The sequence below is a fragment of the Peromyscus maniculatus genome, chromosome 14 (assembly GCF_049852395.1).
Source record: "Peromyscus maniculatus bairdii isolate BWxNUB_F1_BW_parent chromosome 14, HU_Pman_BW_mat_3.1, whole genome shotgun sequence".
Classification (NCBI taxonomy): Eukaryota; Metazoa; Chordata; class Mammalia; order Rodentia; family Cricetidae; genus Peromyscus; species Peromyscus maniculatus.
In genome coordinates, this window is record NC_134865.1 from 37,925,246 (window position 1) to 37,997,334 (window position 72,089).

Consider the following 72,089-nt stretch of genomic DNA (forward strand, 5'->3'; position numbering starts at 1 on the left):
GAGATAACAGCGGCTTACACTATCTCTGGAGGGTGAGGTATACAAGCCCTTCCCACTATCATATTCTGGCATTTATCAGATTTTTAGGAGTAAATGTGTGTGATTTAGAAAAACTCACAGGTAACCTGATCATTCCTTCCTACCCTTCACCTATCAATGAAAGGGTAATTCACCAAAACTCCAGACAAGTTCAGAAATAGATGTGAGAAATAGACATCCGAGGCCTGAGAATCAGGAAAATGACCAAGAGCCGACAGTTTCTCAGAATGCATCTTTCCTGCACTGACTAACCTGACATTTCCAAACATGGCTCATCTGAGAAGAGCACTGTCTGAAGCTTCGTTTTCCCCAAGGCTTGGTAAGTACGCCACAGCCTGGTGTTGGAATGCTCTGTTCCTTTTCAGTGCCACACCTTGCTTGCACACTGTTCTGGGGACGAGTGATGTCAGAAATCCTGAGCACACAAGTCATGTGATCACAAGAAAAAGTACAACTACGACTTCCAGTCAATTGTTCCTTTAAAAGTACTTCCAACCTTGTTTTAGATGTGACTTTTGTAAGTGCAAATAGACTGTTTCTGTCTTTTGGATTCATGTGTTTAGGATATGGATAGTTCACATATGTGCATACAGCTCACAGTTAATCTTACTTATTTTGCTAATCGTTCCACTTGCCTTTCTCATTTATTTCAAAAACAATATACACATTTGACTTTTCTTGTGAGTCTGAGAGCAATATACTTACTTCCACGTAGATTCGTTCAGTATGTACATGTTTATCGTGGTCTAAAATTGACTCTCCTGATAGCCAAAGCACTTCAGAATCCTTACAATTCCACTTACGTTGCTCCTGATTTATGCTTTCCTGGTGTAAGTCCTGCTTACTTTAAATCCTGGGCACATTCCTATTCACCACTGTTTCACAGTCAGCGTTGGCCGAGCTGTGTCTACCCTGCTCACTGCTCTTTCTTCTTATCCCTTAGAATGTTCTGAAACGGTGGCACGCAGAATTTCAGTTTTCGGTATCGTAACAGAACTCAGTTTATCCGTACTCTTGACTGTTTTAGTGGCAACAAGGTTGTCTTGGGGATGACTTTCCTTTCAGACACCTGCATCCATTGGTGCTGTTTAGGCAGGGCTTATCTTTTTCCTTAGAACATCACGTTTTGTTCTGGCTTTCCTTCATATTTTTATTAGCAAGTGTATGAAATAATGGGTTTATACACTTTCATGAATGTTAATAATGGCTTTGCTCAAATCTGTGCACACCCTGTGCCCTCCCAAGATGCCCTGTTATTCCAGGCTTGCAGTTTCACTCTCCTGTCTGGATGTGGCTGATTTTGCTAAGGATTCATTGAGATTTGATCGTTAGATGGTTGCTTTCCCCAGTTCAGGTGAATCCCAAGGCCGTATAAAAAATAATCATGTATTAGTTGTACAAAATAAGGGCTTTCAAGACAGGGCTTCATTATGTATCCCAAGCTGGCCCAATTTGTACACTTCTATCTCAGCCTTCGTTAAGACATTTTCCAGATGTATACATGAACTTTCATCCTATTCAACCACTATTATCCACCTCCTGCTGGCCCCATTCCTTGTCCGAAACAGCCCTCTTCTGCACTCACACCATAGAACCAGGTTCTGTAAATGATTAAGGACTTTCACTATCGGTCCAAGCCTGACGATTGTACTTCACACGGTGGTCTTCAGCTGTCTCCATTTTCCTGCAAAGGATGTTTGTTGTTCTTTATGGCCGCACCAAAGCTACTGTGGATACAGACCACACTTGCTGTCAAAGGACACCTCAGGTGGTTCCGGAACTGGGCTATGGCAAACAGTGCAGCAATAAGCTTGAGTGTGCAGACTTTTTAATAATGATGGTGACTTAAGTATATACCCAGGAGTGGCTATTTCTATAAAAAAAAAACTGTGTGTAAAACCTCCATACTGTCTTCCATAGTGGCTGCACTTACACTCCCAGTGTACAAGGGCTCCCTTTCCCCTCTAGCCCAGCACCTGTTACTATATCCTTGATAATAACCATTCTGAGTGGGACGAGATGGAGTCTCACTGGTTTCAATTTGTATTTGCCTGATGGCTGAGAATACTCTTTTCCCCATGCATTTCTTTATTGGTGATTTCTACTCTTTTGAGAAGTCAGTTTAATTCTTACTCTTCTGGGAGTTGTCTTAGTTTTTGAGTTCTTTGTATATTCTGGACACTAATCTGTTAGATGGACAGCTAAGAGCTCCACTCTGCAGGCCCATGCAATCCTTGTTATTGTTCTGGAGTCCTACTTAATGCCTGTGCCCACTTCTTCTGGTGTTTATTTTGATACAGAAGGGTAATATGGCTCGTTTTATTTTCTACACATGTGCACCCCATTCCCTACTATTTTCCTCACTGTATTGGCACTTGTCAAGAATCAGGTACTGCATGTATTTATTCTGTTGCTTTGGCCTGTTTTGTGTGTCAGTGTGTTACGTGTGTGTTTGTGTGTTGTCAGTACTGTATACTATTTTCTGCTGAAGTCTAATTACTTAAACTATATCTTCTACCCTGTTTTCTCGGCTTCTAGAACACTCCTAAGACCAATGCTGGGCCTTTTTCAGTTATGTTTTTATTTGCTTAACTTGCACTACTTTCTGTGCTGAACAATTCCTTGGGACCCCCCTTCCAAGCCACTGGTCCCTCTGTATACAGCTTTTGCATTTTTAAATGCTCATTCTATCAATCCTCATTTCAAATATTGTATCATTTAAAATTCACTCCCTGGCATGTTTCCAAGTGATTTTCAAGAAAATGTTTAAAGAACACACTAATCTGTCTCCTAACCAGTGTCTGCAGCCCCTGTGTTTGTTCATGGTGTTTTGTGTGACTGTTCTGAGCTGCTCATTTCTTAGATCATTCCTGTGACAGCTCACTGAGGTTATGCTTTGCTTTCTACCATTCCGTAAGGGCTTCTGCCCTTTAGTTCAACCTGTGATGTGGACTGCAGTGGCAACTTAAGGGTTTTTATTTGTTCTTTAAAATTATCTTCTGAGGATCAGCAGCTTTTCTCTGAGTGCTCCGAGAACTGGAGGTTCTGCGGGATCGCCTTCACCCTGACGGGTAAACACAGGACTTCCCAGGGGCTAGCTCACCTCTGTCCTGAAGGCAGACTTGGGGAGTGGCACTGTAGCAGCACCTCTGTCCATCATGTCCACCCTGGCCCACAACTGAGTTCACAGTCCCCATTCTGGTGAACACTCCTGGACAAAAGTGTTTTTCTGTTTCATGACCTCCCATCTGTACTTTCTGATGTGGTCATTTCTTTCTTGCTAGCTCAGTACTCAGAAAATTATCACAAGCTTGGTATTGCTGGTTCACACAGGTGCTATGTTTCTAGTATTCCCACCCCACTGAGGAGGACTTTTCCTTTTGGGAAGGGGGTCTGACAGGACATCATTAGGTAGCCCTGGCTGGCCCTGAACTCGGCACCCTCCAGCCGCACCTTTCTAGTGTTGAGATCCCAAAGCACACCTGTCTGCCTCTGGATTTCTTGTTTCCCTGGAACTTGTTTTCCGTCCCTAACAGCCATGACCTGCGGCATCAGTGGATTAAGAAGCTTGGAGTATGCAAACTGTGTATATTCACAAATAAGAACTTTCATAGAAGAGGGTTAAATCCTGAGCTTGTGACTTGAAAGTTAAAAAACTACCCAACTACATACAAAGATAACCCTGGACAATTATGCCAGTTTTCCTTCTCATCTATATGCTTATGAAATGACTTTAGGAGCTTAAGAATGGACTACATCAAAGTTTCTGACTGTACCCGGAGTTTCCTGATTAGCTGCCCCGGCTGGCCATCCAGCAAGCCAGGCCTGGAAGCTCTGCTTCCACAACCTCAATGCTGGGATCGCAGGCACATGCCCAACTCGCCCAGCCTTTTCTGGGTGCTGGGGATTTGAACTTGGGTCTCCATGCCTGTGCAGCAAGATTTTTTTTTAACCTAGTAAGCCATCTCTCCAGATAAAGCTTGCCTGTGTATGTGTTCTCACGTTTCCTTTCTCTTTAGCTGATCTGGCCAGCATCCTTTGCTTGCTTATGCTCTGCCACTTAACCGTCAAGAGTTCAATGCCAGTTGGTCTTGGGTCCTTCTTCGTTAGCTTGATAGGTCTTTTCTGGAAAATGGAAGGTATGGACTGTTTCAGCTTTGCCGGCTCTAGCTTGTACTTCAACTACTCAACACTGCCACCACAGCAGGAAAACAATGACCATAACTAAATGACTGGCTAGGGCTATGTTTCAATGAAGTCATCTACAAACCAGATGGTGGGCTGGATTTGGTCTGTGGTGTGTGTGTGCGCGCGCGTGCGCGCACCAACCACTGGTCCACACTCACTCTCCAGGGCTGACTCCTTCACTGTGCCTCCAGTGAACACTCACCCCCCCCCCAACTCCTAAACACCCCCCCCCCACACACACACACCTTACCCATGCCTGGAGGGGCCCTTCTGTCTCCAATCCTGTGTTCTCCAGATACCTATTCACTCTTTGCATTTCAATGTCCCCAAGTCCCGTGGACCTAGTCCCCCGCCCCCCCCCCCCCCAGCACTCTTAATAAACAATGGTACTGCCATCCAGAGCTGCTGAAGGCAGAACACCGGAGCAATCCTCAGCGAACCCTCTCTCTATCCTCCAATTCTTTGGAGAAATACCTAGAAGAGGTAGGTTTGGGAATGGCATTATGTGACACACACAGTCAAATTTAACATTTCACTAACAGAACTAAACTTTATTTCCATGTTTATTACATGTTGTCTTTAATGCTGAGTACATATTAGAATTGACTTAACATACAACTTGGGAGAAAATTTGCTATTCTCCATTGGATGGGTTAAAAAGGAATGTAAAACTACAAAATACTAGTTTAAGTGAATTCTAAGTTATGGTAAATACAACAACAAATACCTTGCTATTTTTCTCTAATTTTCCAAGATGGATTTCACTATAAAAGCTTTTTTTCCTAACAGTTTATTTCAAGAAAGGGCTACTCATAAAAAGTTTTTACTTTAAATATAGGGTACAAATAAGTTTTAACACAAAATTCTACTTCCTACTTAAAGTTATGAATTGAGGGGGACTAACTAATGTCAACTGCAGATCTAGTGTCTAAGTCTGTATATGTCACTTGCTTTAGTCAGGAAGGGTCAGCCAATCTAAGGGGACACACGGCACTATTCCACTGGACACTTATGTCAACCATTTGGTACTCAGAATGGAGATGGCCAAATACTGCTTAGTGACAGGAATTCAAAATTCATCAGTTCCAAGAGGACCAGAGCCAAGAGAAATTACTCATTCCACTTCTGGACCCATGTGCACAAATGCTGACTGCTAGTTTTCACTAAATATTTCAAGATAAAACTGGCCCGTGGAGCTGTTTGAAGTCACAGAAGAAAAACACTGCTTAGCATGATACCAATGGCAGTTTTGTGTAGTGTTCTCTAGGCCTTGTAGCATTGTGATGCTGTGCCTCTCCTTTCTGGGAGCAGAGACAAGGGTCTACACAGCTCACAATGGTGTTGAACAATAATCCTGTGTATTGGGAGGATCCCTCTCAAGTACTGGGATTACCTCTGCCTACCACGATACCCACTCAGGACATGTCTTTTTAGTACTACTAATCTTAGGTACATTTTAATTTTCTCAGGGTCTCAGGTAGCCCAGGTTAGCCTGGAATTTGTTATGTAGTCCAGGATGATGTTGATTTCTGATCCTTCTGTCTCTGCTTCGGTTCTGGGATTACAGGCATGCACCACACCATGCCGAGACTACTTAAATTACAAATTTATTTTTTTAAGGTCAGTTTAATTTTTTTCATGTATTATAGGATAAGGATTACTAAAAGTAAGTAAGTTTTAGGATCACTTGCAAAAACCTTGAACTCACTTCATCAGATTAGTGATATGCTCTCATGTAACTGTTGTAGATGACTTACAGCTTTTAAAATTTCATCCTAATGGCAAGTTGTTAAAACTTTTCAAATCAGTTTTCTAGTATCAGATTCTTAAATGAGAAAGAACAACAGAAACTCCATAAAATTCAGCTTCTTCCTTCCCAGAAAAACCAACATCTCTCTTAAAATGCAAAGGCATGCTCCTTTTCTTAGAACAGAGGATATCGAGCTTTCTGCTTGTGTTCAGTGGGCATGGAAGTGAACATTCCAGGCTTTGAGGACTATTTGGTCTCAATTGCAACTACTCTATCTCTGCCACTGCAGTGGGAAGCAGCCTTACAGAGTATGTCATTAAAATGAAGGAGCAGCGCCAAGCTGGCCTGCAGGCAGCTGGCCCACCCTACCTTACAACTGACCCAGTGAGTCACCTCAAAGACACTAGTGTCTAGGTGGATGCAATGGCCAACTCAGGGTCTAGCAGTATATCACTATGAACATTGTGATGATGGATATTGTAAATTCAGCTACATCTCCAATGAAGATAGATTCTTCTATTAAGAATTGCGCTTTCCATTTGGGATAACATCAAGAACTTGCTTACATATTAGTTACTGAGGGTTTAATTTAAAATTAATAAATGATGTCCATACAGTTTAATATCCAATTTAATTTTTTAAAAACTTAATGAAAATATAACAGAATCAAAACATTTAAAATAAGTATACTCACTACCCACTCCAGCAATTCATTTAAGTCATACCAACTATAGAATATGAAAAATAAATTCAGAAGTGTAATTACTTTAAAATACACTACTTCCACTTTCAATATTTTACATTTATGTATATATTCTGTAGTGGAAGCAGAAATTCTCTCTAAAAACATTATCTTCTTAAAATCTTGAGGTGCATATTAGAGCCACAGGCAATATCTGGCATACAAAATTGCAGAACAGGCCTTTCGCATTTGGCATTTCACGGGTACATACAATGACCAAGGAACAGAACTGTACAATGCCCAGACATCCGAGTAAGAACCACACTTCTCTTCAATGTAGAATGACTAACGCATACTCTTCAAGGGCAGTGAGGTTAGGAACTCTGTTGGGTATGTGTCCTGACATAATTTCCAAATGTACAATAACACAAACAACTTTGTTAAGGCCATGTTTTATTTGCTGATTAATGGACAAAAGGCAATGTAATTTATTTTCAAGTATTTTCTTGAAAGTCTGTGCTCATAAAAATCATGAAAAGTTGGAAACAGACTGTTAAATCACTGAAACTTTAAATATATCTTACACAATCTCATTTGTACAAAAATACAAGTTAAATATAAACATAAAGCAGTCATGGTAATTTTATGCAAATCTGTTTTATGTGATCTGTAGTTATATATAAAAGTTTCTTGATTCTGTGATTTGTGAAAAGGTCAACAGCAGATCGAGTTACTATCTATTAGCAAAGGGCCCTAAAAAGCTTACTTTAGCATTAATCTTGTACATGGTTATAAGTATTTCCTAAGTTGAGATCATCTAAACATTGGGGAAAAGAAAATAAAAAGGGCAGTATGTCCATAAACCAACAAATAATCTGGCTGTAATGCATCATAAACACAAACCCACACATCTGTACAACGAACATGTTACTCCATACACACAAGCACACACAGTGCACGTATGTACACACTGCACAACCAGGCCTAGTGAGGTGCCACGTCCTGCTCCATGCTCAGCTGTGCGTTTTTTCTGACTTCATCAAAGGAATAGCTTTTTGTCACCTTCCCGTTCTTGAAAACCGTATGGAGAAGATCCTGCAGGATGTAAATTTCGTCATTAAAAAGACCATCAAATCTCTGAATTGTGCTTTGACCAATTCACCGAAGAGGCCAAACACACAAAGCCGTTCAGAGTGTCCACTTACAACAGTGAGATTACGATAAAAATTCTCAGGCCAGTTTTCTTAAAAGAAGTAACAAAACACGAGACACCTCAGCCTTTGTACTACTGAAGAAACATGTTTGCTTCAGAGAACTACAACTGTCCCTGCTAAATGATCCCTCCAGAGCCTGGCCAACAGCCTCAACACTGCTTAGACTGCTCAATCTAGAAGTTTAATAAATTTGTTAGCCATTAAGTTTTGTCCTTAAAAAATGATAAAATCCAAAAAACCAAACCCAAGACAGAAACACAGAAAAACAGGCATTGATTTTTTTGGTCTCATTTATAGTGACTGAGTTACACGAAGATTGTAGCTGCAAAGTCATGGAAAAACATCAACAGAGGATGAGGACTGAATTAGTTTCTATATGAAAAATCTATTGAAATTCATTTTTTTTCTTATAGTACACATGACATTAACTGGTATCTTATATGCTCTAAATTGCACCTAGATGTAGCATTTTCTTTTATAAATTTCAATATAAAGTACCAGGGGATGTTGGTTCTTATCTCTTAACCAAAATGCCTCCATGATCAGAGATCACCAGCATACTCCTGACTGGACAAGTGTTTGAGCACTGTTCAAATCCATGTTTCCTCTGAATTAATCTCAACTGGCTTTGCTTCACTTGAGACGACCCCATTCAGCATAACCTTGGAGTTCTAATTGTCATGTGAAATTGCTCAAAAAATTGCTGGTGGACTACGTAAAGAGATGTCATTCTAAAAGCCTGATCTACAAGTTCACAGTTTTCATAGAAAGACAGACTATTTATTAATTCCAGTCCCAAACCTTGACAGACATAAGCCTTCCTCTCAAACTGAATCCCTCGCCCATCTAGTGGCTTAGAGATCAGTATCTCTTCACTTTTGAGCACACAAACTTAAGTGTACTTGTGCTGAAAACCATCAGATCACACGGCCTACTTCAGCATACAAACTATACGTTCCTCCCAGTTTGGTTAACTAGAATAAGAAAACTCAGTTATGGCTTTACCATCTGTTAGTTATGTAATCTGAATCAACCCACTCTATTTCTATGCTAAGACAATTTGCTTTTTTTTGTTTGTTTTAAGCTCAGAATTCCATGAGATAATCAAATAAGACCAAAGAAAACCTTCTGAAATGATTATTACTAAGATCTAAAGAAACAATTCCCTTCAAACAGTTTGGAATTTGGCTAGTCCATCCATTATAAAATTACAATATTTTACTCTAACACAGTTATAGTGTCGAAGAGCAACATTTAAAAAGTATTATTTGCTATGCTTCTCCACAGAGTGCTAACAGTAAGATTAAGACCAAATATACAAACAGCCCATTAAAGGTCATCAGTATCTATCATGTTCGTCACTATGTGGGGAAAAAAAAAATTAAATCTCACAAAACTGTTCTGAAAGCCATTTGAAAGCAGACACAAAACTCTCTTTTCTTAATTTGAAAAGCCAGTTTACTCCCATTAAAAACTCTAGTCAATGGATACTCACATGGCCATATTCCTCAAGGTCTCCTTTTCCTTCTTCAAGTGTAACGAAGTTCCCCGCTGGTGTCCTATGTAAAGATAACCGGCCCTTTTTTGACCTTTTGTTGGGATCAGCAACTGGGTCCTTAAAGACATTAACCTGAAATCGAAATTAAGAGAAAAATGATAAATCATCATACACCAAATGTCTAAAAACATGTATACAGCTCAATGCTGCAGACAAGGTTGGTTAGATCCATAGCTAGAACCAGTTTTGTTTTTTTAAGTGTATTACATACAAGCTTAAAATGTCTACAGTGTTGCATGTAGAATTATATTATTTCACAACTAACTGTTAGAAATAGAACTCATTAATTAGCCTGCTTTTCTTCAAAATTGTCATGCTATGGAAACCCAAATCTTAGCTTTTACAGGGTGATTTGGAGAAACATACCATGTGGCCCTTACATTACAAACTATAAACATACACGTCTTTACATACTGTATAGAGAACCAGAGTATTTAACGTAAAGACACTCTTGTTCCACAAGCCTGTCCTTCATTGCTTCCTTCACCCCAGTAACAGGCTGGGGACACAGTCACGAGGTGGGGTGCTGGCCTGACACAAAGGACCAAGGCCTGGGGAACCTGCTGGGTATGGTGGGACAAGCCTGTAAGCCCAGCACTTAGGAAGCACAGACAAGAGGTCTGCTACAAATTCGAATCCAGCCAGCGCCACACTGCAAGACCCTAACTCAGAACAGTAACAACAAGACTTAAAGAATCTGAAGACAGTACGACGTTTATTCTAGAACCAGAAAGGTAGGAGGCAAACACTAACAGATGGCAGTGGCGTGGAAGAGCAGGAGCGAAGACAAGACAGTCTGTGGTTCTCCAAAGGTGGACGACAGTGCACAGGCTTCCTTCAGGGTTTTTATTGATAACCACCGTGTGCATGTGTGTGAAGGTGGTCAAAGTCCAGCTTTGGAGCTGGCTCTCTCCTCCACCTTTAGGTGGGTTCTGGGATTGAACTCTGGTTGCCAGGCTTGCAGGGGAAGTGCCTTTGTCTGCTGAGCCATCTGGCCTGCTCTATTCTTCGGAGTTCCTAGCTTTCTCTGACCCCTGCTCCACACACACTATTCAGCCTTTAAGAGGCTATGAAAGATTTGAAAGGGATTATTGCCCAGCTATACTATGGTTATTGAACATGATTCTAGTATCAAAACCAGAAGTGCAAACTCTACCCTTGTAGTAAGATATTGACAGTGATTATTACATACTTTACTATTTTCAGTATATGATAGCCAGGTTAGCTGATAATCTTACCTAAACAGAAGCAACTTCGTGATAAAAAGGTATATACCAAATCAATGGCAATGACTGACTACACTCTCTGTCTTCAATCATTCAGTTACCTGGTTCCACATCTCTTCTGTTACCGACCTCTTTCTTGGGCAGCACCCATGCACACCCGACAGCCCAGCAGCACACTGCCCTTTGACTACTGCACTCGTTACGCCCTTCCCAGATACACGAACCTAACATGCGAAGGAAGCTGAAGGACCTACCCCAAGGCCATTGGTCACCACATAGCTGCACTTGAAGGAGCAGTTCAGGAGGTCTCTTGTTAGCTTCTGCAGCAGGGCTCCGCCAGAGCCAAAGGAGACATTCTCGATGCTCCACTTTTTTTGTTTCATTCCCTCTACAATCTAGATAAAAACAAGCAAACGATCTGAAGACCATGGAGGTTATTTTCAAATGGCTATACTGTGAACGCCAACAGTTGTTTTGCCTAGGCAGGTAACAGCACACACTTTCAGGTTACAATGGTTATGTGGAAGGGGGGTCCACTTGCAGAATTTCAGTGTACAGTAGTCAGTGCAGTCAGGCTGAGAGTGAAGGAGCAAGAAAACTGGCTGCATATGCCCGAGGCTTCGTGAGCTCTCCCAGCCACCTCAGCTACTGCCCAATGCCAGCAACAGACGCTGAAATACTTGCCCCAAATTACTAGATTTCTAACCGTCACAAAAACATCACAGTGCACTGCGTTACTACATGTAACAGTTACTATATGGCACAGGGCAGAGGTTACGGACAGGAGCATATAATACTCACTTGTACCTAACAATAGTGACAGTGGCAGTCAAGTCAACCTGCCTGGTGTCCAGTGCATAAACAAAACTATGCACGACACTTTAGATGTTGTTATGACTTGACTGGCTCACTGGGAAAGGAGGATTATCTATGAGCCAGCTGGAGAGACATGTATGGCACAGTGTTTTCCAGAGACACAGAATTTAAAAACTACAGTGAAGCCCTGTTATCAGTGCCATTTATGTTTCTCCACGTGGGGTTTATTGACCAATGATGTATCTCTAATTTTACAAAGCCAATCACTTTCACAATAGAAACAGTAAGTGAAATTTATTGTTTTTTGAATTTCATGAAAAGCCATGTTCTCTTTAAAAGTTCTATTTAAAAAGAATTTCCAAAGTGATTAAGGTGAAGGCCAATTATGGCTTTAAAGGGAATCATTTACACATTCTCTCCCATACTACACCTCAAATTGATCTTTTCTCCTGATTTTCAAAATTGTTAAAGGAATCAAACCTCAAATATCATTATGTGCTAATAATCCAACACTGACAAATGCAATCATTTGTAAAATTTAAAATTCCAACCATCTAATTCTTGTGGGTGTCTGTGTGTGTTTGTTTTTCTTTTTAAACCAAAATATGTTTTTCAATGAGAAGAATTAAGGTAAAACCCAGTTTATCTTAAAGTGATTCCTTTAGGTTTTACACACTTCTGGCCTTGTGTCTATCACAGTGTCCTGCGGGAGGAAGGGGATTCTTGTGCTCACAGACAAGCACTAGGGAATCAGGAATGTAAACACACAGGACTGTCTCTTCAAGGGAGATACACAACCTGCTTTGCCCAGAAGGCTAGGAGCAGATGGGGTAATAGCTTAGTGACCTTTGCACTACCTTTGTGGCCAAGCTTGTTAATCTACAGAACCTATCTTTGTGGAAGGTGTCATATGTACTTTATAAAGAATGTCTTGCTGTGCAGTGATGGCGCACACCTTTAATCCCAGCACTCAGGAGGCAGAGGCAGGCGGATCACTGTGAATTTGAGGCCAGCCTGGGCTATAGAGTGAGTTCCAGGAAAGGCGCAAAGCTACGCAGAGAAACCCTGTCTCGAACAACCAAAAAAAAAAAAGAATGTCTTAGACTTTATTGTGCACACAGGATTGAGCTATTTATCACAAGAAAATTTTTCCCCAAATGTGTCGTGCTCAAATATTCCTAAAATAAAGTATTTGGAATCAAACTCTTGATATCTGAATCAACACTGGCTATGTAGCTGTTTTGAACTGAACTACCTTCCTGAGGTGGTCACAAAGAGCCGCCCCCACTTCCCAGGGACAGGCACATGGAGGTCAAATGGCTTCAGACCCACCCCCAGATGTGCAAGAATGGGAAGGAGAGCCTCACACCACGGTGTGCCAGCTCCATCTTCTCCACTGTAGGACAAGTCACAAATCACTCACAAACCATCACTATTACTGCACAACCCATCTGTGTATTTCATACCAAGGTGTTTAGTTAGCTGAGGCGCCCTTAGACTTAATTATCTGTTACCGTCACTTGTGTGAACCGTGCTCAGTGAGCAAGTGCTTTTCACATATCACATCTTTATGTAGGTCAAAAGTAATTCGTAACATTTACATAAAACCAGTGTCTTCTAGCAAGCTTCTGAATCCAGTTGTGATTCACAGAAGAAACATACAAGGGATGTAGACAGAAGGGTTTCAAGATAAGGGTGCAGGACAGCTGATGGGAAGGGAAAGCTCACTGACCTGTACACAAGATTACAAGATGGAACAACATGAGAATAAAGGCTTTGGAAATCTGTTAGACGACAAAGAAATCCTCCTTTTTATGGACTTTGAGGAGTCAGTGCTATTTTAATGACATTAGTGAGTCATTCTGATGGAGAGAGTCTAACAGTACCCAAGGAAATCAAGTCCCCAGGACAGCAACAATAACAGGACACTGTATTTTGTCTCAGGAATGAGGTTTTTTGCCTCTTTTCTTAGGCAGATTTGTTCTGGTTCACAGCAGAAGATAGAGCAGCATGCCACACGAGGACAATGAATGTTGACAGGGAAATCTAAGAGTGAGGCTGGCAGTCAAGGAAAGAAGATGGTTTGTGAGATAAAGTACCCCCTCCATTATCAAAATTAAGGACTCTGATTAACATATATAGAGGGAAACTGTTAAGATGAATTGCCTTTCCTGTTTCTAAAACCATGTATGACTAATTTCCAACATGAAAAAGTCAAGTACTGTCCTCTAGGTATGGGTTTCCTCCCCCTACTTCCCCAAACTGCTTTGCTTTGTGAGTCAGTTTAAGATATTCTTCCTATACCCATGAGTGCATCAATAGAGGACTACTTGTCACATACAGGTCAGCTTCAGCCTGACACAAGCCTGGAGTCACAGGGAGAGAGAGCGTCAACTGAAGAACTGCTCAGATCACACTGGCCAGCGGTCATGTCTGAGGGGCATTTTCTTAATTGCTAACGGATGCAGGGAGGCCCAGCCCCCTGTGAACAATGCCATTCCCAGAGAGGTGGGTGGTACTGAGAAAGGTAGCTGAGGGAGGGGGTCTAGAACAATCGATGCTCCACCCCCACGAGTTCACAGACCACCTGATCTAGATAATCCTTCACTGAGACTCTGTTCCCAAATGACTCTAGATTGTGTCATGCTGACACCTCTGATGCGTACTTTGAGTGCCCTGAACAAAAGCCTTTACTCTGTTTCTCTTTAGAAACACGACAGAAGGTGGCTACTGAGGCCTGGAGAGTGCACTGGCTGGTATTTCTGTATTTTAAGCTACTGTTATTTCTAAACACCAAAGGCATTTACCATCAAAAATATTCCAAATAAGACTCACAATTACATTTAAACTTTAATGGGCTACTTATGAATAAAAAGGAGCTGTCTCAATAACGGGGATTTCCTTACTGTGAGATTCATATAAATACATTACCTCCTGTAAAGTATTGATATCCACTCCGTCTCCCTGAATGACTCTCAGATATGGTGGTAACAACTTGTAGCCCTTTGAGTTCTCAGTGACAGGAAACTTCTTGCCTAAAATATCTAAGACCTGCATGAAAAAACAGGACACAAGTAACTAAAATTGGGGGGGGGGGCTTTCCCAAGCTAAGAATTATTTTTCTTTATTAAATAACTTTGAGAATACAAAAATTCAGCTACTTAAACAATCTTAAACCACATATACACCTTTCTGAAATTTGGTTCCAATGTCTTTTAACCACATTAGAAAAATGTATGTGCTTTTCTATTTCATCAATTTATATCGTTAAAGTAGCACAAAACAGGCTTTTTCTCCTTCACGTCTTTCACATTATACAGATTCCATTAAGAAAATCCCTAATATTGAAACAACATATATTTTAAAGAAGAATGTAAGGTAGGACACAACAAACTCATAATTATGCCTTTGATTTGGACTTATTCTGCTCGTGGCCAACAGTTCTGTTTGATTTACATTTGTCTGACATTTGAGTCACAAAGCTGACAGAAAATGCAACCGTCAGAATAAGATGGAAACGAGGCATACACACGAACGACGTCGTTTGTCCACAGCTCTTTGCTCCATTAAAGCCAACACGAGTGCTATCTGAGCCACTCAACGCAATGGCTGCTCAACATTTATCACAGCTCAAACCCTTAAACACAGATCTGAACTTGACCAGGAAAACTTGGTCAGGGACACAGAAGACCTATCAGCCACAATCCCTTCCCACAATAATCACTTCCTTTCCTGACATCAATTGCTTAAAGATCCTAGTCAAATTCCATGTAAATGACTTTATTATAACTATCACAATGGAAATATAAAAGCTGTTTAGTAAGACACTGAGCCTGAGCTGTTTACACAATTAAAAAGACCTTTCATCCATGTCCCCACCTCCTACGAGTGAGTGACAAGCTGTCTGCTCATTAGCTGAGAGCAGTTGTACAGGAAGGCTCCAGACAGGAGGCCTAAGCCGTTCCCATGTTTCCCAACCTTGGTGGGTCACTTCCCCCTTTACAACAGAGGCAGTAAGAGCCACCGGAGGGTTGTTTTTTGATGAGATTAAGGAAAACATTTCTTCGGTGTAAAGCACCAGTCAGTAGTCTCTATAGAAGGCATCAATTAGCTCCTGCTGGGATGAGTACTTTGTAAAGCAGGCGAATCAATCCCTGAGCACCAAAAGGCAGCTCTGCTCAGACAGTTCTAGTCCTAGTCAAGCACGACTTAAAACGCAGTTCTGGATGATTTTCATCCTTTATTACCCTGAACATACGCCTTCTGTACTAACAACTTCAGAGTCGTAACAGCAATTTCTAATAAATGGAATAAACCATAAATAAGCTGATTAAAGCACAAGCCTGATTAAGATGGTAATGCTACTAATTCTGAAGGCACATAAGGAAGTATTCAGTGGCCTTTAATTGTCTACTTGACAATATATAAATAAATTAACCTCTATTTCCTTTCTCTGCAATTATATGTGACCTTGGACAACTCTACTTTCCCAGAAAGTCTTGAAGTGATGTGTACACAAATGAGAAGTGCTGGAGCAGCTGGTGTACAGGCATCTTAATAATATACATTACAGTTTACCTTTAATACGGTGTCAAGCGGATTTCCAGAATCAGGTCTGATGATTAGTGGTGCCTCTGTACTTCTTGATACTATTAAATGTCTTAGGTCTTCACCCCATATTTTCTCACAAGCATTATAAATGTCATAGCTGTCACTGACCACAGATACAGGCACTGATGAGAACTGTGTTACTATGTGTTCAAAAGCATCTTTCTCATGGTCTTTCCCCCAAGCTGTTATGGTACTAGAAAACAAAGTGAAAAATACAGATTTTTGTCTGAATTGACATTAACCACCTTCTTCACTATACCATACCATCACTGTCACAGAGAAGAGATCCAGTTTAATAAGTGCACATCAGAAAGCAAATAAAATACTTGGGCCAAACCACTCCTTGGCCAATTTGTTTTTAACACTACAAGTTAACTATATTCAGCTTAGTAGTTATTATTACTTATCTCTTGAATCAATAGTTAACCAATTATAAACTGGCTTTTGTTTCAGCATCCTTCAGCCTAACCAAAGTCAGTGCCTGCAGCTTTCCACACTTCATGCCTGGATGTTAGAAAAATACTTCAATTTGCCAGGCAAGGCAAGCACCTGGTTCTTTCCTATGACTCTCTGGAACTGTCTGCCAAATTTCTGAAACTGTATACCAAGACATATATCTGTCTTTTTTACTTTTCAAAATCTTATACTTAAGAACAATTATTTATACTTTATTATAGTATATACAGTCAAATAACTATACCTATCTTAAAATGTCCAGTAAGAGGCAGTGATACAGTTTACCTAACAAGTTCTTTACTCATTAGTATATGTTCAAGGAACAAGAATCTTAACAGTTAGTTTGAGCATAATGTAATTTAAAATAGAAAACAAAACAAAGTTTCTATTAGGAAAGAATGACTTACGATTTTTGCAATGCCCTCATTTTATTTTTTTTACTAAAAGGATTAATGATTAATTATAAGATTTTTGTTGATTAATATATAAGTAGTTAAAAAATTCTTAAGCACAATTACACATAGCTTTAAATATTATTACCATTTTCCTTTGGCCAATATATTTTTCTTTCCCCCCAATTTTCTAGACTTTTCCCCAACAAAATAATGCAAAGTAGATTATCCCACCCGATTTATTGTAAAGCTTATGTAGTTATAAGGTTACTTCAAAACTGGTTAAAAGAACTTGCTAATTTTGATCTGGACTGTCCTCCAAGTGCCCGTGTGCTGGTGCTAATGGAAGGTGGTAGAACTCGGGGCTCTACTTGCAGAAAGGTCACTGAGGTGCCCACAAGGGGCACTCGAAGCCTCGCCCTCTCCTTTCCTCTGCTTCCCTGCTGCCACAAGGGAGCACGAGCCTGCCTGCTCTTCTTCACCGTGACGGCTCGGGCTTGCCTTGCCACAGGCCCAGTGAGAGGACCAAGCAACCAAGGACAAACCTCCGAAACCAGGAGCAATGTTTTGTTCAACCTTTAGGTTGATTTTCTTAGGCATCCCCTGATATTGATGGAAAGCCAACTAACAGAACTATAGTCACTGAAGTCAGACACTGTCATTTTATGTTTTCTTTTTATCGTGAAGGGCTGAAGCAACACCTGTTCTCCTATTGCCAACGGCTTTTAGGACGACCAGACCACACTCATCTGCAATCGACAGGGTGTGCTTACACAGGTCACCTCACAGTGACAGTTCTCCTTACAAGGCAGCAGCTAGGCCGTCATGTCTCTACTCCACGCCGCTGGAGAAGGCTGCGGGCATCACTGCTGCTCTTGTCACCCTCAGTGACCACCAACCCTGGAGAGACTCACTACGTGGGGGCAAACTTCTCCAGTCGGATGTCATCATTACACAGCCGCTACTGACTAAGTCTGTCTCGACAGTCACCAGGGGGGCTTTAGTTCTCAGTTGCTCCACTTTCCTGACGCATGTTCTCTTTCCCTTGACTGAAATGTCATTTCCCTGCTTCCCCTTCCACAGTCTCCCTTGGACACTGTTTTTCCCTCCTTCCATCTGACTGGGAATCTGGTTCTCTGTTAAAATGGAACTCTGTCCACCCCGCAGATGTAGCCTCTGTGACTTCTGTACAGCATCATTCAAACACCCGGTTTTCTAGGACAGTTTCTACAGAGAGCTCCTAAGTGTTCGGTTGTTTAGTGACTTTGATGCCACTACTCCAACTTCAGTCACCAGGTTAACTTGATACCTTTCCAGAGTCTGAGGGGAAAGCGAATGTAACTCAGTTATTTTTATTTTCAGACTCTGATTCTCTGAGGAAATATTTACAACAGCAGTAATGATTAGAGCTATTGTCGATGTTAGCGTTGATCCCAGATGGCCTTCTGCTGTACAACTGTAGCTTCTCCTCTTGTGTGGTTGGACAGAGAAGCAGAAGGAAATAGAGATAAATGATAGCCCAAGGCCACCCCCTGTCAGCTGGTAAGTCAAGCATGCTTTCAGTCAAATACAGAAACTCTTACAAGGTCATAAAACACACCGGATGGCACCCTGTGCGTGCATGCAGTGTCCTTTTCATTTAAGGACAAAGCCCTAAGAGATGCTCCTTGTTTTCAGACTCACAGTATACTCACGCGCTTATTACTTCAGCACCTATTCAGCTGACAGCCTACTATGTGATTACACTAAATTTTTAAAACATATGGGTATAGACAAATTAAAAACTCAAATGACTTTCATCAGTTATCACCCATACTTCTCTGTTTCTTTCTTTTTTTGGGGGAGGGGGGGTTCAAGACAGGGTTTCTCTGAATAGCTTTGCGCCTTTCCTGGAACTCGCTTTGTAGGCCAGACTGCCTCCTGAGTGCTGGGATTAAAGGCATGTGCCTTTTCTGTTTCTTAATGCTGAAACTTTTATGAAAAATCATCCCAGGGGTCTCACCATACAGCGATGTCCTTAATATTAGGCTACATCTATTCTCCTGAATCACATTTCAATTAATCTATTTTATCTCACATTTATCAAACTTCTTTCCATTGATTTTGCCACCTAGCTCTGGACCTTACCCCTCTCAAGACTACCGTTTCCTATACTATTTCCTAGAAAGTCTAGCTTCTAGTTTTTCTATTTGCCTGCCATCAAAATAACCTAAAAGCTATTTCCAACATATCATTTGCTCAAAACTTGGGGATCTACTTCTTTCTGAAATGCCTAATTAATAGTAAACTAGAACTGACTATATAACCACAGCATTTGGGAAATGGAGGCAGGAGAATCTGGAGCTCAAATTACTATGTTTGAAGCCACCTTGGGCTACATGAGACTGTGTTAAAAACAAACACATAAACAAGCCAGTATGATGTGCACACAGTGAACGCTCCACATGAAAACGAACCTGCAGGCTCTTCATCCATTAACCTTTACCGACTTCTCAGTCTACTTTTAATGCATCTGCTCCAGCTCTTACTCCCCTAAAGCATACACACTCCTCGTAATGCTTGGCAGATAGTAAGATAAGAAAAAGTACTACTCAAAAATGCTCCATCAAATTTTATTATTCCCTTAAGAAGTCAAGATTTCACATACTATCTCTATAAAAGCTGTTTTGATTCTGTCAGTGCGTATGAACCTTCCTTGAGACTACTGTGAACAACTCTTTAAAGTTCTAGCAGAGCAGACTGTTACTAGTGAGGGGGTCAGCTGTGTATCTTTCTGTCCCTCGAAGCAGCCAGCAGATGGCCTCGCACACCAAAGGTGGTGAGTTAAAATGCATCAGAGTGACAATGCTCAGCTTATTCTATACTCAAACATACAAAGAACTTTAAGCATTCCCGAATGACCGTAGTAAATGGGTCTAAGAACCAGAAGCAAGGATTGGCATATACTTACTACACACCATGTTTACTTTCTTTTCTTCTGTCTTTTTTGGTTTTTTGAGACAGGGTTTCTGTGTGTAGCGCTTGCTGTTCTGGAACTCACTCTGTAGACCAGGCTGGCCTCAAACTCACAGAGATCCACCTGCCTCTGCCTCCCAAGTGCTGGGATTAAAGGTGTGCACCACAACTGCCAAGTTATACTATTTACTTTCAATAAAGGGACTCTAGAACCAGACAGGCTGCAACCTGGATTATAATTTCCTAGTGTACCTTGAGATGGTTTAGCAAGAGTAAATAAGTAAACACAAGAGAATCAGAACACCCTCCCCGCCCCCTTTCCATTAAAATACCTTACTTATCTAGAATTGAAGACACTGGGTCCAGACGACAATTTCCTGAGCAAAGGTAGGGAGATCACAAAGAAAAGCAGGGAAAGTAACCAGTACTTACAGTGTTTCTAGACTTCACTAATGAAGAAAAAGCTATCTGCATATACAGTGCAGCAAATGAAAAACCATTCCTTAAAATAAAACCAATAGTGTTGGGAAATGTGCTTCGATTCTTTTACTAGAGTGGTTCAAAATCCTAGCCCTGCCTGACAGTAATTAGTCTTTATAAAAAGTCTAAGCACTCAATTTGTACTGTTTATTCCATGAAAGTTTATTTAGCATCTGGCTCTGTTGTCAAGTAAGGTGTTGCTGAATTACACATAACAAATTCAAACCAAGTTTTAGAAAGCATTTTTGTTTGTTTGCAGGGCCAGAGAGGATCAGGGGCCTTGTGCATGCAAGGCGAGACTTCACATATTTAACAGAGAACAGCCTCCATTTTACCTGTGCTCTGCCGCTGGAACAGAATAGCCTGGAACAGGATCTTTTGTTCCGTAGTACTTTTTAATTAGAGCGATTCCCGCCACGGTATCTGTTCCTTTGAAGTTAACCAAATGAGCAGAAGCTCCTATGCCAGCAGTCTGGAAGATCAACCACAAACCAAAATTCAAAACAGGAGCTAACACCCCCTCTGCCTCATCCCTTTTCCCGCTGCAATTGCTTCACTCCACTCTTGGCTGCACTTGTCCGTCTACCCTCCACCTAATATATAAAGAACCGGGACAAGTATTTAGAGGCATATTCCATGGAGTGAGACAACATGCAGTAGGCATTTAGTTACCTGTTCACTAAGACTCCAGAGTTGTAAGAAATGGCCTACTTAAAGCAAGTTCAGTCCAGAGAGATTCTGAGAATCAGGCAGTGGCCTCTCACCTTGGCTTGGATGAGAAAGCTCCCTATAGACTCACACATCCCCAACTCACGGTGGTGTTTGGGGAGGTTTAGGAAGGGCAGCCTTGCTGGAGGAAGCATGTCATTGGAAGAGGCTTCAAGAGTTGAAAGCCCCACGACACTTCTGGGTCTCTCACTCCGCTGCATGCTTCCATTTGAAAAGGTGAGCTCTTGGCTTCCTGCCCCTCCTGCCACACCTCTGCCTCCCTGCCATGACGGGCTCTCATACACTTTCCTCCGGCTGTTGCTTTTGATAATGATGTTTTCTCACAATAACAGAAGTGGCTAATACACCCACCAACAATTCACATTGTATTCTATGAGATTCATTTTGGTTTCTTACCTCTTGTGAAGAGACTCCTCTGTAACCAAAATCATGTAACTTGTATTCCAGACCATCTAAATTACCAGAAGTTTCTAACAAGTATTTGGCCAATATTTTCTTCTGCTCTCTGGAATTTGTGGCCACTGTAATTGGATACCAGGACTGAACAAGAATAGTCTGTAACAAAAAAATTAACTGCATTATTAACATAAAATCCAGGTTCCCTCTCGGGGAATCACGGCTAGAAGTAAGAAGTCCAGAAGTAGGACTTCTCAGGAAAAGGATGCTCACTGAGGATGCAGGCACTGTCCAGCTGGAAGCAGCAGAGCTAAGTGAGACTCCAAGTCTCAAGCAGACAACTCCAAACAAAAGCTTTGATTGAAACTGCAATCTGCCACGGACGGGCGGGTTAACACTTGATGCCGAGACAACAGCACATTGTCCTAAAGGCCTCAGCACTCATTCTTGATTCCTTTATTTGTGTGGGCCAGCACCAAACTGGCCTATGAACCAGCCCTGACTTACAGCCTCTGAGAAGTACCTACTTAGAGCAGTCATGTCTTTAGTCCTTTAGACCGACTCGGTTCTAGCAGTGTTGTCTATGATAGTAGAGACCCATGATTACATCCTCAGCTTTACAAAGCTGTCGGAAGAAAGCTATGGGAAGTGTTTATGAGAGGAAGTGTTAGAATTGCTAGGCTCTCACTTTCTAGTAAGAGCTATTCTTCAATTTCACTTTTTTCTTGGCTGCCAGGAAACTCCAAACTCAGGCTGATATTTAACTACTGGAATCACACTAGTTACTTTGGCTTGGGAAAGTAAGCCTTCATTCTAGGACGGTAAATCTCCATCTTCACTTTCTATGCCTGGTGGTATAGTATCAGAAGCAGCTTCCAATCTACTTTAGAAAAAGCTAAGATATCATTACTAATGATAACTGAGCTATACCAAAAAGATAGTTCATTTCTGATACAAATTTTATCAGGCAAAATTTTATAAACTTACTAAACATAAGCCAAGTGATCAGTAAATGAAACAAATAGCCTGACAGACTACTTGAGCAAGGACTTGTGACAAGCCCTGAACTTTCCTTTTATGCAGAGACTGGACAAATGATACAGGACTTGACAATTTACCCAAAAATTTTCTTTTCAAGATTCCCTAAAGATATCTTCACCCCTAGAAAGCAAAAAGAAAAAGAGAGTAAGATATGAGATAGATCACTAAATCTACTCTGAGAAAAAAGATATAAAGAAATAATAGGATAAATAGGTAGATCACTGAAGAAAAGCGGGAAGATATAAAAATGACAAAAGGTAGACTACTGAATGTATTATGAAAAGAAAAAAGAGAGAATATGGATATGATAAGATAAAAAGGGAGATTATGGAATCTACTTTTAAAAAGGAACTACTTGTTTTAAATAAGTAATGAAAATTTTTTGGTCTGAGTTTATCAGATGTTACTGGACTGGACATTGTTAATATATATAATGGAGTTTTTATCTGAATCTGTCAAATGTTAATGGACTAGAGATCGTTAATGTAATCTTGACTGTGTATATTGTATATACTTACTGGATATAATTTTTTCTTGTATTAGTTATAAGCTTTTTTAAATTTTAGACAAAAAGAGGAAAGTGGTATTGTATTCCCCTAAATATTGTGCATGCTAATAAACTTATCTGGGGTCAGAGACAGAGCAGCCACAATATTAAACATAAAGGATAGGCAATGGTAGCACACGCCTTTAATCCTAGCATTCCAGAGGCAGAAATCCATGTGTTCAAGGATACAGACAGGCATGGTGACTCATCACACCTTTAATCCCAGAAAGCAAGCCTTTAATCCCAGAGAGTGGTGGTAGAAAGCAGAAAGGAATATAAGGCATGAGGACCAGAAACTAGCAGCATTTGGCTGGTTAAGCATTTGGCCTGGTTAAGCTTCCAGGCTTCTAGCAGCAGTTCAGCTGAGAGCCATTGGGATGAGGACACAGAAGCATCCAGTCTGAGGAAACAAGACCAGCTGAGAAGTTGGCCAGATGTGGTTAGCTGTGGCTTGTTCTGTCTCTCTGATCTTCAGAATTCACCCCAATACCTGGTCCGGGTTTGATCTTATTAATAAGAACTTTTTAAGATTCATGCTACAATGGAAAGAGATTATTTAATCTTAGACATGACAACTGGCTCATTTAAAACGCAAACTACTGTGTCTTTAGATGGCTGTGGTTGAATCAAATGGCCCTCCAAGCTCCTCTCCTCATCTGAAGCTCTAATCCTCATCCCTTGGTTCTGGGCTATCCCGTGATCAATCATGTCTCTCTGTCTCTCTTACCAAATCAAAGTAGTAATCAGATCACATGACTTCCACTCCCAGTGTCAAGGTCTTGAAGCTTCCTACACTGGTTTACTTGGAGCTCCTGTGCAGTCAAGCGCCCTGATCTGTAGGAGCCACAGTTTCAGCCTGTGAAGTGAAGCTTTCAGCATGAGGCCACGGGAGGCTGCCCAGCTTAGCTGAATGTGAGTATTCAAATCCAAGCAAGACCCACTGAGGAGCATCTGGGGACCACACAACCATGGCGAACAGAGTTGTGTGAAGCTACTGTCTGGGAACAGCTGTTAGCAGAGCTGCCGCCACTCTCATCCGATACATCTCTTAACACTCCTCTTTTGACCCCACTGACCATCACGGGCCTCCTAACTCTGAAGTGTCAGCCTGTGGCCTGCACCTCACACTGTCACTGGATGTCCCTCCAGTGCGAGCTTCAGACAGGTTCTACCATCCTTACAAACTAATCAGTTACTTTCAATTTCTAGATCCAAGTCAGCCTTGAACTTGCCACCCTCCTGCTGCTCTAGCTCCTCACAAAAGGTATGGGAAGGAATGGCAGTCCAAACAGAACTGAGGTCTTCCATGACCTTGCCACGTCTACCACCTTGAACACTTCTCTCACTGCAGCTCTTGTTTTCAGGCTGCTGGTACCAATTCAGCATATCTTTTTCATGATATTCATGGTCAGCTAACAAACTGCCACTCTCCCATAGAGGCCCTTAATAAGGTATATCTTACTCTAATTTTTGTGCCAAGCACCTTGGTGGGTGGTGGATGGATATTTAAATTACACTCACTTGCCGCATCAAGTTTAATCAGCTCTCCATTTGTTTGTTTTCTAGTCTCACTATGTAGTCCTGGCTGGTCTCAAACCCAGGAGTGCTGTGACTAAGGGTGTTAACCACCGTTCCCACACACCTCTGCACTTTAGCTCAGTTGTCAGTTTTCTCAGAGTCTGACAAACCTGAGAACCTGCAGCTGTGTTCTAACCCAGAAGACTGACCTGACCCCCGGAAGGAGGGAAACCACTGTTAGACACAGTGTACCTGCAGAACACCATTTCCTCTCCACACGCCAACAAAACCAGCTTAAATCACGCTGCTGTAACCACTCCCCTTTACAAAAGACACTGGAGGCGGAAGGAGCAAAGGGGAGAGGGGACAAGTTAATTCGGGCCAATCCAAGTCTAATGAAGCAGTGGGCCTTGATGGCAACTTTTCCAGATGGCAATATGCCCACACATATCAAGACAGATTTTAGCTTTCCTTTCAGAGGCGCTTATTACAGTATCACTTACATAACTGAAATGGTGTGGCTAGTCACCTATCTGCTCAGATCCTCACACTTGGCAGTCCTCAGTTTCCCCATCTTTAAAATGGCATTTCATCGGTATTATCTTTTAATAGCATCTTTTAGTACCAGAAAGGCTTCACTGTTTGCTGGTCAGAGGGAGTGTCTGGTCTAATGTGCTTGCTTCTCAGCCCCCTGTATGCCCGAGACACTTTGCAGAGCTCCTGCATTTTATGGAATATTTGTTTAACTATGCAAACATGTGTTGCCTTGCATGCCTAAGGCACTTGACTAGTCTAATAAAAAGGAGGATGGCCAATAGCAAGGGAGGAGATACAGGCGGAGCTTCCTGGCAAAGAGAGTTAAGCAGGAGAGAAATTTAGGCTTGGGGAAGAAAGAAAAGGAGACGACAGGGAGATGAGGGGGGAGGGGAGACGGGACAGAGAGACAGACAAGGAGGAAGCAGGAAAGCAGAACATACAAAAGAAAGAAAAGTAAAAGGCTCACAGGGAAAACGTAGATGAATAGAAACAGGTTAAATTAAGTTAAAAGAGCAAGTGGGACAGGGCTAAGCTAAGGCCAAGCATTCATAATTAATAATAAGCCCCCATATCAGCCCAAAGTAAATTCCAACTACATGTGGCCTTGCAAGCTTTCTGCGTGGTTACTGGAGAAAGGAACTCAGATCCTCAGACGGGTGCAGCCAATACTTTTACCACTGAGCCACCTCCATAGATGGCCCCATATGTTTAATAATTTTTAATTAAAACTGGTATTTGTTAAGAGGGAGAGGAATAAATGCTAATTATGCATTGTTAACCATCACTCTAAGCTGTCAGAATTTTTTTTTTAACTTTGTGGTTTCTTAGTAAAATATACCAAAGACAACGTTAGTCATTAAATAACCACTTTCAGAAGAGGATAAAGGAAAACTCTAAAGGGCAAGGTGAAGTAGTAACTATTTAATCACTTTTTTCTTTTCCATTTTTCAAGTGTGTGGAGTATGTGTGTGTGTGCATGTGGATACCTGAGCTTCATGCTGGGAATCATTCTGGATTGCTCTTCCATTTTACTCATTGAGACAGGTCTCTCAGTCAAACCCAGAGCTAGTCTCCCTGGCCAGCTTGCTCTGGAGATCCCTTTCTCTCTGCCCTCCATGGCTGAAATTAGAGGTGGGCTAGCATTTACCTGGGTTCCTGGGTCATGTTTCCAAGACTGTAAGTCAATCACTTTAACTGCTACGCCCTTCCAGCTCCCATTTCCCTACTCTTGACTCACCTTTGGGGACACCCAACTAGTCACAGGAGGCAGGACTCACTGATGGATACTCAGTTGCAAACTAAAAGTGATCAGTGTGCTTCCTGTTAAGAGATTTTTGGCTTTGAAGAGAAAAATGCTTGTCTGAATGTACCGAGACAGTGTGTTAAGAACTATTCTACTACAAGGTGGAGGATCTAGTTCAGGGCAGCAAATGTGTGTTTAGTTGTGCAAGGCCCTGTGCCCTGGTTCTATAAACAGTACCACCAAAACCACCCCCCAAACCCTTCTCCTGCTCTTGTGTTTTTATATTATCCTTTCAAAATCAACATCTGCTAGTACAAAACTAAGATTTGTTGTCATTTACTTCATTCAGTTTTACTATGTAGTATAGACCAATCAAAACTTCTATTTTAGCTGGCTGTACCTTTTCCCCGAGCCTATTTTAGCCCTGCTCTTAGCTGATGGCACATCCAAAGTCCCAAAGCATTTTAAACTCTGTCACCTTAGTAAAATGTATTTCAAACATATTCTCGGGTCTTCTTTTTCCAAATCTTATTTCAAGCAGTGTAACAATGAATTACTTTCATCAACACTGAAATGCTGATGTTGACTACGTAAACACTGCTCAGCGACATGCCGCTTCACTGTTGCTTGCTAGGTCATTTCCTCCACAGATGCACCGCATAGTAATCCACCAAGAAGCTAGAGATCACATTATCATCAAAACTGTGACTATGACAATGTGGAACCACTTAGAGATACATGTAAAGCAACCCAAAATACCTACTACATATGTGCCCTTGTTTTAGATTTAGAAATTAAACAGTAGAAACACAGAATGTCTGTATTTAGGTTAGAAGCTGAAAAATTCATTGAAAAATCAGTGAATGAATTGACTCTTACTGCAACAGAATGTCCAACAGAAGCCGCAGTGATTACTTGCTTGATTTTGCTCTAAGCCAGTACACATGGAGAATGTCAGGGGATTAGCTGGCCTGGTGTGGCAGCTGTTTGGGAGGCTAAAGCAAGAGGCCAGCCAACTCAAGGCCTGTCTGAACCACCTAGTGAGACCTTGCTTCAAGAAATTTTTTGGAAAAAAGGGCTAGAGGTACAGTTTAGTGGAAGAGTTTCTTAGTGTGAACTAAGCCCTAGATTCTAGTCCCAGCAGGAACAAAAGAAAAAGAATTATAGGACAGATGTCAAGTGAGCTTTAAGTAACAATCTTTAGTCATCTGATTTATATAGAGTGTCCTAAAATCACATTTCACTAGAAGGACCTTAAAGATCCTTTAGCTCAATTACCGGTTCACTGATGAGGAAGCTGAGACAGGAGTCAGTTGTAGATTACACAGCTTTACTACTGGGAGCAAACTTACTGGATTCCACAGTTTTCTATCGCCAATCACCACTAAAGTAAGATTTGGAATAAAAGCCAAACGTACTCACCTCAATCCAGTTGGTAAGCCAGTAGCACTCGGGGTCTGTGTTCTCCACTGTGAACAGCACGTTCCCTCTGGGGATGACAGAGCCCTCAGGAACAGCCTTTACTTCAATTGGGAGATGACCATCGTATTTCTGGCAGGAGGCAATAATATTCACTCATTCAACAGGCAATATGCAGTTGTCTGTCACAGGAAGTTTTTTTACATTTTATGGAAGCTAAATTTTTACCACTGCAGAAAATATAGCTGTTGTTAAATCATTAGCAATAATCTAGTTAGTCAGAGTATCCTGCAGCTTCTAAAGTGAATTAAAATGATTAACAACTTAGGCACCAATCCAGCTCTTTAAGTTCATGCTGTTTCTGCTAAGAACACCTACCACTTACGATCAACACTGATCAAAACGGCACTTCCCTGACTTGTTCAGAAAGAGAAAAATTTCATTCTGACATAAGCTAAAAATATCCTACAAGCAACTTGTTCTACACAGGTCATTTTCATACATGAAAAAAAAAAAGGAGGGAAGATTAAAGACTAGTGTGAAAGAAGACACAAAGAAAAGGAAACCACTGGAATAATTTTAAGTAAGCTTTATCTTTTTTCTGGCAAGTAGACTTTTAAACCCAAGACCCTGAAATCCAATGCCAAAGTCTAAGTCATTGTCCTGATAACCTCATGTCTCTGAGCACTTGGGTCCCAGATGCTGGAGCTGTTTGGGAAGGTCTAGGAGGTGTGGCCTTCCTGGAGGAGGTGTGTCACTAGAGGTGGGCACCTCCACTCTCTATATACAGTTAACCTTTGTCTAGAAGGCAAGTTGTTGTGGAAATCCTAGGCGTTCATGTGATTCAGGACAGAGCACTTAAATGAGAGAAAACTATGTGCAATGAAAAACACTGGAGGCATCATGATGTAGCAGCAGAATGCTGCCTTACAAACCCTGGTTTGATCTCAAAAGCATCTGCAAGACCTTAGGCAAGTCACTCAGCAGCCCTAGGTCTGACTGTAGAACCACCAGGAATGACAGGCTTAGACACTGTCCTCACAACAGACCTCACAGAATGCAGTGATGGCAAACACACTGTGTTAGCTTGGCTGCACACTTTTTAGACATCCAACACAGTTACCAAGGCTTAAGACTCATTTACTATAGGCATGAAAGTTACAAGTATTTCTAATTACTGTGGGTTTCATATGGTGCACGACATATTCCAATCTTAGTGTAGTAATACAGAAACCATTAGGTGTCTTTTACCTGTGTAATTCAATTCCCAGTAATCTGGATGCTTACGACATTACAGTAAAGGGAAAAGCAAGCATCAACTCTAAGGAGCTACACCAAACTATTCTAGTTGCTGAGAGAAAGTTCCCAGAGTTATGTGGTAATGAACTCATAGCATCTACTTTCACTTGAGAAAGTTAGAAATCACTTTTGAAACTGCCAAGTGACCATACCCTTTAAAAATTATTAGTGTATCTCCATTTTCTAAGGTGTATTTTCCAGAAATGTATTACATTATCTTTCAAAAAATGAGTTATTTTAATTCTAAATCACATACATAGCATATTACATAGGTCTACTATAAACTATCTTAGTGATTCACACTAGAGAGGAAAACCAAATGTTATTTAGTTTTTGTAAGAATACCTAAAAATAACCATTATATTCAGATCATCAACAAAAAGCTTTAGTTGAATTTTCTATTCAAATTCTATGGCAAGAAATTTTGAATTAAACAAAAACCAAAACAGGTAAAAAGTGACAGCCATTTTTACCTCAAGAATGTAGTTCCACCCCCTTTCATTAAAGACATCATCTTGGAAATGTTCTTTGTACACTTCTTTGGCTTCCTGGATTTTCTCTTTGGTCACTACTTTACCTGGAAGGACACACAGGTCTTGTTTACATTCTGTGAATTGCTGAGTCACCACAGCCATGTTTTCAGCTCTCTCACCCCCTTTATGATGAACGAGATTCATCAGGTCAAGAGCAGATTCAGAAAAGAAACCTCTACTTGCAGAGCTCATTCTAAGCACAAATGTTCATTATTTTACAAGCACGGGGGCAAACACAGCGCTCACACTCATAAATGAAGTGCACAGGAAGCCCAAGCAGGAGGTCCTGAGTTCTGAAGCCACTCTGGGTTACACGGTGAGACTGTCTTGAGAAACTAAAACGAGCAAGCAGGTAGAGAACAGAAAGTCACTCGCACAGACAGCATCAAAACAAACAAAACTCATCTGCAGTGCTGTTAGATATTCTTCCATCTTTTCTCCTACAGTAAGGGCAAGGGCACAGCGCCTACTTACAGGGTGACCCACAGCTACTTAGAAACTTGTAACTACGGCAACAGTAAAAACTTCTGAATGTACAAGAGTCACAAGTTAATTCAAAACCAAACATGTAATGAATTCAAAGTTCTTCAGCAATGTTCACTTGTGCTGGATCATGAAACAGCATCCGGTTGGGTCTGAACACACACATGTGCACTTGCATACTGTCACGCGACGCAGAGTCAACAAATGCTGCCTAAAATACTCTGCTCAGCTTCAAGACTACTGTCTGTTACAAACTGCGTACTTTCACTGTGTGTACAAAATCCTCTGCTCTTCTAGAAACACAATGGTTTAATCACAGAACACAGACTTTAGTGTTTTCTTTCTGTCACTCCTAAGTACGTAGCTTCAGCAAATGTATGTTTGTACTCTACTGTGTTAACAATGATTTTATTTATTTATTTATTTATTTATTTATTTATTTATTTATTTATTTATTTATTTATTTATTTATTTATTTATTTATTTTTTGGTTTTTTGAGACAGGGTTTCTCTGTGTAGCTTTGCGCCTTTCCTGGAACTCACTTGGTAGCCTAGGCTGGCCTCGAACTCACAGAGATCCGCCTGCCTCTGCCTCCCGAGTGCTGGGATTAAAGGCGTGCGCCACCACTGGCCGGCATGATTGATTTTAAAAACTGCGGTTTAAGATGCTGATTTGGGTTTCATAAAAAATTGTCTATGCATTTTGGCTTTGAATTAGAACAGAATTCTCATCAATTATGAAATGGCCCTAAACACACTTCTGCCATTTGTACTACAGATTTATATGAAAGGGCAGTTTGATCATTGTCAAAATAAGGAATATATATTGTTTAGTCTTTAATAAAAGATAACATCAGATGTATTATGAAGTTAATGTTTGCTTTGTATATCTATTTTATATACTTATATACTCAGGATTGTGTAAAAACTCCTCAGGTCAAGAAGGGATTCCCAATGGCAAAAGTTTAAGAAGTCTTAGCCTAAAGTAGGCAATCAATGCAACACATACATACACACACACACATACACACACACACACACACACACACACACACACACACACACACACACGGTAACAACCTATATATAATAATTTCCAAAGTTATATAACTGAATAAAAAAAACGTACGATCTATCTTAAGAAACCAATATTAATTAATATTATTTAAATATTATTTAAAATACCCTGTGCAGTCTCTTTCCACACTGTAGGACCTTTACACCTGGCTGGGTTTTCAGTAATGCAGCATGTATAACCTATCTGATCCTAAAATAACTATCATTTGCATAAAATTAAAAATTATTTTTGTTTAAAAAATGTCCAGATGTGTAAGGTCTTTGGAACTGATTCCCTGCCTAGAAACTCCATTACAAAATATACTATTTAAACGGCCTCAACAAACAACCAACCCACCCCTAAAAATTACTTTGGAGGGTTTTCCTGTTTTAAAATTCATCTTAGAACTAAACCCACTATTGTAAACAGTTTTGAAAATGAAACTGTAAGATATGTCTAAAGCAATATAAAAATATTCTAGTTAAATCTACCATAATTCAAAATGAGTTTCAGGACCAATAATAAATCTCTTGCTCTGAGTAAATGGCTAGGTCTATCAGTAAACAAGAATGGCCTCTGAGTATTACTGACTGTCCTAAACTTTCTCTGGCAATTCATCAGTTTCAGAAAACCTATCTCTAACTGAAAACATCTAACACAGAAGTGTAAACACTTGGGAGGCTGAGGCAGGAGACTGCCGTGAATTTGAGGACAGCCTGAGCAACTCACCTAGTTTAAGGCCAGCCTAGGCTACAAAGTGAAGTCTTGTCTAAGACAAAACAAAACGAAACAAAACTTTCCAAAACAACTCTTAAAGTGATGATCAAATATAATTAAATATCAAAATTAGACTACTGAAAGGTTACTTCAAATAACAGAACATAACAATACAGAAAAGATATGAAGCCACATAAAAGCAATGTTTTAAATGTACTGGGAAAAGCAATACCTTTTAAGTACTTATTAAGAATGTACTGCAACCCATAAAATACTGTTTCCTCGTATTTCACCTTCCTTACTTTGGAGTTTTCTGTCTTCTTTTCACGGCATTCAAAGTAGGAATAAACTTTGCTTGTGTTGGGTGGGTATTGTTTATAGTGAGTAACCTATACAAAGAAAGATACCTTCATTAGGAAATACTAAGAGTATAATTGAAGCACAGTAGACAAGTCTTCAAATTATCCCCAAATCAGACTGTTTCTTACTTGCTATTGATCAACCTTCCCACCCTGGCTGCACACAACACAATCCTGCTAATAATTCCTTATCTTACCATCAAAACAAAAGTGACTGAAGAGGTTATACTTAAGTGAGTTCAAAGCCCTTAGGGTGGAAAGTCTCCACTTGGTCTTAGGGTACAGCCCTTTTTGGTCTGAGGTACACAATCATATGAAACAAGCAGCTGATTCAGACAGGTTGTGTGCACTTTTTTGCTTTTGGTGAAATGTTTGAGACTGGAGGTACTTCAGATTTGGGATTTTGGGGTACTTGACTATACTTGTATTTTGGGGATAGGACCTATCTACCTGAGGGAAATACTTTCACCTTTTTGTGTGTATGTTTGTGTGGTGTGTGTGCATGTGCATGCATGCGTATGGAGGCCAGAGGTGGATTTCAGGTCTTCCTCAGTCACTCTCCATTTCATTTCTGAGACAGGATCTCTTATCAAACCTGGAGCTCGTCAATTTGGCTAGATGAGCTGGCCAGCAAACCCAGGGGTCCCCTGCCTCTGCCTTGGCTGCACTGGCATTGTAAGCACCTGCCAACACGGCTGCTTTTCCTGTCAGGTGCTACAGACCAAACTCAGGTCCTCGGGCTTCTGCAGTGAGCACTTCACTGACTGGGCCATCTTCCTGGCCTCCAGATTTTGACAGTGACTGGTTTTATGAGGTCAGGTTTGGAATTTTGCCCATGTCATCCATGCTTAAGAAGTTCTGAGTTTTGGATCAAGAATGCTCATTCTATCTCACAGCTATCTAACATGCCGAGTCAACATCTTCTCATAACCCCTTCTTTGTTTTTTTTTTTTTTGGTTTTTCGAGACAGGGTTTCTCTGTGTAGCTTTGTGCCTTTCCTGGAACTCACTCTGTAGCCCAGGCTGGCCTTGAACTCACAGAGATCCGCCTGCCTCTGCCTCCCGAGTGCTGGGACTAAAGGCGTGCGCACCACCGCCCGGCTCATAACCCCTTCTTTACGCAACCACGAGGCACTGAGGAGGAGCTCCTGGCGGCCATAGTGTTCTACAGAGACCTGGATGAGAGCAACAGCAGCGGCAGACGAAGAAGGAAAAGCAGACAGGAGCTGTCTCGGGCTGGGATGGCTCAGCAGGTCCAGGGGCTTGCTGCTAATAAACCTGACGACCTGAGATCAATCCCTGGGACACGTGTGGTAGGCGAGAACAGCTCCTCCATGCCATTCTCTGACTTCTAAATGAGCACCACACACACAGGTCCCTACACACATAAATATAAAATGTAGTAAAATATTTAAAAACATAAACGAAGCCAATTTTATTTTCCAAATTGCCTCCTAATTGAATAGTAAGTTCCTACTAGATCTCTAAACTCATGAGTTTAAAAACAGAAAAGCCTTTTTATCACAATTTCTATTCTATGAATTTGCTAAGAGCCACTGTCAAAGACTTTCCAACTTCCATCTGAAAAACAAGTTTATTCACTAGACTTTCAATTTCACTGTAGTGTTTTTGTCACTTTAAGGCAACTGTATAAATAAGGTAAGTGTACACATCAATGCCTGGAGGAGTAGTGTGTATCTGCACAGTGGTAAGAACAGAAAAAGGAACTTTAAAATTTAAGGTACAGGATAAATTACAGCCATGGTGGACCAGTGTCCCGGACCATGGTCCACCCCATGTTTCCTGATAAGCTATGATTCAAGTTTAGGAAAACCAGTGTTTCTTTGGCCGCACAGCCTCCATCTCGGTGAAGCTGGTCTCTCCCTACAGACTCGTTATAGCTTAGCATTAGCATTCCAAAATCAATGTATGTCCACGGCTATTTCTGAAGGACCATCCTCTGCGCTTCCTTCCCAGTGAGGCATGCTTGGAGCTTCCCTGCTGCTGCACACAGGCAAAGGTGTGTGGGTGAACCTCTACAGTGACATGGACTTGGAGGGCCTAAGTCCTGCAAGTCTGCAGCTTCTTGTTAGGCACAGATAAAAACAACAACAACCACCAAAACCAAAACCAAACAAACAAACGACCCCCCCCCCAAAAAAAAAAAAACAAACCCTACAATAAAAGGCACAGGCACCCTGAACACAACGCAGACACTTTGGACTTTAAAGATTGGAAGTCATGGATTGATCACTGTCAGTTTTAGGAAAGCTGCAAAAAACAGTAAGAAAGCTAATACAGAACTCACAGTAATTAAACCTATTGTCTACCACAATGCAAAAAAAAAAAAAAAAAAAAAAAAACCCAAGTTAGGTATATTTATAAATAATATTTCAGTACAAAAAAGAAAACCCGTGTCAGGTGGCAGTGGTGCACGCCTTTAATCCCAGCACTCAGGAGGCAGAGCCAGGTGGATCTCTGGGAGTTTGAGGCCAGCCTGGGCTACAGAGTGAGATCCAGGACAGGCACCAAAACTACAGAGAAACACTGTCTTGAAAAACAAAAAACAAACAAACAAAAACCTGCACTTAAAATATACCCAAGATGTATGTAAAAACAACATCAGTCTTCCAACCTAGTAATTCCAGCTTTTTAGAGAAACTTAGGTATTGAGGTAGGAGAAAGGTCAAAATTGAAATACAGGTCTGGATGACACAGTGCAAACTTTATAAAACTCAGGTTCACATCTGTGTTTCACAGCATCCACCTTGACCTGAGTCAGTTCTGATCTTTACAGTTCATATACTTAACCGTGTATCTTCTACCAGGATTTACAAGTCTGTAAGGCAGGCTGCAGGGCGAATCAGTGGATAACACTTGCTGCATGAGGACCACTGGGGTCCCCAGCAGCCATGGAAATGCAGGTAGGTGTGGTGGCCCAACTGCAATCCCAGCATGAGGTCGAGACAGGGTCTACAGAACAAACTAGCTAGCTACGACTAGCCAAACTGTTGAGCTCTTGGCTCCAGGGGAGACTGCAGCTCAATATACTATTTTGGAGAACAATTGAGGAAGAAGATAGTCGACATTAATCTCTGGCCTATACACACTGTCTGTAGGATCAGAATAGCCCAGAAACATGCAAACACAAATACACATTCCACGTACATAAAAATATACCACAAGGCAAATTAATTACTTTTCTGAGAAGTCCAAAGAGTCAAAAGTTGAATGAAAATATCTCTAACTCATTTAAGTCCACCAGGGCCTAAAAGTATAATAAAAATTTCCATCATACCAGTGAAGTTATACTTCTGTAAAATAACATAGCTTTAAAATTTAAAGCCCTTAATTAAAAAAAAATTCTTTATTTTTATTATGTGTATGGATGTTTTGCCTACAGGTATGTCTGTGTACCACATTCATGCTATGCCTGAGGAGACCAGACAAGAGCCGAGTAACCATGTGGGTGCTGGGAACTGAACCTGGATCCTTTGTAAGAGCAGCCAGTGCTCTTTACAGCTGAGCCATCTCTTCATCTATAAGCATTTATTCTTTAAAGCTTTTGTTTTGGATGCATTTTTTTTTGTTTGTTTGTTTTTTGTTTTTTGTTTTTTCGAGACAGGATTTCTCTGTGTAGCTTTGCGCCTTTCCTGGAACTCACTTGGTAGCCCAGGCTGGCCTCGAACTCACAAAGATCCGCCTGCCTCTGCCTCCCGAGTGCTGGGATTAAAGGCGTGCGCCACCACCACCCGGCTTTGGATGCATTTTTTAATAGTGCTTTAAAACCGGCTTTTGCCTAAATATTCAGAATGTTTTCTATGTTAAAAAAAAAAAAAAAGATACCATTTAAAACACAAAGTTTCACAGGCTGTTGAATTAGAAATGAACCATATTCTACAATTTTAAGAGAAATTAAAAAATCAGAGTTTCTTAGCAAACATTCTAAGCATTAACTCTAGCTTTACTAGTTTGCTGCCCTCTTTATTTTCTGCTAAAGTGGTCACTGACCCTTCAACACAAAATGGGATATGACGTAACTCCAGTCAGTTTATTCACAGACACATGACCTGTTTGTTTCATGTGCCAGGCTTACTGTTTCAGATGCTGCGGGGAGAAAGTAAAATAGGCTGATGTGGTCTCACTTCTTACAGGGCTAATGAGAAGGGAAGAGCAAAACAATACCCAGACAAAGTAACTGCTGATTAAGATGGACACTATGAAAAATCAGGACAGGACAGAAGGTACCTGGCAAGTATCTTTAAAGGGAACTGGGGAGATTTCTCTGGGTGGTGACATGTAAACAAGATTCAAATGAGAAGACAGGAAACTCGTCGGCATAAGAGACAGCAATGGCCAGTGTAGTTGGTCCTTGGAACAGGTAAGGTCAGAAGAGGTAAGATCATCCGTAGCCACAGGGGCTGAGAGGAGCTCACTGTGTGTCAAGTGCAATGGGAGCCATTATGTTTTAAGTTGAGGGAAATAGAACCTGACTTGTATTTTCTGATGCTGGAGACTGAACACTGGCTCTTACCTATGGTAAGCACATGTTCTAACACTGAGCTACAACTCCTAGCCCCTCCTCACAATCTCAGACCGAAGTGTGTGCCGCACACAAAATAATCGAAACAATCAATCTGGCATGAGGGACTATTACAGTGCTCAGAACAGAGACAGAAATTAAGAAGCTACTTACTGCACACGACTAAGTCAGGTGAGAAGACACCTACCAAGGACTTTTGGAGCTAAAGGAGAACTAGAATCGGATGTAATGAGATGACACAGATACCTCCTACAGTCTGGCTTGAGCTCTGTGGGTTATCAATAGTACAATTTAAGCCAGGGACAGTGAGTGGCACACACCTGTGACCCCAGCACTCAGGTAAGCAGGAAGACTGCCTTGAACCAAAGGCCAGCCTGGGCTACCTAGAGAATACCAGGCCAACCAGAGGCACATAGAAAACCCTATCTCAGCTCCTCCTCAAAGAAAAGGTTCCATTTATTGAGTCAATGAAGACTATGGAAGGAATGAATGGGAAAATCAAGAGCTCAGTCTTCAATGTTAAGCAACACTAATAAATTTCATATGCCTGAAATTAAGTGTATGACAAGGAAGTTCTTGAATCCTGTTCATTTCTGCACTGCTTTGATTTCTATTGCTAGAGAAAATGATATGCAATTCTTCACATTCCTAGGCAATTGTTCCCTGAACTGGCAGGGCTCTCTTATGGCTAACACAGCCCTGTGAAGAACACAGAAGGCTATGAAAACAGCCTTTTAACAGAACTTCATTCCACTTGCCTTCTTGAAGAAAAGGTAAGCTCAGGGGCTGGAAACGGCTCAGTGGTTAAGAGCACTAGAGTTTGATTCCCAGTACCCACACGGTAGCTCACAACTATCTGTAATTCCAGTTCCAGAGAATCCAGAGGCACCCAGCACACATGTGGGACAGAGACATGCATGGAGACAACATAGCCATACACATAAAAAGAAAAAAAAAGCTCCTATAGTGCTTCTAAAATGATGAGGTGCTACACAATAACTTTCAATGCCTAGAACAGAAAGGTTCTAGCCCTGTTTTAACAAGGGTGAGCTTTCTCCAATGTGGAGTGTCAGCCAAACAACTGCATCAGTACATTTATTCCATTCTCCAGGGTCTACCCTTGTCCTACTACGACAGTGGGACTGGGGATGGAGGCATACGTAAGGTAAACAGAACTCTCCTGGGGGAATTAGGTATAGTTTTCTCCAGAGTAGGTTGACTTGATGGCTTCTCAAGATCTTTCCTCCCAAATTGTTATCACTTGTATTTTTAACTGGTAATTAAGAACCAAGATTTAAAATAGAATGGGATGACGTATCGAAGGCCACAGATAAGTTACATTATCTGTGCAATACATACAGCATAAGAAAAGGATCCACTAGCCCCATCCCAGCTGACCTCTGCCTTACTACAGCAAAATTTTTTAACTGGTTCTCCTGCTTTTCAGGAGTTATTACGGTGTGGGGAAGGTCTGGGAATTTGCTGCCACAGAAAATAACTTGTTGCTATTTAGCTCTGAAGCATAAACTACTTCATAAATACTTGCAGGAGTTGGTTCTCTCTTTCCACCACATGGCTCCCCAGCTGATGCAAGCCACCAGGCTTGGTAGCAAGCATCTTTAACTGAGGGTGTCAGCCCTACCATTTTATTTCTATCGCCCAGGTTCCCCAGAATTTATAAAACTTATTTGAAGGGACTTCCTCCTACCTCTTCTTTCTCGGTGCTAAGATTATAGAGGTATGTCACTATGGCTGATACATATATGTCTTTAAGGATGCATCAGGAAAAAAATGCAGAACCCCTGCTCATTGATAAGCTCTGGTGCCATGGGTCCACGTTCCTAACCTTCTCTCAGAAGCACTAGAGAGGCAATTACAAAAAACGGGAGCGGTGAGAGGAAAGCACTGCAAGTTCCAGGCAGAACTAACTTGGTCATATGAGTCTCATCTCTAAAACCCTTCTGCAATAATGTTCAACTTCCTGTGTTCCTCAGCCATTGGAGAACACAACAGCTGACGGCGTCATCTCTGAAAGGAAGTTAAGCAGCTCTCTGAAGTGTCTCTAAAATCAACCTTTCTCCACCCTGGATTGTAAGGTACTGTTGTTCTCTGTGTTGCTCCATTATGTACTAATGCATGATTGAAAAAGTGCTGAGTTCTAGATAGCTGGCCTAGGAGGCCCCTGAGAAGCAAGTTACTCTGGCAGCACATTTCAGTGGTATGATGGGACCTGAACATCACTGAAGGACTACTTTTATGTATCCTGTCTTTTCTAGCCACAGCACAAACGACAATGTCTTCTGCTAATCTGCTAGAGATAAAATGTTGAAAAATGTTAAAACTGTTCTCTGCTGATGTATACAGTTTTGTGGAAATTCTGTGTGGGGCAGAAGAAAAGCATCTTTTACTGCTTCCTGGTTATTTGGAAACTGACCATCCCAGAGGTAAGCTAAAAAAGAAAAACCATGCCTCCTTTACAGGAAAGTCCTGAGTGCAACCCAACCCCTGCAATGACTAGATTGGCTCACATCTATCTTCCCTAGCTGGGTTTTAGTAAATGTCACTAAAGCTGGGTGGGAAACTGTGCCTTAAGCTACTCTGAAAACCCAAATGATTAAAGATGTAAGAGTAGGCCTTTTTATTTGGAAAAAGAACTCAGGATGAGACTGAAGAGCTGCATCTGCCTGTGTGCTCAGTTACTTATTACACATAATGAAATATGAGACCACAGAAATGGAAGTGTGTTTCAAACGCTCCTCCACTGGCCCCAAGTGTTCTGCCCTTTCTTAAGGACACCCTGAAAATGTATCCCACATGTTGCTATATGCTTGGCCACTACCTTAGCTACTTTGTGTAGTTTAGGAAATGATTTTTTTCCCCTTTAGTTTTAGAAGAAATCTCTTCATCAACATCCAGCCACTCTCTTTTAAACAGCCAAGAATTTTTAAGAACTGAAAAAGAACATGTAATCATATGTAATTTCCAAATAAAAGAATTTTTGTTACTTGTAATCTCAAGTTTTAAGCATGTTTTGCTACCTCTACCTAAGATAAAAAGGCAAAAAATAAAGGACAAAATGTCTAATGAAAATGGGCAGAAATAAAAATTATAAGCAAATTATAATCATGCAGATAAGCATGACTTTCTAGAAAACTATAGAGCTTTCTGATTATTCATTGAGGAAAAGCATCTCCAAAACACCGCCAAAAACTAAAGCAGTTTTACATCACTGATACTTACACACTTTTTTTTTTTTTTTTGAAACACTATATAGCTCTGGTCATTCACTATCCACTACGTAGAGCATGCTAGCCTGGAACTCAAGAAGCCTGCCTCTCTGGCTTCTGGGTATTGGGATTAAAAGAAAGATGTGCTCTCCCAAGCCTGGCCCTTTAAAAGTTTACACTTAACATCTGTTTATATTTTCCATTACATTCAGTCATTTCATACATAATACAGTAAAATATTTGAAAATTACTTAGGGATATTTATTTAAATTTTAGAAAACCACGAATGCAACTTTTCTAAAATCACCAAGGATGTCCAAAACACCTCAACTGAACTAAATCAAGTAGAGAATTGAAAGTCTTAAGTACCACAGTAGAAACTGTAACAATCTTGCAAAGGTGAATTCCACTTTAAAATTCCATCTGAAGTCGGACACGGAGGCGCACGCCTTTAATCCCAGCACTCAGAAGGCAGAGGCAGGTGGATTTCTGAGTTCGAGGCCAGCCTGGCCTACAAAGTGAGTTCCAGGACAGTCAGGGCTTACACAGAGAAACCCTGTCTCGGAAAAGTAAAATAAAATAAAGTACAAATTCCATTTGAAAGACCACCTGTTGATAAATCTTGCATCTATTAAAATGAAAACTCACCTGCTTACAATAGATTACAAAGAAATGGACAAACTAGAGTTATAAGCAAAATGGAACTCTGTGAGACTCTCAGATCACAGGGTTAAAAACTAAAAAGCAAGGAGCCAAAACAAAACCACGAGCGCACCACGCCTAATTACTACACTCAAAACCACCTCGATGCTTAAGTAAATGCTAAGCCTGAAAGCTAAAATTTAATTTGTTCTAGTGAGGGTACTAGTCTGACATCGTACCCTTAAGTGTCTTGGCTAACGAAACTTAGCTTAAGATCAGTGTGGTTCACTTCACATAATCGTGGGGGCATTTTCTCCTCACTCCTCCTTTGCTAAGGTGCATTTCAAGTGGATTTATTGCAAGAGTCAAATCAATAGGCACCTTGAAGCACTGGGCCATTTCCCTCCCCACAAGTTCTCTAGGGTTAAGTTCCTTTACCGCCCGGTCTTTCACTTTCCTTTTCACAGAAATCCTGTGATGACCCTGAAGTGCCAGTACACTGGCCTCTGCAATCAGGGGCCAGGCGCGTGAATGACCCCTAGGAGTTTGAAACGCAGCCCAGCCGAGTGGAAGGCTGAATCAGACGCGGTTCCCCGCGCCGGGTTTGTCCTCCACGCTGGAGCCACGGGCTGGGTGCAGGGCACGCCGCCAGGACCCTCTCCCCGCGCTCCCCGGGGCAGGGATGTACCTGGCCAGCCCGGGGCTGTTACCTAACCAGCCCGATCGTCGGGCGGTCCCATCCAGTCCACCCTGCCGGGGCGCCCAGGCCGCCGGCAGCCGCAGCGTGCGCCCATCCCGCCGAGCCTCCGGCCGCGCCCCCGCCGCGGCGCAGGCCCCGCCTCCGGCCCGCGCCTCCATCCTTCAGCGGCCGCGCTGCGGCTCCTCCACCTGCCCCATCCCGCCGCCCTGGCTCCCGCCGCCCCCGGCCCCGAGGCCCACACCGCAGCTCCACCTTGTACGAGTCGGTGGCCAGCAGGATGTTGAACTCGGCTTCTGCCGCAGCATTCATCTCGGGCCGGAGCGGAGGCGCCGCGCCACGAGCTGCCCGGCGCGGCTGCGAGCAAGGAGAAAAATGGGCTTCGCTGCGCTCCGTTGCTTAAGTCACCGCTCGCTCGCCGGGGGGCGGGAGGGCCGGGAACGGAGCGCGGGGAGGGGCCGGAGGGCGGGCAGGTCCGTGACGCGGCGCCGGAGCTCACGCGCTCCCCGGCCCAGCGCTCCCGCGGCTTCCCCGGCTGGGCTCCGCGCCCCGCCCACCCCGGGGACGAGGGGCGGGGCGCGCCCGCGCGTGCGCAGCGCGGGGGCGGGGCCGAGGAGGACGTGAGGCACGCGCTCGGCCTCGGCGGCGCCCGCCCCGGGCCGCGGGCCGCGGGTCGCCCGCCCCAGCGCGTGACCTGGAGCCCGCCTCCGCGACGGCTCCTGGGCCCCGAGGGGCGTGGCCTGTCGCAGGGGCGTGGCCTGGCGCAGGGGCGTGGCCTGGGCGTTCCCAGCCTTCGCCCCTCCCGCCGGAGCCTCCTTGCCCGCCCCGCCCCGGCCCTTCCTGTTGTCCTACCCATTCCCTGCTCGTCCAGGGAGGCTTGTTGGAGTCACGCCACCCGGCCGGGGCCGAGGGGCCTCCCACTGTCGTCTCCCTATTCCCGCACGCGCTCGGTTACCTTTGTCTCCTGCTTGGAGGATGGATGGAACCTTTGGTCCCATCCCTCGTGTCGATCGTGATCCTCTGGCTTTTCTTTTCCAGTCCCAGGAGCTGCGTGAGGTCTTGAGTTCCATGCTGCGCGGACCCGCTTTCCTCCCAGCTCTGTCTGTGGCTGAGCTCTTTAATCCTTTTTGAAGACTATGTGACTTTTCCTGAAGAAAACAGTTTGCGTCTAAAGGGGAAGGTTAAATTCAGCTCTCTCAGACAATGTAGGGACAAGACCCAATTGAATCTGAAATTGTTGGGAAGTAAAAGGCAACCAGCCAAGTCTGGTTTTTTGTTTTTTTGTTTTTGTTTTTAATCGTTAAATCCTGGGGAAAAAGCTTGCAACCTCCCAAATAAGAGAAATGACGTCTAGTGACGTCATCCAACTTCCATGAAACCATCCCCTTGTTCAGTTTTCATGTACATAGTTCCAATTTTTTTGCATAAAACAAATTCCATTTTCATGTTTAATAACATTTAAAAATTCTAAGGTTTGGATTTTGTTTCTTAATAGAATACAAGTAGCAAGAGAAAATTAGTATAAATAAACTGGCACTGGCCCTTATAGATCTCATCAAGTTAGAAGCTTCCTGGAATCCATTCATCTCCAATTGACCACTGTTCTAGGCTGTTTTATGCAGAAAAAAAAAAATAGGATTCTGATTACAAAGTAGGCTTTATTTATGGTAGCGTTTTTCAAAAGCAAAATTTGATCTTGCAGTCTTTGAACTTTCTTGTATAAAAATAAAAAAAGCTCAAAATGCAAAAACACTAACATTGTAAGCATACTGACATTGCTAGTTAAGTTCAAGAATAATGTCTGCAGCAGTACTGTGGGTTCAATCCCACAGCAGTCTTTAGAGGAAAAGATGGCGATGAGGTTGTTGGGGTTTTGATCTTAAATGTCCCTCAGAGACCTATATGCTAGCATTGACTGCCAGCCTCTGAGTGGTAGGGGAACACTACAACTGAAAGAGCTGGGGTCTGGTTGGAGGCAGTTTCATAACTGAGGGGTAGGAGGTATTGGAACGGTCTCATTCTTTCTCTTTCTCTTCTGTGAGATGCACCATGTCACCACAAGCACAAGGCAACTGTGAACTGAAGCTAAAGAAACTTTCTCAACCTTCAAAGATTTCCTCAGTGTTTGGTCGAAGTGATGAAAGCTGACTGACACAGGAATCATGTCACCAATAGAGAACCACATTGCCAAAGGTGGAATTCGGTGTGTTCTTGTGCAACTGTATGTTTAGACCAGACCAGTTTTGAATTAAATAGAGATTAGAACTGTGGTATGAAATTATCACCAAATACAAAAACAAGTTCATATTGAAATAATATATACTGAAGGATAATTTGGAAGAAATATTTAGTTATAAAACCTTTATTTAGTAGCATGTAAAAGTTCTGACAAACTTTTTCGTGAATTATTGCAGCACAGATAATAAATACCCAAATTCAAATAGGTCCCTTCTGCTTTTTCAAAGTCCTGGGTCATTCTCTCAGCCTACAGATGAGCCAGTTAAGCACAGCGGATTGGGCATTAGGTTCTTGCTATGATCACAGTGGGTGATGCTGAGCCCCTCCTGTTTTTCAGACAGCCTCTGATACACTTTTGTATTTTAAGGTTGCTTCAGGTATTTTCAAACTGATGTAATTTCATCTCATTAAACAAACAAAAACAACAAACAGTGGAGAAGCAGGTGTAGATCTCTCTCATCTCCAAACCCTGACGATAGTGCTCTCCTCTCTCTCCCCATCCCTTCAAGATTCATCAGGTAGCCACAACTATCACAGAGGCAGATATAAAATAAAGCTTCATAAAGTTAAGCTTAGACCCTTTCCTTACTTAAATTGCTAAGATCCCTGGGTAAAATTTATTAAATTGAAAAATTTTGGACTAATTTATTTGGCAGAGGAAGTTTCAAGACTGCCTAACATTGATTCTTGCATGGTTACTAGTGACCACTCTTATACAGATCTATAATGAAAAAGAGCAAATGGGACAAAAAGATACACAACATACAGTTTGAAAGTTGGGGCTGGTGGCACATGACAGGAAGCAGAGGTCAGATTGGTCTACAAAGTAAGTTCTAGGACAGCCAGGGCTACACAGGCAAACCCTGTTGGGGATAGGGGTTAGGGGTAGGGCATAGGGGATAGGGGGTATGGTCTGAAAAGAAAAAGAGCACCAGGAAATTTAGTGTTTGAGCCATGGTTTATGCTGAAAGAGATCAGGAAAAAACGGAATAAATGGAGTGGTGCCCCTAGGGGAGAGACCAACCCCTTCAGCTAATCCTACAACTTGTGAAAAGGCCTAAGGCATTATCTGATTCTGAAAAGCATCAACAAATAAAACTCATGCCAATGTAACTCAAGGAGAGGTTAAAGTTCCATCTCAAGCAGGCAGAGGAGTTTGGCAGCATCAGCCACATGGTCCTGGCTTTAATCTTGAAGAGTATGGGAGTAAAAGGTTTTGGGGACCTCCCTCTGAGGTTAAGGGAAGCTGATGAGGTCAAGTGTGTGGCCAAGGCACCCCTGCATGGAGGCCTAAAGAGGCCATTTCATGAAACTATGAAAGTGAAGCCTGGATTATGTTAGAGACCCCATAATGCTGGAGATGCCAGAGTAGTCTGCCAAGAAGAGCTGTAGACAGGGTGTGGAAACAGCCCAGGAGAGAGGAGTGTGTTGCAGTCAGCAAATCTAGAAGGAAGGGCCATCTAACGCCTTTGACATCAGGGGTGAAGCTACAAGAATTGGAGCTTGCCCACTGGGTTTCCATGTTGCTCAAGTCCAGTGTTTCCTCATTATGCCTGCTTTACTCCGTTTTGGAATGGTAGTGTATATTCTGTGCCATTGTATGTCGGAAGTATGTAATTTGCCTTTTTATTTTGATTTTACAGGAGATTACAATTAAGAGATTGCCCTGAGTCTCAAAAGAGATTTTAGACTTTCAAACTGTATTGAGAAAGACTATGGGGACCTTTGAAGTTGAACTAATGCTTTTTGCATTATAATATAGAGTAGAATGTTGTGGTTTCAATGGGAATGGCCCTTATAGGTGCGTATATTTGAATGCTTGGTTTCCAGTTAGTGAAACTGTTTGGGAAGGATTAAAGGGTGTAGCCTTATTGGAGGAGGTGTGTCACTGGGGGTGGGCTTTGAGGTTTCAAAAGATGACACAGTTCCCAGTTAGCTTTTTGTCTCATGCTTGTGAGCAGATGTAAGCTGCCATGCCCTACTGCCTGCTGCCATGCTTCCTGCCATGGTGGTCATGGACTCCAAACCTCTGGAACCATGAGCCCCCAAGTTAAATGCTTTCTATTATAAATGCCTTGGTCAATGGTGTTTTGTTGCGGCAATAGAAAAGTAACTAAGACGATGAGAACAAATATAGCAAAGTTAAAATGTTTAGGTTCCGGAAAGGTAAACATACACATGTTGCAATATTATATAGGTTTCACTAGTCATCATTAAAAATTTTGCTGATGGTTACATAAGAGTTAATAGTCCAAATCAATGGCTGAGAAAATAAGGCTGTTAGAATTGTTAGAAGATGTCAAAATCTTTTAATTCAGCATTTTCCCAAATGAGATGTGCTTTCCATGGATGCTGTAGGAGATGAACATTAGTGGTATCCAGAGAGAAATTCTTAATTTTAATAATTATTTTAAATGCATATTAGAAAAATGTCACTTGCACATAGAATCTGAGTTTCTTTAGGTGTTTTTACTTAGGATGAATTCAAATGAAGGACACTCAGATGTCTAGACATATTATCTTTGACTGTCCCTAGCCTGTATTTGACACATGAAAGATATTCTTGAAGAAACTGAAACTTAAGATTACATGTTATATGAATTCTATATGAAATCTAGAAAAGACAAAAATATGGGAAAGAGAGAAGATTAATGGCTGCGCAGGCTGGGGTTAAGGGAAGCAGATTCACTGGATTCTAACTAAATTTTATGAATTATAAATAAAGTCTATGTCTAAAACTGAACTAAGATGACCTTCCTTCTTGAAATGATTCCGAGTTCTGCCTCCTCCTCTCCTGTCCTGGGTGTTTATGTTTTCATTTTCATGTCTCATTGTTTCCATCTTCATTTGTATGATTAGGCAACAAACACTATTTTGCCCTGATCCAATAAAGAATATTTTTAATGTTTATAATATCCCAATACCAAAAGAGTGAACATCCCAGCTATTGAGTAGCAATCAGGACAAAGAACTAGTCCTAATATGATCCACCCAAGAGGAAAGTGCCGGCAGCTAGCACAGACACCACACTGTGCTTGAAGCACCAAAGACTAAAAGCAGACTGTTTATTATCTCGAACTCTTACTTAGCAGCTACCAAGTAGTGGGGATCTGCAGTGGAAGGAGACAGAATTGGAGGTAATTCATCATCCCTAGCAAACTCAGCATTTGATTGTAAGATCAATATACAATTGCATGTAGACATATCCCTTCTCTCCAGGAACAGCTTCTGAGAAACAGTTAAAGCTTGGGTAATGTTCGTTTAACCAGCTTCCATGCTCTCTGCTCGTCCCCGTGGAGCACTTCCCACTGGTGAAACCCTGGACTGCAGTAGCCTGGTTTTCATCACTAAGCCCTTGCTTTGTACCTCACTCATCCTCTCCCTGAACACTAGTTTTCAAGATCTTTGCCCCAGACCAGAATTTGTCCTATGTGACTTGCTACAGGTGTTAGACTTTTGGTACTGTGGAAATACCTGAGAGAAACAGTTTTAAAAGAGGAAACATGTACTTGACTCATAGTTTCAGAGTTTTCAGTCCAGGCCTCATGTTTTGGACTTAGAGTAGGGAGTGAATCATGGTGAAATGTGACAGAGGAGAGTTTCTCACTGTATGGAAGCCAGGCATGGGGTGGTGAAGAGAGCAAGGGGATGGGCACAATGTATCATCCCAAGAACATGCCCTAATTATCAACTTCTATCTAGGCTCCAAATCATAACATTTCTATCATCTCACAAAACATTGCCGTCAGCTGACAAGTTTTCAACACAAGCCAGTAGAGGACATTTCCTGTTCAAACCATAACTTTCTACTCCTGGCCTCAAAGATTCATGACCATCCCATAATATAAAATGCAATTAGTCCATCTTCAAGAATCCTTAATATCTCAAAAGTTACAGCATTTTTCAAAAATTCAAGTCCAAATTCTCTGCAGAGCTCAAAACAAACTTTTAGCTTTCATGATACAATGCCACAGACTTCAGCATTCCTGTCCCACAAAAGAGAAATGGAAGCACAGAAGTGAGATTTTGTGGTGGTTTGAATGTAACTGCCCCCCTTCAGCTAAGAGACTGGCAATTCTAGGAGATGTGGCTTTGCTGGAGTAGGTGTGGCCTTGTTGTTGGAGAAAGCGTGTCACTGTGGAGGTGGGCCTTGAGGTCTCATATGTGCTCAAGCCATGCCCAATGTCTCAGTCCACTTCCTGTTGCCTTCACATCAATATGTAGAACTCTCAGATCCTTCTCCAGCATCATGTCTGTCTGCATGCCACTATGTCCCATCATGATGATAATGGATTAAACTTTTGAACTGTAAGCCACCCCAATTAAATGTTTTCCTCTACAAGAGTTGCAGTGGTTATGATATCTCCTCACAGCAATAGAAACCCTAAATAAGACAGATATAGAAACAAAGCAAATCAGAAACATAGCAAGCAAAATACCAGGCCCTATATATGCATAACTTCATGTCTGGCAATTGGGGTGCACGTTGGCAGGATGTAAATTTCAAGGCCTGGACAGCCACTCTTACTGTGGCCCATGTGGTTCCTTTCTTGAGCTGGATGTGCTCTCTGTCTGCAGCTTCTTGGCAAATGTTCTTATGTACCTGGTACTTCTCTACCATATCTTCAGCTTTATTCTTAGGGCTTCACATGTCATGCTCACAAGCACTGTCTGCATGGATACCAACCATATCACACATTGACTAGCTTCTCAGGCGTACTTGGTGGAAGCCTCAGTGATCCTATGACTGTTGCATTCTATATACCTATAAAACCAGCATCATATTAACAGCACCAAGGTCTGCCCTTTGCTCTAGAACAAGCTGTTTCCTCTGACCATGGTGCTAGCAGCCTCTGAATAACTGGAAAGCTAAGCATGGTGAAATGAATCCTAGGAAAACAACTTCCTATGTGAGAAGCGACTAGGGTGCCACAATGGTGTTTCTCAAGTGAATCCCCAGGAGTGCTCTCTTCTTAAGTGGGATCTTTTGAAATGATTCTACACTTTTCTACCCTGGAACCCAGATGGGTGGGCTGAAGCCAATTCCTGAGATGTCCTCAAGACACTGTCCTATTGTCCCAAAGCAGAGTATTTATATATACTTTATAATTGCATAATTTCTCTAACAACTCCATCTTCCTTGTTCACAGCTTTGAATTTGGTCCCTTTCTTGCAAGACCGAATGTTTTAAAATATTTCTGTTCTGCATTATGCTACTTATTCTCAGTGTAACTATTGCTAAAAGTGTCTAGTAGCACTAACAGATACTAACAGTGTGAATGCTGGATTGCCATGTTATTTACTCTATCACATTAATTATTGTATCATTCTTAAGCTTAGCATCACGCAAGTCTTACAGTGTGGATAAAATGTAGGGGAATCTCTTGCCACAATGTAACATGAATGCCTCTAATTCAAATCCTAATAGAATTCTTATTCCCATGTGAAACTTTGTAACTTTTACTACTTGTTTTTGTTTTATTGTAGCTGCAAGTTTCTCCTGGGCATCAAACATAGCTGTTAGTTTTCTCAGGTCCTGGTCCGCAGTCCTGCATTCCTCAGCCACTTATAAAATAAATATTCAGAGGCTTAATATTACTTACAAACTGTGTGGCCAATGGGTCAGGCTTCTCACTAGCTAGCTTTTATAACTGAACTCAACTCATTTCTATTAATCTTTATGTTGCCACGTGGCCGAGGCATTTACTGGTCTGCGGGCATCTTGTTGCTCCTTCAGCACGGCTGGCGTCTTCCCTGCTTCTGCCCTTCTTCCCTCTGTCTCTCTGCTTCGATTTCTCACCTGGCTGTAAGCTTTCTTGCTATAGGCCAAAATAGCTTTATTTATTATCCAATAGGAGCCACACATTCACAGCATACAGAAAGTCATCCCACAGCATTTTATTTTCTTTTGACACTATTCAGGTCTGTTTAGCTACCAGTAAAATGACCTTTAAGCTTTTATTACATTGTCAAGCTTTTCTTAGCCTGCATCTTCCAACTTTTCCAAATTCCTTTCACAAACTAATTCTAAAGGTGCATGAACTGTCTTAGCAGTAGAAGTCACTGTGTTCAGTAGCTTTGGAGACCACTGAGGATGGATATTAGGACTTTATGGAGACACATTAAGGGAAAGCTATTTCCTCCTGGTCAAAAGAATGGAATCTACCTCTGGTCCTGGATGGAGACATGACATTCTTATCTGCTCCACAGACTAAAATATTACTTATGACTCTCTTCCCATAAGAGTTAATCTTACCAGACCTGTCAATCTGGTAAGAGACCACCCTACCCTATCCCAGAAAGGCTGATCCACCTAAAGCCAGGCTAAGAAGATGGGAGGAATAATTATCCTCCCTAGAAACCCTGCTCCTGTGCAGTGGCTGACAGAGTCACTACCAAGCAGCTCTGCAAAGCCTGTGTTGTGGGATAATCTTTTTGTACACTGTGAAGATGTGTCTTCTGATTGGTTTAATAAAGAGCTGTATGTCCAATAGCTAGACAGGAGAGGATAGGTAGGACTTGCAGAGAGGGAGAGAGGAACTTGGAAAGAATCTGAGGCATGTGAGATTTGCCAGCCAGACACAGAGGGGTCAGCTATACAGTATGGAGGAGAGGTAAGGAGGCACATGGCAGAACATAGGTTAATAGAAATGAGTTAATTTAAGTTCTAAGAGCTGGTTGGGAACAAGCCTGAGCTAAGGCCAAGCTTTCATAATTAATAAATGCGGCGAGCTCCTCGGCCAGCGAGGAAGAACGACCACCACTCGAGGATTCTTCTCAGATCACACTTTATTGGAGCGCCTCTTGATTAAGGGAGAGCTGGAGGTGAGGAGCCCCGAGAACTAACTTGCAGCTGCTTATATGAGGATTCAAGCAAATGGGTCAGTCTGTGATTGGATCCCGCCAGAATGGGAGCACGGGGAGCCACGGGATAGGCTGGGGACATAAGGTCAATTACCATATCCTAGGAGCATAGCCAAATATGGAGTTGTTTACAGCTAGGCTACCAGGAAGTCAGTGCCATCTTAGAATGGCGGCTCCCTACAAATAAGAAGTCTCATGTCATTATTTGGGAACTGGCAGTAAAAAGAAAGTCTGACTACAAGCTTGCCTGATTTTTCTGGGTTAATCAGAGAAACTGAACTTCTCTTTTTTCTTCTTTTTTCCAAAATCTGGACATGCTTTCCTTGATATTCATGGGCTTCCTCACTTTTCTGGGAAGCTACCCCTGCTCTTTCCCTATGTAGATGTTCACAAAAGGCACGACTTTCTCTCTTTTCTTTATTTCTGGCCTCCAGCTGCCAAGATTTATAGCTTTCCTGTACTGTTGTTTTTCTCTCAAATTCTGATAAGTTGTCTTCAAGCTTCACTTTTAATTAATTTTATTAATGAGACTAAGAATCCACAAAAGGGAGTCCCAGATTCCCCAGTAACATGTGGTGCCCCACATGGGACTCCCTAACGTTTCCGATAACCACAACAGGATCCTATTTCTCTGCCATCAAGTCTTTCATGATAGTAACTCATTGTTGCAAATATAAAGCAAATACCTCTAAGAGACAACCTGAGGAGTCGTCTCGGCTCATTGCTTCAGTTTTCAGTCCATGGTCACTTGCTGCATTCCATGTTTCTTGTTCTCGATCATGGTTGAAGGGCATGATAGCGGGAAGCTTGACTCCACATGGGAGATAGGGAGCAGATCGAGGCATGAGGACAGGGTTGGGGACAAGGACAAGTATTGAAAACACTGCTAGTGGTCACATTTCTTAGTTTCCAGGACCTCCCAAAATAGTCCCAGCAGCTGGGGCTCAAGCCTTCAGCATATAAGCTTATGGGCACATTTACATTCAATACACAATACCACCTAGCTTTGACTCCTTTTTGTTACAGAGATCACCTCTGTCTAGTTTCTCTCAAACCCTCTAATCTTCAGACCTTTACTGCAGAGCATTTTAAAGTAGCCAGGCTCTTATGCACTATGGAATATTTCTTTACACTGTGTAAACATGTGTCACTGTGATTGGCCAATAGCTGAACAGAATAAGGTTAGGCAGGAGAGCCAACTGAGAATGCTGGGAAGGAGAAGGGCACAGTCTGGAGTCGTGAGCAGACGCAGAGAGAAGCAAGATGGACATGCTGTACTGAAAAAGGTATCAAGTCACATGGCAAAATGTAGATAAAATATGGGTTAATTGAAAATGTAAGAGTCAGCTAATAACAAGCCTGAGCTATTGGTCGAGCATTTATAATTAATATTAAGCCTGTGTGTGGTTACTTGGGAGTAGCTTATGGGACAGAAAATTCTGCCTAAAATGCACTAATAGAGAACGTCACATGGCTATGAGGTAGCCAGCATAACAGACATGTTGTCTGGAACCCTTGTGTCCCCCTTCAGCTTCTTTTCCCATTTTGCTTAGCAGTTATTTAAAAATTTTACCCTTCTCCTCTAATCCTTACCTCCAAACTTTCCCTTTGTCTCAGATGATGTAGTTGCTATGGTTTAGGTAAAACTTAGGCCATCAAGTAGGAACTCCCTAGCCCATAATAGCTATGAGAGCAGAGGTATACCTTCTGTACAGATCTGTTCCCAGAGGAAAGTGCAGTGCTAGACACATGTTAAAGGGTTAGTAAATATTTACTGAACCAACAGAGATGGCTCTGTGGCACATGGTGCTGTTCACTCAGATCTGAAGTCCCTTTTTATTCCTGTGCTCACTTGTATACACAGCTGCTCTTCTACATTCATATTCTGTTGAACTTAGTTATGGTCCTGTGAGTGGCCAAGATGTGTGGGGAACAGGATGAGCTAGTGTGGTTCTCCATCTTTCTTTTCCTTGTGCCACAGAGACTGTGACATTCCAGACAGGAGCTGATGGAGTTACATAACTCCTGCTGCAGGACCAGCAGAGGGGACATTGGCTAGGCAGTGAGAGAAACAAGCCTTCCTCAGAAGCCATTGAGAATCCCAACAGACTCCAAAGGCTGAGAGGGGGGGGGGATCTTTAGCCACAGGCTAGTCTCCTCCCTCTTTCACTTTACCTTATCACCACCTCTTGTTGCCTCTTGTATTTCAAATGTCCTCCTACAGTGGGCCTCTTTTATAGTAATTTATTTTAACTGGGGGTGGTGTTGACAAGATTTCTTTGTGCAACTGCCCTGGCTGGCCTGGAATTCATAGAAATCCACCTGCCTCTGCCTCAGTCTTTTGAGTGGTAGGATTACAAGCATGAGCCACTATGCCTGTATACCTGAATAGCTATGCTTTTAACCATTAGAGTCCTAAACAATAATGTGAACTTCTGCTCAACAGGTTTTTATTACCACCACCTAAAATAATTTATTATATACTTAATTTCATTTAGTACTATACTAGCAGACATGTAAACAAAGCAATGCAACTAATTTGGCAAGAGATATAATACTAAATGTACAGATAGTAATTGATCAAAATGTTAATAGTTATCACTGATGATAAAGGAGGCCCAAGCTTAACCTGGGTTCAAAGGGAAGGCTGCATCTCAGAAAGGTCTGCACTTAATTAAGCTAGTACTTAAAAACTGCCATGGGTTAGATAAGTGTCCCCAGTGGACTATGAGTTAAAAACTCAGCTCCCAGTCTCTGCTCAGGAGATGGCATAACCTTTATGAGATAAGGCTAGTGGGAGGTCTTTAGGACATTGGGAGCATGGCCTTGAAGAACCCTAGCCTCTCTTACTTCTAGTCACGAGGGCTTCCTCTACCAAACACTGCCTCACCACTGACCCACGAGCCATAGACTAATTGATCATGGATTGAAAATTTCAGAGCTATGAGCCCAAACAAGCTATTCTACTTTTAAAGTTTATTATCTCAGGTATTGTGTTACAGTGGTCAGAAGCTGACTAACACGTCTAGTATGCTTAAGAACTCACTGGACCTGTACAAAATGATATAGTGGAATCTATAGTTCCCAGCAACAAATACTTATATGGAGAAAACATATACATATTAGAAACGATTTCCTTCCTACATGACCCCTGCAGATGTTCTGTGGAAGTCACAGCTGGAAACACTGTTCACTTTGCTTCCTAGCAGTTTAGGAGACATAGGCCACACCCCCTCTGGTGAGAAGCACCGTGTCCACAAGGCCCTTCAGAGAAAGCAAGAGATGGAGAAGCCTTCCCTTCCCTGAAGTTGCTCTTCTCACCAGTGCACATTACCTCCAATACAGCGTGTCTTTGGGTTCCACATTTTGGCTGTCACAAATCCCTTGATGCAATGGCTAAAATAAAATTTAAATTAACTTCTTTCTCTGAGGATAAGCCCTGCTGGGATGATGACATGGTTCGGTAATCTGCACTCTGTCTGTCTTGATTTGCCATTCTTGATGTGACTTTGGTACTGTGTCCAGAATTGAATGTTATATTAGTTAATTTTCTGTGACAAAACAACATGACCAGAAGCATTTTAATGGAAGAAAAGAATTTATTTTGAATTATAACTGTAAGAGGGCTCAGAATCCGTCATGGAAGGGTAGCTTGTCCATAAGTGGCAGGCCTGGTGGTCAGAGCAGGAAGCTGAGAGATCACATCTTTAGCAGAGACTAAACGGGAAGTGGGATGAGATATAAACATTCACTACCAAAACCCCCTCCCCAGTTCCTCCAGCAAGGCTCTACCTCCTGCAGGTTCCACAGCCTCCCCAAACAGTGCTACCAACTGGGGGCCTTTCTCACGCAAACCACTACACAAGTTCTAAAGATTGCTTCTCAACTTTGCATTAATGTGGTATGTGTGAATAGAATATGGATGTAGAAAAACAAACATGGGAAACAGTTCAGTGGTCACTGTAGTCTATGTGGGAAATGGCATGGCTTGGACAAGGTGGTGCATTTGGAAACAGTAAAATGGGGATCAGAGATATTGGTGGAGGTAGAGGTGGTGGAGGAACAGGAAATGTGTGAGGGGTGTCTGGAGGGAGGTAATGATTTCAGGCTCTGGCTTTTAAATACTGGGTGGCTCCCTTGAGAGCGTTATGGACAACGCTATTGGAGGAGCTAATCAGGAATTCAATTTGTATAATGTAAGCTTGAAGTTCCTATTAGACAGTTGTGAGCTACCTATTGGCTTATAGAGTTTTAGATTATTATCTGAATTTTGTCATTCCTTGCCTGATGTCTATATTAATAACTAGGAAAAAATCTGTATTCCTTTCATTCTTCAGTCTTATTTCTGAAATTTCATGGTCATTTGTTTTTTCAGCGTCTTTAACATTTGATTTCTCCAGCTCCCTTCTGTCTGTTGCAGACAGCACAGTGGTTCCTCTCTACCCCTACCCACAACCCCATGTTTCTAAAATCACAGGATGCCTTGGGACCTATACAAGTCTCAAGTCTACACAGGTCAAGCTTTGGGGGATAGATCAATGAACTTCTTTCAGATGAGTGACTATCTGGAGAAATTTGTCTCATGTAACTTTTTTTCTTTTGCTATTGTCCATTTATTGAGGAATTATGCATAGAAATAAAAAATATTTTTGAAAATGACAAAACACTGAGTAAATATTAAGTTAAATATGGCATTTATTACTGGTATTTTTCTATGTTGAAAATAGGGTGAGGATGTAGATCAGCTGGTAGGGTGCTTGCCTAGCATGTATAAAGCCCTGAGGTATGATCCCAGCACTATTAAAGTGGTACATAGTGGTGCATGTCTGTAATACCAGAATGTGGGAGGCAGAAACAGGGACATCAGGAGTTCAAGGCCATCTTTTGCTACTTATAGAGTTCCAGGGCAGCCAGGGATATAGAAGACCCTGCCCAATAAAAGGATGAGGAGGAGAAGGAAGAAGAAGAAGGAAGAGGAAAAAAAACTCAATAAATAATATGCGTGGAAACAAATGCAGAAAACAAAGAAAAAAAAAACCTGCTCTATGGTTCCTTATGTGAAGATATTTCAATAGCATCTTATGGTCTTAGAGCCAGTCCTCAGCATGTCAGATTCAGAAACGATTTCATCAGGTCCCTCAAAGTGATCTGGCTATGGAGGACTGAGAATCTCTAAGTGGACAATCAACCGATTAGGTCTTTCTGACAGAAGACATAATAAGTAACAGTGTAAAATAAGCCAGACTTGAGGATGGGATCCTGATATCTGCATAGCGGATTTCTTCCACAACCAGTCTTTAGGTCACAGATTTGCTTGGCAGGTACTTACCAATAAGACTTACCTCGTGAGATGTCCTACAAAGATACCTTTGTGAAGCCAAATCTGGGACATCAGTTTTTTGTCTTCCAGAGGTTTCTGTCAAGGTTAGCCCCATTGCTCTTCTGGAATCAAAGAAGTCTCCTTCTGCACAAATCAGATAAACACTGATGAATTCCAGAGGTGGTATTTCTATGGGTCACACAAGCTGCAAAGCAATTGGACAGGAAGTTTTGCGTTAAATGACGTTTGAGTATTATCTTCTCAACACAAGCCTTGGTCAATTGGTCAATTAATTTCTTTCTTTCTTTCTTTCTTCCTTCCTTCCTTCCTTCCTTCCTTCCTTCCTTCCTTCCTTCCTTCCTTCCTTCCTTCCTTCCTTCCTTCCTTTCTTTCTTTCTTTCTTTCTTTCTTTCTTTCTTTCTTTCTTTCTTTTTTGGTTTTCCGAGACAGGGTTTCTCTGTGTAGCTTTGCACCTTTCCTGGGACTCACTTGGTAGCCCAGGATGGCCTCAAACTCACAGAGATCCGCCTGGCTCTGCCTCCCGAGTGCTGGGATTAAAGGCGTGCGCCACCACCGCCTGGCGTTGGTCAATTTCTTACTGAACCAACACATTTGTTAGCTGTCTCTTCAATGTTTTATGCAAAGATCACATTGCTCTCTGTTTTTACTCCCAGAAGACAGACTAGAATAGGCCAACACTATCTCATGCCAACAACATTCAAGCTTCAAAATGGCTTTAACCTTTAAAGTTGTGTGCCAGAACCATTAAATCTACGGAGATTTAATCCACAGCTTTTTCCACAATTAAATTATTCAAACTAATTAGAAAGGAAGCCAGACTTAAAGGAGCAGCCATTAGTGACTTCCTTCTGGACCACACCTCCCAGAGGTCCACGCCCTCAGCATTTCCAATAAGTGGATGGAGCCTCTACTATGAAGGACAAAGCACATCTATAACAGCACCATTCTTACTTCTTGTCACACGAATTGCCCAGTACACTGCTTGTCTCCTCAAAGCCAGCAAAGGGCATTTCTATCAAAACTGGTTGCCATCAATGTAAGAGGAGAAAATGCATGTGCTCATTGCCATCTACAATCTTCACAACTATTTATTTATTCACCTTGTGTGTGCACATGTGCTCATGTACTTGGGGGTCAGATAACCATTCGAGAGAGCTGATTCTCTCCTTCGACCACGTGGGTCCTCAGGTGGGGCAGCAAGGACCTTTACCTGCTGTGCCGTCCTGATGGCCCCTTGTTCTACTGGTCAGAAGCAAACTCTGGCTCCACTAAGTGGCACTGATCACTCAAGGACCCTCGGTTTTCTTCCAGTTCCTGGGATATGCCGTGCTCCTATCTAACTTAGGGCACTGACACAGTGACTCCTCCCTGCATGCCCCTTGCTTCCCTTTTGCTTTCTCTACTTAATTCCTCCCACTCCTTCAGGAGATTCAGTTCACCACATCTCCAGGGAAGCAGCCTCGGGACCATCAGCGCAAACTTAATCCAGCTTCAGGTGTGACTGTGCTCGCGTGTGTCTTTATTCACACCGATTGCTCCGGCCTGCTGTTCAACAGCTGATGAATTTCCTTCTAGAAGCCCCCCCCCCTGTGACACAGCATCCCATCACACCTGCTGTGGCACTTGGCACCAAGCAAATGCTGAATAAATAATGAGTCAATGATGGCTTTACTGTTCGATGGAACCTACAGAAGTAAAGAGCAGTATTAATTCCATGTCTCGGTCAGTGAGTATAAAAGCACTCAGAGAAAAAAATCAATAAGAATAAAGTTTCTAGTGATATAGTTATGAACATTTTAAGAACTAGACCAAAAGGGTATTTGGAATTCTATGCTGGGTCCTCTGTGTTGTCAGATTTAGTTCCCAAAACACAAAATTCTAGGAATAAGCATACAGAAGGTAAAATTCCTAGTATGAGATTCCACATGAAAACTAGGGTTGAGGAGTAGAAGAGAACAGTAAAAGAGCAACAGTCTGTTTGTACGAAGAAACATAACACTTTAGACTAAATTGTTAGGTCTCATAAAGCAGATCCTCTTGCTTCCCTTCTTCAAACACTTAGAAAAAAAGTATGAAAATAATAAATCATAACAGAAAAAAAAAACACCCTGTGTTTGAGCAGACGGAGAACAGAAGGTAGAACATGAACAAGAAAAACTACCTTAGGTATACAAACGACTTCAGAGAGAGTTTACACTTGGTGCTGGAGAACAATGTCTATTAAAGGCTGTGTAGTAAGTCTGCAGCTGGGGGTGACTTTGATCTTCTGATCCTCTAGCTTATGTCTCAGCTATGTGTCATGCTGGAGGAGTTTCAGAACCACCTATTCAGATGAAGTGGAGATCTTGAGTTAGATATGTGCTTTTGTGACATTTGAATGTCTCAAAGGATATAATTTATAACCAGATTGAAAGGTTGAGCCAAGTTTAAAAATCATGTAAGAAAATGTGAGCTTGCTTGCTTGTTTCTCTTAAGGAGTTTCCTTTAGTAAATAAAAGATGTTTAGGTGTTTAAGGAGATGCATTTTTGAGGGTTCCAAAGGAGGAGAGAGGTAACTTAAGATCATACACATCTTAGCCTTAAGCATGGTTCATTTGCTCACCTACTCCAACAAGGCCACACCTCCTAATCCTTCCCAAACAGTTTCACCAATTAGGGACCAAGTATTCATACATATAAGCCTATGGAGGTCATTCTTATTCAAAATACCACAAGAGCTGAAGGCTATCCTTGGCTATATAGCAAGCTCAAGGCCAACCAAGGCTACATGAGACCCTGTCTCACCCTCCCTCCCCAACAAGAACAAAGCAAAAAAAGAATATGGGCTATATAGACTGCAGACAGACCAAGCAGAGGGAAGGGCCCCATGCCAGAGGAGAGCAGAGTGTGTAGGCAGATGAAGGCAAGGCCATGTTTGGAGCCTTGGTTTAGGAAATGCAGCAAAGTTCAGGTCAATGTCACCTGCAGACAGAGGGAACAGCACAGACATGAGGAGCAAGAAGGTTTGACATTTCTGTACTGCAGTGAGGAAGAAAGTGGCCAGGGGACTTGGTGAAGTTTGGGCTGTGCTAAAGGCCAGGGAAAGTCTGTAACCATACACTGCAGTGACACTCATGTCTCTGCTCTGAGAATTTCTCCAGCAGCTCTCTTGGCTCAGTGTAAGCATTTGTAAGGTGAATGTAGCTGACTGTGGTCTGAGAACCCCCTTCAATTGGTCTGTATCTGAAAGCTCTTATAATAAGGGTGGGTCTAGAGCAGAGACTAGTGAATAGTGGTTAACTGGTTCCCTGTGATACTTCTGACACAGGTCTAGTAACCTAGTTGCCTCTTCAGTCCTCCTTAAAAAGCACATTCACAGTGTCTCTCTGCTTCATAATTTCTTCTAAAACCTCGTCCAAGTGGATGTGTGTTGACCACAGCTTTTTGTTTATTGGTTTTGGCCCAGCCAATGGAAGTGAGATGAAGCAGGACCATTTAAGTCATTTGCTCCTGACATCATTATCTAACATATGCCACATTTTGGCGTGTGTATTTTAGGGGATGAAGTCCTTTTATCAAGGACTGTTTTATATCTCCCTTAGCTCTCTTTGTGGGCTTCATTGTTTGGTTGATGTCAGGTTCAGATTTCAGGTAAGTGGGGAAGAGGAGGTACAGGCAGTTCCCACTTTTTCATCATTGTGACTGCCTCATCTGGCACTACCAGTACCTCAGTGGCTGCTGCATCAGTCCGCAGAGTGGAATTGGGCAGCCTATCAGAGGGCAGAATCATACTCCTTAGAGAGAGCATCTTCCTTCAGGGTGGTTGAAGACTTGGTTTTCAGAGTCCATCTGAAGATGGACTAATGTGCTACTGAAGATTGGTTTCATATCTTCATTAGCAAATGAGACCAGCCAAGGGCCTGTTTCACATTAATCACATAAGATATCCTAGAATAAAGTAGAAAAATTTAGTACTTTGAAAGATGTTATTGTTACTTTTTCAATTTTATTGGTGAAATATAGCTTAACTAAGACAAAAATGCACAGGAAGAGACAAAAACAGATAAACAAGAAGACTGAAGCAAATCAGTCGTGCCATCATTTTTTATTTTTTCGGGAGAAAGCTCAGAGTGGTATTTGTTCAGCAGGCCTAGAAGGCAAGAAGTCTGAACTAAGATGGAGAAGTCCACGTCCTTCAAGAAGAGCAGTGGGATGAATCCTGTACTACAACTAGCATGAGTAGAGGCTGGAATCCACTCATAATGTGGAAAAGAAGGAGGTGCTTCTGGTGAAAACTCTGGCAACCAAAACCGAAGTATTCTACCAAAGTCAGAATCCAAATATGCAATTTAAAATGTGTAGTAGTGCTCAATAATTAGTGGAGGGTGAGAAACAAGGATGCATTTGGTCTTGACCCCAGAGCATTTTCAGTGGCACAGGGACCGAGATGTTGGCACTACATAGAAGGAAGTCACATTTGGAACTCTGCTTCTGCTGTCCCTTCTGGTCCTGGGGTGTCTGACCACGGTGAATGAATCATAGGACCTTGTTGATTTCCTTAACCCTGCTTACACATTTACAATCACTCCTTCACTAACACCTCTTTCCCTCACCTTCTGAGAGTAGCTATTAGTGTCCTGGACAAAGAGAAGGAACTGCCCACTGTAGGCCATGAAGTCACACGGGAGATAACAGATGCATGTACCTTGTTCTCCCTCAGCCAGACTCAGTCCCCATGACCATCACCTTCTCATAGTGTGCTCATTTTCCTGTGCGAAGCATCACTCCTGTGTTTGCTTGTCTTTTAGATAAAACAGATCCTGAATGCAAGCATAGCAAGTTAGATAAACATTGATCAGTTCCAGTGGCCACTCAATGCTTTAGAGGTAAAGAGTGGGTGACTGAAAAAGCTTCTCTCCCCCATTTTGATCAACAGGCAGCCCCAGTCCATTCCCACTTGGCACCAGTTTGGAACCCTTGTGCAGGTAGGGCTTGTTCTCCTCTCTTTCCTGGAGTGGCCTTGCTTTTCTGCATTGGAGGAAACTTAGGTTGGTTTTGAGGTTTCTTTCTCTTTCTGTTCTCTCTCTCTCTCTCTCTCTCTCTCTCTCTCTCTCTCTCTCTCTCTCTCTCTGTGTGTGTGTGTGTGTGTGTGTGTGTGTGTGTGTAGGCTAGGCTAGAAAGTATCTTTGGGCATCACTTCTGAGGAGTCATTAGCCTTGTTTTGAGATGGGGTCTCTCATTGGCCATGAGCTCACTGGTAGGCGAGCAGGCCGGCCTGCTGGCTCCAGGGATCTGCCTGTCCCTGCTCCCCCAGTGCTGGGAGTGCAAGGCTGTGCCTCTGCGCTGGCCTTTTTTGTATGTGACCAGGTGATTGCACTCATTCTCATGCTTGCAAGGCAGCAACTTCAGCAGCTGAGACATCTGCCTCGCCCCTCAGGACTTTCTGAGGAAGTGTTCATGCTTGAGAATACAGGCTGAGGAATGGAATGCCCCTGGAATTGGGCAGTGCTGTTCTTCTCTTTCAGTTTCTCTTTCTACAAAGTTCCTTTTCTTATCAGGTCTTTAAATTCTTCTGCTTCTTCTCAACTCTTTCTTCACTTCCTCAAAAATAAAACTGAAACCAATCCCCGTTCCTTCCTTATTCCTGGAATCGTAGTCATGTCTCTCGTCTTAGTTTCCATATCTTGATTTCCTAGAGCAAGCTCCTCACTTCCTCCTTTTCATTCTATCGTTCTTTGTATTTTCACACCATCAAATGCAGTTTTATGTTTCTTTCTTTCTTCCCAGCTCTTTTTTTTTTTTTTTTTCCTGAGACAGGGTTTCTCTGTGTAGTTTTGGTGCCTGTCCTAGATCTCACTCTGTAGACCAGGTTGGCCTCGAACTCACAGAGATCCGCCTGCCTCTGCCTCCCGAGTGCTGGGGTTAAAGACTTGCACCACTACTGCCCAGCTCTCCCCAACTCTTTTAGTGTACTCTCTGGTCCTTTAATTACTTCCTCCCATTTGATTGACAAGACTGGGTAGCCAGCCCACCTAAGCAACTTATTTTTTGTATGATTCAATTAGGTAAACATATTTTTAGGTCTGATTCCTTTTTTCTCTTTCTCTTCTTCCTCTGAGGTTTGAAGCATAGTTCCTGTTGCTTTATACTAGTGTTATTTTTCCTAGTAAATGGTACAACAAAAAGTTATCATATTCATCTAGAGAATTTTCCCAAATAGATGTCTTATCTTTCTACTACTTCAGGTTCCATCCTGCTGTTCTAGTGTAGGGGTACAGAGCAGACAGAAATATACGTATATTTGAGAAGTTTGTTATGGTATATGATTTCTGTTATAATCATCTCCTCCCAGCACTCACAGATTGAGATCTTCTTCTCTAGAAGCTTCAACTTCCTGAGTTAGAAATACATCATTCATCCAAGGCCATATCTGCTAGCTGATGAGCAGGCTGCTTAGTTACTGTTTTATTGCTCTGAAGAGACACCATGACCAAGACAACTTGTAGAAGACAGAGTCTGTAGGGGGTTTCATTCAAGAGGGTGGGTCCATGACCATCACGGTGCGGAGCATGGCATTAGGCAGGCAAAGCTGGAGCTAGAACAGTAGCTGGGAGCTCACATCTCACTGACAGACATGAGGCAGAGAGATAGAGAGAGATAGGGAGAGAGAAATAGAGAGATAGAGAGAGATAGAGAGATAGAGATAGAGAGAGACAGAGACAGAGACAGAGATCAGGGCATGTGTATGATGTGGGCTTTTGAAATCTCACAGCGCATTCCTAGTGACACACCTCTTCCAACAAGGCCACACCTTCTAATCTTTTCCAAGTAGTTTACCAACTGGGGACCAAGACCAAGTATCCAAACATATAAGTCTGGGAGGTTGAAAGGGAACTGTTTGAATGGGAGGGGGTGGACAGGATGTGAATGTGGTCCATATACAGTATATATATGTATGTATGTATGAAGATGTCATAAAACCCATTGTATATAATTAATGTATGCTAGTAAAAATTTTATAAAAGACAAAACATTGCTGCTTTGGGCTGGAGAGATGGCTCAACAATTTAGGAGCACTGGCTGCTCTTTCTTTCTTTTTTTTTTTTGGTTTTTTGAAACAGGGTTTCTCTGCATAGCTTTGTGCCTTTCCTGGAGCTCACTTGGTAGACCAGGCTGGCCTCGAACTCACAGAGATCCGCCTGGCTCTGCCTCCCGAGTGCTGGGATTAAAGGCATGCGCCACCACCGGCGCTCTTTCAAAGGACCCGGGTTCAATTCCCAGCACCCACATGGCTTCTCACAATAGTTTGTAGTTTCAGTCCCATGGTATTTGATGCCCCCTTCTGGCTTCCATGGGCACTGCATGCAGATGGTTACAGACATACATGTCTCAAAAAATAAATAAATAAAACTGGGGCTTTTCTGTTTTGTTTTGTTTTTATTTTAACCTGCTGTTTGAGCTTACGTAAGGCCTTTGGCTCATGTATGTACGATCTGTGCCCCAGGTACACCAGAAGGTAGAGCTGCAATGACTACAGAAGAGAAATTTGGGTAAATTCATCAATTTACCTGTTTGACTAGTCCATGGAAACAAAAAGGCTGCAGTAGTAAATTTACATTTCATGAGGAGTCATCAGCGAGCACCAACAGTCAGAAAAGCAAATAAAATGATAATGACTGATGTCGTAGATGAAAACTCAGGGAGAAACCAAAGCGGAACAGCAAACCAAGCTTTGGGTTTCTCATACCATCAACACTTCCCCAAGTGAGCTGTGCTCATGAAGCTGCTTTCCTTTTGAAATCTGTGTGCCTGGTGGAGCAGTCCCTTAGCTTCATAAGGCAATGATAAAGTTCTGCTTATGGTCAAGGCTTTTGCTATTAAGCAAACATCTGAAACGAGCAGAATTGTATGAATAATGGCTTTGGTGTCATGCATTCCATAAGTGTGTTTATTACGGATCCCAAGAGAGCGATTTTAGGGGAGTGCTTGCATATTCTTAGCTGTGTATTCTGGTATAAAGTTTAGTGCTAAGCACACAAAACAATAAAAAAGCGTTGGCCTCTGGGGTGTCCAGTTCTGTGCACAGATGGCTATGTTTGGCTGGGGTGGAGGAACTTATCCCAGACACCAGGGCAGATAAAGTGGGAAGATGGCCAAGGCCAGAAACTGCAAGACTATATGAGACAGTGTTAAGGGTGAGTTTTTTTTTTTTCTTTTTTTTTGGTCCTTATTACAAAGAAAAATCCTGTTGTTATGAACTCATTGCTGCTTTCTTGGAACATAAACTTGGATTAGTAATTTTCACTGTGTGTAAATAATTCCCTTTCTGTCATAAAATTTGCATACATGAAATCTGGCCAGTAACTTGTTTCTCATACACCCTTATTTATGTCTCTCTGGTAATGATGTCATAAGTAAATTGTTTTAATTAATTTTATTTTTGCTAAGTATTTTATAGATCAAATGTAAAAAAAAATCCAAATAGGTATGTAGAAAATAGTTTCTTTCTTGCCATTCTTCCCTGAATATCCAATTTCCTCATCATCAGCTAACACTCTTAGTTTCTTGTCTTTCTTAATCTTCTGTGGAAGCATGAATAATTAGACTTCATTTCTTTACTAAGAATGGGGCTGTTGCTAAGATTGTCTGTTTCAGAGGCTGGGGGGGTGAGGGGATGGGTAGAGGAAATGGGTTAGCCTGATCTCCTTTTATAACTTTCTCTTTTGAGCTCTCCATCTTCAAACTTGTCAAACTAGGCTAGGGAAGCCCATGGTCCACACCCTGCACTCTGTTTCTCTGTCCCCTGAGTGCACAGTTGACAAGGTATCAGTCCTTTCGCAGAGCGTTACTCCCAGGCAGGACCTCTTCAAGGGAGGATTGTTAATCCTCAGAGTTGCTCTGGCTTTCTCTGGTTTTGACACTGAGATGGAAATTTGAGCTCTTCCATCATCCAGTTAGCAGGAGCTGTGCCCGCACTTTTTTTTTTTCCTGTGTTCTGAAACAGTGTTGGTTCTTAAAATAAAATACACTATCCCAAATAATTCTGGACCCTTGAAACATTTTTTGAGGAAAAACTCCTAATCTCCATGTCTCCCCAAAGTTGGAAGTAAGTCCGGGAGCAGGTGTGAGAACAGTTGTTGGCTCCACCCCCTTCCATTTTCTTTTGGGTGTATTCCCTCCCATGTCTAGGAATACCCCCTCTTCCTGCTTACCCATGCAGTTAATAAAGGAGGAGCAACACTAGTTCTAGTGTAGCTTGGGTTTGGCCACAGCTGATTAACCCAGGGGTGAATGTAACATCCACACTGCATCTCTAGGGACTTAGACTTTGGCCTGAAATTCAGGTCGGTCTCTCTCTAGATGACTTGACCTACTGGCAATTAACACCGAGGAGGTTTAGGTCATGTGCTGTCACCAGGAGCAGGGATATGCGGAGGCAGGTGGTGTGAGAAAAGAAAAGGGTGGAGATAAGACAGAAGCTGTTAACAGCTGGGGTCCGTGGCTGGATCACTGCCGCTGCCTCTCTTACCTTCTATAAGACACCCAGTCTTTTGGAGTCAGGGAATTCAGGCTGCTTGTACATTTCTTGAAAGTAGAGTCTCATAATGCAAAGGAGCTATAGTATCAGCACTCAGTTCTGAGATCTACCAGGTGGGGCCTGTAGATCTAGCGTGGTTCTCCACAGTATTATATGCTCTGCTAGCTAGAAGTTTGCACTCTTAAAAAAGTGGTGGCACTCACCTTTAATCCCAGCACTTGGGAGGCAGAGGCAGGCAGATCTCTATGAGCTCAAGGTCAGCCTGGTCTACAGAGTGAGTTCCAGGATAACCTGGGCTACACAGGAAAATCCTGTCTCAGAAAAAAAGGGGGGGGGAATAAAAAAGAGAAAGAAAAGAAACTGCACCCACACTTCTATTCATATTTATGAGTTAATATTTCCATGGACATTTTCTTTCATACATTTTCAATACTTCATTGTGACAGGAAATGCTTGTTTGAGATCATCAGCTGTGTCTTGTTTAAATATGCCCCGTTGTCTGACAAAAGCCAACCTTCTGGCTTCTGTGTGCTCATCTACCCACACTCAGTGTGTCAGGAGGAGACGTTTCAAAGCCCATTGAGGATTCCCTGTTCTGGCCCCCTCGCCCTCCTCCAGGGATCCACAGTAGAGAGGACCTTCTGTACTAAGAAGACCCTCTGAGAAGCAGTGAGATCTGGGGGGAGGAAAAATGTGGAATTGGTCAGTTTGAAAAGGACAGGCAGCCGTAGGCCATTTTGATGAGATGTGAATGCTCCTGAGAGGCAAGAAAGCTGCAGAAAGATACCAACATCCCACTTATCCTTTGGAAGAGAGGCAGAGAAAGGACAGATTGAAAGAATCTGTGAGAATAGAAATTCTGTTCCTCCTTGTGGGGCTGTGGTCAAGGACTACACAGCAGTTCTGTTCTACACTGCTCTTAGTGACTAATCAGGGCCCCGAGTGATCACGGGATGGGTCAGGAACTAATGGTTTTTCTTCTTAATACAGATATATGGCACAACATTTCAGAAAACAATCCATCTTCCAAGTTTCTGTAACACTGGAATTATTTGGTATAAATAAGGTCAAATACATTTATTTATTGTAGAAAATCTACAAGAACATCCTGAAAGTGGAGGCTATAGTTTGCACAGATCCTTGGTGTAGATCATCAAATAACCACTAACTGTGTGAATGTGTGTCTGTCTGTCTGTGTGTATCTGTGTGCGTCTCTGTGTGTTGTTCTTTGTGTGTCTTTCTGGGTGTGTCTATGTGAGTCTGTGTTTATATGTGTATTTCTGTATGTGTGTGTCTGTGTATGTGTCTGTACTGTGTGTTTGTGAGTGTGCATGTATGTCTGTGTGTTTGTGTGTCTCTTTGTGTGCTCTGTATGTGTGTGTTGTGTGTGTTTGTCTATGTGTGTGTGTCTGTGTAAGACTGTATGTCTGTGTGTTTGTGTCTCTGTGTTTGTGTGCCTGTCTGTCTGTGTGTATTTGTATGGGTCTTTTTGTGTATCTGTGTCTGTGTGGCTTTGTGTGTATATGTGTGTAAGTATCTCTGTGTTGTATTTGTCTGTCTTTGTCTTGTGTGTGTGCATGTTATGTCTGCCTGCATCTGTGTCTTTGTATCTATTTCTCTGTGTGCCTGTTTGAATCTATGTGAGTCTGTGGTGTATTTGTTTCTCTGTGTGTTTGTACGTGTGTGTATTTCTCTGTGTGTGTCTCTGTGTATGTCTTTGTGTGTTTGTGTGTATTTGTGTTTATTTCTGTGTCTTTTTATTTGTGTCTGTGTTTGTGTTTGTGTGTGTGTGTGTGTTTGTGAGTCTGTGTCTATGGCTCTGTGTTTGTATGTGTGTGCCTATGTTTGTGTATTTTGTGTGTCTGTGTGCTTGTGTGACTATGTGTGCATACACACACACATGCATATACATATATGCATCATCTTTCAGAATAAGTGTCTCTTGAGGGAGCCAGAGAGATCAGACTAAATGCCTTTATTTTGCAGCCTGGGGAACTGAGGCGGAAAGAAATGCAGAGCTAGTTGCAGTGTTCTTTTCAAATGCAAACTATAAAAAGCCATTGGTAAATGATAAAAATTGGGCTCATTTCTGGTGAGGTATTTGACCCAGACTGGGGGGGGGGGTAGGAGGGCAGGTTCTGTTGGCGGCCGTGTGTGTGGATGTCTGCGACAGACAGGTCGGTCGGTACCAGCAGTGGATGGTAGGGTGGAGTAAACCAACCTTGGGTATAGTGAAGTCAGCTGCACTTGCTACCTTCAGTCTGGTGATGGTGGTAATTTATAAAAAAATATTTACAGAAAGCTTGAGAATTGATGATGGCCTGTCAATGGAATGCTATCAGAATTAAGATCAATATGAGATTATCTCCAAAATTCCTTCCCAGAAAGGTAAAACACTTTCTTTTCAAAAGGATTTATTATTAAGACCTATTTTATTTACTCATATGTATGAATGTTTGCCTATGCATGTGCACATAAATGCAAGTGTCTGCAGAGTCCAGAGGCTTTGGACCCCCCGGAGCTAGAGCTACACATAGTTGTGTGTCACCCAGCATAGGTGTTGGAAATCAAACCTGCGTCTTCTGCAAGATCAGAATGTACTTTTAACGGCTGAGCCATCAGTCTAGCCCTGTATTTATTGTCTTTATGTGGTGTGCTTCTGTGAGCTTATATGCAACACATGTGTGCAGGAGCCTGCAGAGGCCAGAAGAGGGCACTGGAGTTGGACTTAGAGGAGGCTGTGAGAGGATCCCTTGGGACTGTTGTTACAGGAGGTTGTGAACTGCCATGTGGGTGCTGTGCACTCAACCCCAGTCCTGTGCAAGGGCAGCAAGTGTTCTTAGCCACTGAGCCATCTCTCCTGCTCCCCAAAATGTGTTCTGATATTGATTCTTTTCCTTGGTTATTGAGTTGCTAAGGCAGAGGATTAAAAATCTATGACTTCAAATTTGTCATATTTCTTTCCAGAAATTCACTTAAATAATTACTTATATATTGAAAAGTAAGTTACTGAATACCCTCCAAGGGAGCATGGGCTGGGCAGTCACTGTAGTATTGCCTCCTTCAGTTACATCTTTACAGTAAGTCTTCCCGGGAAGTCTTTGGTGATACTATCTCACTAAGCATCATATGACCTTTTTTTCTATTTTCTTTTATCTTTGAAGGGCCAAGCATCAGTTCTATTACTCAATTAAGTAAATATTTGACCTAATGCTTTCCCACGACTGTGACTGTGTCTGGCACATACATTAAAGTCATTGAATTTCCCCATGGGGCCAGGTTGTGACTACAGATAAACCCTTGGTTAGAAAGTGGAGTGTCACAGTTCTTCAGAAGCCAGCCTTGAAAATCAGGGACCAGTCAGCAATACATTCCTCTTTTCTCTTTATAGTTTGTTATAGACTCATTACCTGCCCACAAATCCTTAGCTCTTTACTCATGATTTCCAGTTTGGTTTTGAGACAGGATCTTTTTGCACAGACAAAGCTGTTCTTGAACTCAATATTCTCCAGACTCAGGCTCCCAAGTGCTGAGATCAGAGGTGGGTGCTGTCAAGCCTGGCTTCTCAGACTTCTTCAGTATCCTTGATATTTCTGGAGAGTTTCAGCTTGAAATGAGCAATTTAAGCTATTAAAACAATTTTGAAAATTCATCAATTTTAGCATTTTCTGTTTTGTTTTGAGACAAGGTTTTGCTGTGCAGCTCAAGTTTCCCTTAGACTCAGAATCATTCTGCTTCAGTCTCCTGAGTACCAGGGTTACAGTCTCAGCAATGTGGTCCTCAGTCTCCTGAGTACTGGGGTTCCAGTCCCAGCACACATGGTCCTCAGTCTCCTGAGTACTGGGGTTCCAGTCCCAGCACACATGGTCCTCAGTCTCCTGAGTCCTGGGGTTCCAGTCCTAGTAACATGGTCCTCAGTCTCCTGAGTACTGGGGTTCCAGTCCTAGTAACATGGTCCTCAGTCTCCTGAGTACTGGGGTTCCAGTCCCAGCACACATGGTCCTCAGTCTCCTGAGTCCTGGGGTTCCAGTCCCAGCACACATGGTCCTCAGTCTCCTGAGTCCTGGGGTTCCAGTCCCAGCACACATGGTCCTCAGTCTCCTGAGTACTGGGGTTCCAGTCCCAGCACACATGATCCTCAATCTCCTGAGTACTGGGTTACAGGCAGGTCCCAGCATACATGGTCCTGAGTCTCCTGAGTACTGGGTTACAGGCAGGTCCCAGCACACATGGTTCAACTGGAGCAGTTTCTAGGATTTCAGAGCTATCTCTTCTTTTTTTGTTCCTAACATTTCAGGGGCTTTTGAACACATCCATACTTTCCTCATTGCTAATTTTCATGCTACTCTGATGTTCTTTGCTGACTTTCTTCTTTCCCTGGGGAGTCATGGACACACGGCATGAACTCTTGCATCTACCTCCCTTGCATTGTTTACTATCCACTCAAATGTTTTGTACACTGTGTAGCTGGAGTTTCCAGCGGTCAGGACAAATCTCTCTCACCTGCCAGTCCCACAGCCGCTCAGACTCAACCGAATAAACACACAGAGACTTATATTGCTTACAAACTGTATGGCCATGGCAGGCTTCTTGCCATCTAATTCTTCTATCTTAAATTAACCCATGTCTATTAGTCTATAAGTTGCCACATGGCTTGTGGCCTTCCGGTACCTTACATCTTGCTTGTCATGGCGGCAGCTGACAGCATCTCTCTGTTTCAGCCTTCCACTTCCCAGAATTTTCCTCTCTTGTCCCACCTATACTTCCTGCCTGGCTACTGGCAAATCAGTGTTTTATTTATTAACCAATCAGAGCAACACATTTAACATACAGAACATCCCACAGCAACACTGTTTTAAATATTGCCAAATGAAATTCCTTCTTCTAAGGTGGCAACCCTGAGGCCTGGTTGTATTTCAGCCTGAGCTGGAATTGCAATATTTGGCAGATTAGTTAAGAAAAAGCCAGAGGCAGACACCAGAGGGGCCCAACATCTAAAGAAACAGAGGATGTTGACCTAAAGTTACCTTTTGCAGTGTCACAGAAGAATGGCTTTTGTTTTCATTGTGCTTAGATTTCATAGTTTTGGGGTTCTTTTTTTTTCTTTTTTTCATTTTGACTACAAAGAGCACTACACAAAGATTTTACAAAACTCTGCTTAGAATTTTGAGACATTGGTGAGAATTTGGCCAAGTCTGAAGATGCTGCCACCTGTGGGTCTCACTCTCTCCCCATTTCTGAGATGCTTTCCATCTGTTCTGAGGCAGAAGAAAAATGCTTGCTACTGATGTCGGCAACACTCATAACTACCAGCTGTCTTCCCAGCAGATGTTGACAGTGACTGGAAGAATCTGCAGTCATTCCTTGGTCCCTATGGTCCACCTACAGACACACCAAATCCAGGGATGTCCAGCCCCTTACATGAAATGCCATAGTGCTTGCATATAGCATACCTACCCCTCTCAAACACTTTGGGTCATCTTAAAATTATTTACAATACCTAAAATACAAGCACTATATAAATAGTTCTCATACCATGCTGCTGAAGGAATAATGATAAAATGGTCTGTACACAGACAGGCAGACACAGTCTTTCCCCCTCTATTTTTGTCTATACTTGCTTGAGTCTATGGATATGGAACCCATGCATATAAGGGCTGCTTGTACATAGTTCAAACACAAATCCTCCTAGCCACCCGCATTCTCCCTCGCAGGAAGCTCATAAGGAGCGTATTAAAGGAACGACTGTGTGTTTCTCACCTCTCATTCTTTATTCATGTGTTGCCTGACTGCCCAGAAAACCTTTCCAGCGCTCTCTTAGTCAAATAAAACCCAAAGGTTTTGCTCTGGCATTTTAGTCTTCCAGTTGGCATTTATATTTCAAATCACCTTATCAAAAATAATACTCCTTCCCTGTCCCTTACACATTACCTGTACTTTAGACAAACTGGGCCACTCACTGCTGTGCTTACCCTCACCACAGAACATTAAAATCTCCCACTACTCATGTTTCCCTCGTCTGAGGTCTGTCATAAGTGCTGTGCTGTGTGTTGGAAACACCCTTTTCTTGACTATACAAGCAGACAGTTCAGCTTACCTGGTGAGTGGGCTGGGAGAGCCTCTCGTGTGCTGCCTCTCCTAGTGTTGTAAAATTAGGCCCAGTAGCTGCAGGGACCCAATAGGTTAGAGTTCTTATGTAGGCCTAGGTACAGAGGTCTTTAGCTACATAAGTGTTACAGCTCCTTTAAAAATGGTTTTTATTAACACACACACACACACACACACACACACACACACACACACACACACACACAAACATACATACATACATACATATGGGTTTCACTGTGGTATTTTCACTCATTGCATGAGTTGGCTGTTTGAAACCTGGGACTTATACAGGGACGCTTGGCTCAGTCTGGGAGGAGGGGACTGGACCTGCCTGGACTGAGTCTATCAGGTCGATCTCAGTCCTTGGGGGAGACCTTGATCTGGAGGAGGTGGGAAAGGGAGGTTGACTGGGGGGAAGGGGAGGGGGGCAGGAAGGGGGAGAACAAGGGAATCTGTGGTTGTTATGTAGAATTGAATAGTATTGTAAAATAAAAAATGATACAAAAGGGAAAAAAAAGTAGATATATGAATAACAAGCTCATATGAAGGACCAAGTAATGAAGGGCATGGGAATGGATCAACTAAGCTGCATAGTTGCCCAGCTCACTGCTTAGAGAGTTTTCAGGCATTGGTTCAGGAAAGGGGAAGTCAGGCAGCTGCCCATC

General features: G+C 42.2%; 1 protein-coding gene and 1 long non-coding RNA gene across 9 annotated transcripts; one reads left to right on the forward strand and one right to left on the reverse strand.

Annotated features, from left to right (window-relative positions):
- Positions 1 to 6,589: 6,589 nt before the first annotated feature.
- Nampt (nicotinamide phosphoribosyltransferase) lies at positions 6,590 to 41,903 on the reverse strand. Its single transcript, XM_076550802.1, has 11 exons — positions 41,609 to 41,903; positions 32,119 to 32,275; positions 29,570 to 29,673; positions 27,801 to 27,929; positions 21,493 to 21,651; positions 20,703 to 20,839; positions 16,052 to 16,277; positions 14,405 to 14,524; positions 10,912 to 11,052; positions 9,369 to 9,503; positions 6,590 to 7,754 (listed from the first exon to the last, which is right to left on the reverse strand). Exons 1-11 carry the CDS (start codon positions 41,663 to 41,665, stop codon positions 7,644 to 7,646), a joined length of 1,476 nt encoding a protein of 491 aa, XP_076406917.1. The 5' UTR covers positions 41,666 to 41,903; the 3' UTR covers positions 6,590 to 7,643.
- Positions 33,350 to 46,334, forward strand: LOC121822364 (uncharacterized). Of its 8 annotated transcripts, none has more exons than XR_013044340.1 (7): positions 33,350 to 33,557; positions 36,399 to 36,488; positions 37,440 to 37,560; positions 38,562 to 38,883; positions 39,064 to 39,231; positions 42,392 to 43,556; positions 45,235 to 46,334. It is a non-coding gene; the product is annotated as an uncharacterized LOC121822364 (long non-coding RNA). The 8 variants fall into 8 exon arrangements; XR_013044342.1 differs by lacking the exon at positions 45,235 to 46,334 and having other exon boundaries at positions 42,392 to 42,558; positions 43,396 to 44,020; XR_013044338.1 differs by lacking the exon at positions 45,235 to 46,334 and having other exon boundaries at positions 42,392 to 44,020.
- The last annotated feature ends 25,755 nt before the right edge of the window (positions 46,335 to 72,089 follow it).

Coding starts and splice junctions, on each gene's coding strand:
- Nampt (XM_076550802.1), bottom strand. CDS start 41,665: ATGAATGCTGCGGCAGAAGCCGAGTTCAACATCCTGCTGGCCACCGAC. Junction 29,674..32,118: donor TCTTAATAAGTACTTAAAAG/GTATTGCTTTTC, acceptor GTGTCCTTCCAG/GTAAAGTAGTGACCAAAGAG. Junction 20,840..21,492: donor GAGGAGTCTCTTCACAAGAG/GTAAGAAACCAA, acceptor TTGATCTTCCAG/ACTGCTGGCATAGGAGCTTC.